Source organism: Gossypium hirsutum, chromosome D06 (genome assembly GCF_007990345.1).
Source record: "Gossypium hirsutum isolate 1008001.06 chromosome D06, Gossypium_hirsutum_v2.1, whole genome shotgun sequence".
Lineage (NCBI taxonomy): Eukaryota > Viridiplantae > Streptophyta > Magnoliopsida > Malvales > Malvaceae > Gossypium > Gossypium hirsutum.
The window spans coordinates 32,152,040-32,224,128 of NC_053442.1; the positions used below are offsets into that span (position 1 = coordinate 32,152,040).

The following is a 72,089-nucleotide window of genomic DNA, read 5'->3' on the forward strand; positions in this document are numbered from 1 at the left end:
TTACCTCGGTACAAAATATGATCAAATCTAGAGATTTAGTCTTCAACCTTTTTCTTTACCCGGTCTAACTCTGGATTTCGTTCTTCTTGATCTATAATAGCAATTTTATATTATTTAATACTCACATTCATCAAAAAAATCCTTGACTCAAACTTTGGAAAAATTACGATTTTTTCGCTAAACTTTTGCATAATTACACTTTTGCCCCAAAGCTCGAAAATTAAATTTCATCCCTTGTTCTTATGTTTTATGACATGCTGAACATTTTTCCCTTCTATGGCAACATCAAATTCCCACTCTAACACTTATGAACATTAGGTATTTTTACCGATTATGTCGTTTTACTCGTTTTCACTTAAAATCGCTTAGCAAAAGTTGTTTAACATAATTCTAAGCTTTATATTCTACCATAAAACATCAAAATAAACACATTTTACCTATGGGTATTTTTCCAAATATGAACCCTAGGTTAAATTATTGCTAGAATAAGCTAAATCAAGTTACCAGGACTCTAAAAACGTAAAGAACATTTAAAACGAGGCTTGAGATCACTTACTATGGAGCATGGAAGCTTGAAAACCCTAACTATGGCTTACCCCTTGCTGAATTCGGCCAAATGAAGAAGATGAGCATATTTTTCCATCTTTTGCCCTTTTTAATTCTTTTTTATTACTAAATGACTAAAATACCCTTCACTTAAAAATATCCTATTCACTTATCTCATGTCCATTTTTGTCCACAATTTAACCAATGGTCTAATTCCATTTAAGGACTCCAATTTAAAACACCTCTAACATGTAGAACTCAACTTTTGCACTTTTTACAATTTAGTCCTTTTGACTAAATTGAGTGCCCAAACTTCGAAATTTTCGAACGAAATTTTCACAAAATCATTCTGTGAAATTGTAGACCATAAAAATATAATTAAATATTTTTTCCTCATCAAATTTGTGGTCCCGAAACTACTGTTTCGACTAGGCCCGAAATCGGGATGTTACAGTTGGTGCCATTTTCTAACTATAAAAAAATCGTTTGTTCATTAAAATCTTTGTATTTAAAAAATAATTGAAAAGGTTTGCAATATATGATATACATTAAGATGATGCATGCGTCTTACATTAAACATTAAAAACATTTGTAATCACCTATTGAGTTAAGTTACTATAGGGGTAATCAACTACTAAGAACATGGATTTCCATCTAATTAATACATGAACCTAATTTCTTAAGTATTCACACATAATAATAATTGTTTCATGTTTGGCCATCATTCTAACTTGAGTAGAGCTTTGTGGGAAGTTTCTTAACTAGAATGATCCTGAGTGTATAGCCATCAACTCAACACCCATCATAGCCTGTAATATAAATGAGTCATCGTAGAACAATCTCAACGAGTAGCATGTACGACTAGTTGTTCTCTTGATGGAAATCTCTCTAGTGAAAACAACATGATAATACCTACCTCAGGACCTGAAAATTATCATGCCAACACAAAGATCTTAGATGGAGGCTGTAGGTCTTGTTTAAGGACCTTCCCCAACCAAATATTTTAAAAAACATACAAGGTTTTTTGTTTCAATTTCAATCATGAATGATTAATATGGAATGACAAGTACATGTGGCATTCTTTTTCCCTAAACTGCATGGCATGCTTATATCATATATATGTTTGAACATAATTTTTCCATCAAATTTAATTTCATCATATTATATCAGATGCTATAATATAAAAGAATAAAATAAATTGACTCTGACAAGCAAAAAATTTCCATGATCCCATCCTAAGAAAAATAAATGATAAATGAATGAATTACATTTATTATTCCCTAAGTATACTCTTGGTCTTCTAGGTGAAAGTTGAACATCCTTTGGGTTTTCCAAAATTAAACTAATTGCGTCATCTGAACCCAAAACCCAAAAAACTCAAACAGTCCACTGAAGGGGTCTATCGCCACCGCCACCACGGTCAACGCTATCATTGGTCACCATCATCACGGTCGACATAGCAACTAATCATCACTGGATGACCACACCACCCCATCATTAGCCACAACCGTTGACCACTGCCATTGGCCACTGTTGGTCCGACCACCACCGTCCACCCCTACCACCAACATGAACTATCAGTCGCCCCACTGCCAATTTCTTACCAGTTGGTTTGGTTGGGTTTGTATTATCTCGATTATTTTGGGATACGTCTCGTTTCTCAGGGTTTCGTCAAAAAATTAGGTTATAAAAACCCTAAACACATTTCCAGCTCATGAATTATTCTAAAAAAATAAAAAATAAATAAACCTATATGGAAATGATAGTCCACGATCTAATTACATAGCCAAAAATTTATGAAAAACCTAAATTACACCCATTCTAATTTCTAGGAATCACATGTTTGCTAAACTACTTTATCATAAATAAAATAATACCCATACATTCAATCACAAACATATATTCCAAAACATGTATATATTATTAAGGATGCCACATTTTATCTAATTTAATCAAGTATGAAAGATAGAGCGAAAATTCAATATCGATTTATGCTTAAAAAAAACACAATCAGAGCTATTATACCAATTATTGAAAAATTAGCTAAGAAAGCGATTATTATTGGTACAATGGAAGTATAAAAATTTTCTTAAAACTAAGCCCTTTTGTGATATTTATAGTAATAAATCATGAACTAGAATTATACATGTGCTTTGTGTGAGGCGGACTCAAGTCGATCTTGGCTCTCAACCGAACGACCTCTACTATAATTGTACCAAGAATCGTGTCAAGTGTGGGATTAAACAACATATACCAAAAACACAGAAAAGAAATGATTTACTTACATTCAATAGGAAAGTAAATTCTCTCTATAAACCGGTAAAACTCATAATTCTCAGAAAATATACTTTATTCTTCATAAATAAATTTCCACTACTTTTTGGCAGAATAAAATGTATTGATAATGTCTGAAGTGCATTTTGGGTCAACCAGTGCTCTCTATTTATAGAGTGAAGTACTAGAGTTATGGTTGAACAAGTCAATGATAAAAAAAAATACTTAATAGAAAATACGACTCCTACTAGAAGTAAAAGAGTGAGGGCCAGCAGACTCCTTTTAAATTTACCAGGGTTTCCATCCCTTGTGTTCACATAAGGCACAAATTGGGCCTCTCATGTATTGGGTCCAATTTTATGTGCTTTTTGGGCTTTTAACCCAACACTTTATAATTTAATCAAACTCAATATTTATTTTCTATTACCCAAAATAAATATTATTTATTCAATTAATTTAATTAATTAAATTAACTAAATTAATTCCTAATTTAAATAATTCTAAACTCAATTCTAATTATATTAAATTCATAACAACTTTATCGTAATAGAATCTATAAGGAAATATATTTAATTTATTTATTCAACAAATATCATAATGACTAAATAATTTAATTTCATATTCGAACTTCAATTATTTAATTATAATTAATTAAATTAAATAATAATTTAAAGAATTTTAAATTAATTCTCAAGTCATTTATGTACTTAGTAAGAAAGTGCATTCACTGTTAATAGTAATTCATGCGATTTATTTCTCTTACTTCATCATTTCTATTCATATACATTCTTTGGTTCTTCATGTAGTTCGCTTCTGGTTATTACAACTAGCAAACGGATCGATATAATTAGGACTCAAATAAATTATAATTAAATTCCAGGTTTTCACCTACTAATTATAAACTTATTTACTCACAGAGTCATTCCACTAAAGTATCGTGACTGAGCTCCCATTATGAAAGTTACTTAATAAGTGCTCGTCCAACGAGGTTTTCATAAGTGTGTTACCCTCATAAGATATCATTAATATTTTTTTGGATAAATGTGTTCTCCCAATATGATCCTATTTTCTTTCATGGTAACCATTACACCTTCTTTCATGAAAAGTCAAATACTATCGAATAGTAATTAAATCATTTATCATAAAAACACATGGCCCATGTCCATGTTTACTTTTCATTTATCATGTAATGTCGATGAAAGGATATCATTTACCTTTTGTTGGGTTATGATTTATGTTGTTATGGAATGATGCTACATGCTGCAAAAGTCATATACTCAACGTACTAGGTTTCAATTCCTTATCTTTTTGAACTCAAGCTTTCATTTACATCAAAGTATACGAGTCATGCATACATAGTTAATCATCCATTCAAGACTAATGTATGTCGTATTATGAAATCACAAGTAAATAAATCAACAAATAGATCTAATGTCTATTCTACTTGGGTCATGTCCGATGTACTGTTAGTTCGGTCAGTCACATTTATGTCTCTATCTTGTGGGAGTCATCTGCTCCAATACTAAGGACAAGGTATCTTCTCAATTGGATTTGATAGATGACATATTAATCTTTCAATTGGTTTGCTCATTTCAGATTAGACTAATGACATGTTTTGATTATATACTAATATAAGTTGTCTTTCCGTATTACGATCCATCCACGTAATCCTGCTTAGTATTAGTTAAACGTGAGATGATAGGTGAGACAATATTTCTTTGTAACACCCCACTCCTGATCTAGTCGTCGGGTCCAAGATATGAGATGCCACATTCGTTGCCAAAGTGACTACAAACCTGATTGAATATCAAATAGATGAAACATGTAAAAAATCAAGTTTAAACATACATTTACTGAAATAAGTGAGTTATACTACTCCTAAGCACATTAATAATTGAAATCTAGGTTCTAAATAAACTTACAAAAGGTCTCATGAATCACTGGTAACCAAAGAGGGACCAAATCATAAAAATAACTAAAACAAAGGTGTTGTCGTGACATCGAAGGATGAATGTAGTGACATTGAAGGCAGTAGCATGTTGTCGTGACTTTATCTGGGGTGAGTCACAACCATGAAGATAGTAACTTGACGTCACGACGTTAATAATGGAGTGTCATGATACTACAGAGAAGGGCTTGATGTTGCAACATTAGTAGGCGAGAGCCAAGACCATGAGATTAGCTTGTTCAAATTTTCCTTTAATCATACATGATCACTAAGCACCTATTTCATTTTGGTCTAAGTGACCCAAAAACTCATTTCATCACATTTTGAAACATTAACTCAATTTCCAAATCACATCCTTGACACATCTATACATCTTTAAACATATGATCACATGCTTATATATATTCATTTAGTCTCATACATCACACTCTATTGCTTAGCATACAAGCAATCTTCAGTTACAAGCATACATATACAAAATGAGCAAACATAACATTGTATCACAAAATTAGTGCATATACATACCATCAAATAAGCATGAACACATTCAAAATGCAAGCATTCCTACCATGAGTACCAAAACTTCAAATTAAACCTAAAGACCAACTCAAGACATTAGGTACATGCCACTTGTTATATACATAACAAAAACTATACAAAGTTTGTTGAGTTAAGAGTTGAATTCTAGATATTGTTGTACACCTTAAATAAAGAGGGTTATTGAGACACTAAAGGACCAAAAGGAATTTCCCATGTTATTGGGAAAACCTATTCTCCAAATCAGAAGAGAGGAACTTAGACAACACTAAATTGAGATTGAATGAAGTAATTCCTTGACTTGAGAGCCAATAAACAATGCCATTCATATGAATACCTATTTTTGGCACTAATTTCCCATCAGCAAAGTAAATTTCACCAGTAGTCCTCCATTATCCTTTCATAGGGGAATTTTCATTCTTGTATGAAAATGTGGCCCAATATGACATTTATATGTATGGATGGACATGGATGCACTTGGAACATGATATCAGCTTAATCAGTAGTTGTTATAGTTTGTTATAAATTTTGGAACATGATAAATATATTTTACCTCAACATGAAAGTACTTTTCCAAATGATAAATATATTTTTCAAATTAGAAATTAGTGAGGAAAGTAAAACATCAAACAAAGGGTTACCCTCTATTCAACAATAATGTTGTGAATCTCAAAGAGATGATGTGAAGGACCTTATAACCCGAGTACTCTCTCACTGCCAACAATACTTTGAAGAAAAATCTCGCATGGACCAAAAGTTTCAAAAGGGTAGAGTACATCACCAGAAATCAAATACAAGTATATGCGTGTATATAAGGAAAAGATAATGCATATGAAATTTATCCCCAATTTTTTAATAGGATTAGAAACTGACAATCAATATATTAATTTTTTTAATTCTTCAAATAATAGTTTACTTAAACTAGTCGTCCCCAAAGCTATTAATATACGAACAGGGATGACAACAGAGCAGGGTGGATTTTTCTCGATCTGACCTAACCCTAAAATTTAATGAATCTATCTGACTTTGACCCAACCTTGATTCTTAAAGAATAAAAAATCCATCTGAACTCAAAATTTAATAGATACCCAACCCCAATGTAACGCCCCAAAAATCTAAGTCTTTAATTTTTGCATGATTTGATACAAATTGCTTGTTTGCTTCAATGGTTAAGTGATTTGGGTGTGTTTGGGGATGTTTGAGAAGCCTGGGTTCAAGTCTTGGCTTTTGCAAAATTTTTAGATTTTCCTTTAAATGAATCTGGACGCTGGTATATAGGCTTTATAAATATTAGTGCTTGTTTTATGACAAAAAAGAGGCTATTAGTCTAGTGGTATGTGGCATGTGAAGTATTCTTAAGGTCTGAGGTTCGAGTCCTGTGCTGCACTGTGGAGTGTTTATTTTGATCACCTGTGCTCTGAGGTGGTGGAGTTTGACTGAAATGCTGTGGAATTTGAATGGAGGAGTGAATCGTGGAGAGATTAGTGGGATTGCGATTGGGTGGAGTGATTCAAGAAGGGATAAGGGGAGAGATTTGAGGAGAAAATTAAGGAGTGGGTTGAGAGAAGAGTTGTGCCATTTGGGGAGTTTTCAGCTTAGGAAATTCGGCTGGGGTTAGGTTGTGCCGAATTTGGTCTTAGGCATTTTGGGTAAACGATGTTTTGTGTTTTTTTTTCTGCTAGTCTTGGTTTTGGTCAGTTTCGTTTTGTAGCTATTGATTTTTGTTGTCAAATTTTGGAAACTTTCTTCTCAGGTTTGTTCACTTCTCTATTTCGTTTTCTCTTTCCCTTTTCTCTCTGCTTGCCGAATATTCCACCTTACTCCCTTCACTTTTTGTTGTTGAATCCTCCTTTCTCTTTTCCTTCCCATCTCTCTCTTGGCCGAATCTCTTTCCTCTCCTCCTCTTTTTCTTTGACTAAATATTTTTCTCTTTCTTTTTTTTTTGATTTTTACCTTTTATTATTTTCTTTTCCTTTTGAGTGAGAACTATCTCCTTTCTTTGAGTGGGGTTTAGCCGATTGTCATCCTTCTGTTTGATCACTCTCCGTGCTGATCTTCTTTTCATTGCTTTTGTTGTTCCAGTGCTACAAGTATTGCAGATTATCGGTAAAGTTATGATACTCCTCACTTTTTGTTTTAATCGGTTCCTTTCAATTCTTTTTCTTTAAACCGAATACCCCTCTTGGTCACTTTTATGGTCTAATTTAGTTTATGAATATCTGTGTTGAGGCGCAGGTAATCGTAAGTGGGTGACCATTTTTTGGTTGGGGGTCTTGGAGGAGTTAAGTCACCCTCTATCAAGCAAGGTAAGGATGGTGTGTGGTTTAGGTGCTATTAAAAGGGTGTTTTGCTTTAAAGGACTAACTTGTATCTTGATTAAATCTAGGTTGGTGTGCGTGGAGACTTGTGCTCTTCTCGTAAACAAGTGTGTAATCACACCCCCCCTCAACTGCAAATCAACAAAAGCCGAAAAACCAAAAAAGACTGCGTTGAGGCCATATGAGCGTGCAAATGCTCGTGTGGTAAATCGAGCCTACGAAACATGGTGTTGGATTGTAGAGGCCTCAAAGAGCTCTTTCATGGGCTTAGGTTGTAATGCGCCACGAATGACCGAAATACCCTCGAAGGGTAAAATGACCAATTTGCTCTATGATTTATATATGACTGTTACTCAGTGTGACATACTGCATACACGTATGATTTATGACATGACATACTACATGGGGTTGGGATTCTAATATAGGGGAAGTATACTGTACTAGTGGCTCTGCCACATATACTGTTACTGGCAGCTTCGCTACAATACTATTACTGGCAGCTTCGCTGCGATATTGGTGTGTTGGCTGGGTGAGTCGATTTTATCCCCACATGGTTTGTTGGTGGTACAGAGTGGTGTGTTGGTTAGATTGGGATGGGTTGCATTATTGCATTGTACTGCAACTGTATTAGGCTAAGGCCCACACTGTTACTGTATCGGGCTAAGGTTCACACTGTACTATTACTTTATAGGGCTTAGGCCTAGACTGGTATTGCATGTTGCATACTGTTTGACTAAAATGGGATTACGCACTGAGTTTCGTAAACTCACCCTCTCCTTTTTATTGTGCAGGTAATCCTCAGCCTTAGGCGATTCATTGCTGCAAGGGACTTGGAGGTGGTCAGACATCTGCTACTGTTTACACTTGCTTTTATTCTAATTTAATTTAAATGTTGAGTTTTGTTTTTGTAACAAGGCCTTTAAGTTTGTTTAATTTTTTAATTGGGATTTTTCTTACCAATTTTAAACTTCTAGTTAGGAGAAGACGAGTTTTAAAATAATTACTGTTTTCAAAGACAAAAGGTTTTTAAACAATAGAATTTAAAAAGCTTCCGCGATTTAGACTAACTTATTAAAATAATATCTGATATCAAGAGAAACATTTCTTTAATTAATAATAAAAGAGTTAATTTTAAACTTAGAAACAAGATTTTACCAACGAATCCAATCTTTCGAAAGACACTTCAATGTGACACGTTAGATTCGACCGTAACGTCTAGGCCGGGTTTGGGGTGTTACATTTAGTGGTATCAAAGGCAAGTTTGTAAAACTCGTCTGTGGAATGAGTTTTTGAAAATAATTAGAATTTCTGGAAAACTATTTTTGAAGTGTTTGGGAAGGTTTACAAGTGTGGCACACCAAGTCTCTAGCGTTGAATCTGTAATTTTTCTAATTACTATAAACTGCTTGAACTGAAATGCATTGAGAAACTACCATAGATAGTAGATAGGACTGTACTAAAACTCTTTAGTTATAGTAAGCTGAGACTATAGGAAAACTGGAAATTGTAGAGAGACTCTTGGTTTGCTAAAATAAAACTATGACTACTGCTTTTCATAAGACATCTGTTAATAATTACTGGAATTACCCACTAATGCATAAAACTTCGTAAAAATATTACATGTTATTCGATATGAGCACTAGGGGTACTCGCGGAAGGGGTATGCGTGGCCGCAGTAGAGGCCGAGGAAGTGCTAGGGCTAGGTCTTCGGCATCAGGCCACATGCCTAATGTTGGGGCTAGGGAGGCACCAACTTTACCGGTGACTGAGACGGGGTCATTTGATCGAGTGGTTGGGGATGATGCACTATCCCAAGCTATGCTCCACATTCTGGAAAGGATCGTAAGGACTAGTACTGGGGCTGTGGGTCATGGGTCATGGGTCGATTTCAGAATGACTCCGGTCGAATAGAGCGGAAGTCTTCAGGGGTATTTCCAGGGTAGCCCCTAATGTGGCTGAACACTGTTTGGAAGCCACAGAGAGAATAATGGACGATCTCAATTGTAATTTCGAGCAAAAACTTAAAAGAGCAGTGTCTGTACTACGAGATAAAGCCTATCAGTGGTGGCTTACTATGAGAGAAGGTACTAGGCCGACTGATTAACGTGGGATTTCTTTAAGTCGAAATTTCAAGGAAAGTATGTGGGCGCAAGTTATGTGGACGCTCGAAGAAAAGAATTTTTGACTTTGATTTAGGGGAATAAAACAGTAGCAGAATATAAGGCAGAGTTTCTGTGACAAGTCGTTATGCTCATGGGATAGTGGCGACTGAATATGAATGCTGTGTGCGAGTTGAGGACGGCCACCGGGATGAGTTGCGAGTCCTGATAGCTCCACAGAGGGAGCGAGATTTTTTGCCCTTATTGAAAAGGAAAAAATTACTGAGGATGTGAAGTGCTCTGAGCGCCAGAACCGTGAGAAGGATAGGGGCAGATATAGGAGGGATTCAGAGCCCTCAAGTTCTTTTGGAAGGCCTAAAAAGAAGGCCAGGTATGATGGGCTAGTCTGAGTTAGGGTTTCTGTTGCAAGACCACGGCCTTGTGTTGATTGTGAGAGACGTCATCTGGGTGAGTGCTGGAAGAAGATTGGGGCATGTTTTAGATGTGAGTCTATGGAGCATCAAGTTAAGAATTTTCCTCAGAGGCCTATTCAGATGCAAGCTGCAGGACAGGGTTTTGTTCAGCCAGTGAGAGGTGGTCAGCAGCCACCGAGAGGCTGGGGTCAGGTTAGAGGTGAAATCGTGTGAGACGAGGTTGTGGAATGTTAGGCAGAGGTGTTGGTAATATTGAGGCGAAGCAGCCAGCACTGGTCTATGCTGCTCGTCGTCGAGAGGATGGTGATGCTCCAGATGTTATAACTAGTACGTTCCTAATTTATAATGTATCTTACACTGCTTTGATTGATATAGGGTCTACGTATTCTTACATTGCATGCACTGTGTTTGGCACCTTGGGTATCATGTGTGAGAGTACTGTTAATAAGATGACTGTGTTAAGACCACTAGGACAATCAATAAGGGTTGACAAGTTGTTCAGGGATGTGCCCCTAGAGGTACAAGGAGTTATATTTCTAGCGGATTTGATGGAGCTATCGTTTGTTGAATTCGACCTAATCTTGGGGATGGATTGGTTGGTAAAACACCGTGCAAGTTTGGATTGTGCTACTAACCGTATGGTGTTGAAGACTATTGAGGATGAGGAGGTAGCTGTGATTCGGGAGTGAAGAGACTTTCTGTCTAATGTGATTTTTGCATTAAGGGCTGAAAAACTGGTTCGCAAGGGTTGTGAGGCGTTTCTGGCCTATATTGGTGTGTCTGATTCTGAGGGTCTTTCTGTTGGAGATATCAGAACTGTTAAGGATTTTTCCGATGTATTTCCTGATGAGCTCCCTAGGTTGCCTCCGAGCCGCAAAGTTGAATTTGGTATTGAGCTTCTACTAAGGATAGCTCCAGTGTCCATCGCCCCTTATAGGACGGCACCGAAAGAGCTGGTGGAATTAAAAGCTTAAATCCAAGAACTGTTAGATCTAGGATTCATTCGACCTAGCATGTCTCCGTGGGGAGCACCGGTGTTGTTCGTAAAGAAGAAGGATGGGACCATGCGCATGTTCATCGACTATCGGCAATTGAATAAACTGACTATCAAGAATAATATCATTTACTGAGGATAGATGATTTATTTGATCAGTTGCAAGGAGCTTCAGTTTTCTACAAAATAGATCTTCGTTCTAGGTACCATCAGCTAAGAGTTAAGGAGGCTGATGTGTATAAGACTGCATTTAGGACTCGTTATGGTCATTGCGCATTACTAGTGATGCTGTTTCGGCTGACGAATGCACCAGCAGCCTTCATGGACCTGATGAATCGAGTATTTCAGCCTTACTTAGATCAGTTCGTGGTGGTATTTATAGACAATATTTTGGTGTATTCGAGAACTGAGGATGAACACGATACACATCTCCGAATTGTTCTACAGATTTTAAGGGAGAAACAACTGTATGCTAAGTCCAACAAGTGTGAGTTCTGGCTGCGAGAAGTGACATTTTTGGGTCACGTGGTGTCTGTCGAAGGGATTAGGGTTGATCCTCGAAAAATTGAAGCTGTACTGGATTGGAAACCGCCTAAGACCGTATATGAGATTCAAAGTTTTTTGGTTCTGGCAAGGTATTACAGACATTTTGTTGAAGGGTTTTCATTAATTGCTGCACCTCTGACTAAGTTGCTGCGTAGAGGGGTACTGTTTAACTGGACTGATAAGCAGCAAGAAAGTTTTGAGAAATTAAAGAAAGTTCTGACTGAGGCCCCTGTCTTGATACAGCCAGAGTCTGGGAAGGAATTCACTGTTTACAGTGATGCATCACACGTTGGTTTGGGTTGTATGCTGATGCAGGAGGGCAAGGTGGTTGGTTATGCGTCTCAGCAGCTTAAGCCTCACGAGGTAAATTACCCTACTCATGACTTGGAGTTAGCCGCAGTGGTTTTCGCACTGAAAATTTGGAGGCACTATCTCTACGGTGAGAAGTGTACTATCTACACCAATCACAAGAGTCTTAAGTACCTCCTCACTCAGAAAGAGTTAAATCTTAGGCAGTGAAGATAGGTAGAGCTGCTTAAGGAATATGATTCCTCGATTGAATACCATCCTGGTAAGGCTAACGTGGTAGCTGACGCACTAAGCCGTAAGGCTGTATCTGATTTGAGAGCAATGTTTGCTCGTCTCAATTTGTTTGATAATGGTAGCTTATTGGCTGAGCTACGAGTTAGACTGACGTGGACTAAACAGATTAAGGGTAAACAGTTGTTGGATGAGTCACTGGTTCCTCGTTTCCGACAGGTTGAGAGTAGGGAAACATCAGATTTTGGGTTGAATAGTGAAGGAGTACTGTTCTTCCGTGGAAGAGTGTGTGTACTGAGGGATAATGATTTGAGGCAGTCTATACTACTAGAGGTGCATAGTAGTCCTTTTGCTATACATCCCGGCAGGAATAAAATGCACCGAGATCTTCGTGAGTTATGCTGGTGGACAGGACTGAAACGTGAAGTAACAGATTTTGTATGTAAGTGTTTAATTTGTCAGCAAGTGAAGGCTGAACATCAGTTATCTCCAGGGTTACTACAGCTAGTTAAGATTCCATTTTGGAAGTTGGAGAGACTAACCATGGATTTTGTGAGTGGGCTGCCCTTAACGCCTACCAAGAAGGATTCGGTATGGGTTATTGTAGATTGATTGACTAAATCTGCCCATTTCATACTGGTTACTCTTTGTAGAAGTTGGCTAAACTGTATGTGGCTGAGATTGTAATACTGCATGGGGTACCAGTTTCTATTATATCAGATAGAGATCCTCACTTCACGTCTCGATTTTAGAGGAAATTACATGAGGCTTTGGGGTAAAAACTGGGCTTTAGTACTGCGTTTCATCCTCAGACTGATGGTCAATCGGAAAGGTTGATTCAAATATTGGAGGATATGTTAAGGTGTTGTGTAATGGATTTCCAAGGCAACTTGGAAGATTATTTGCCGCTAGCAGAGTTTGTGTATAATAATAGCTACCAGTCCAGTATTTGAATGACACCGTACGAGGCGTTATATGGTCGTAGGTGTCGTACTCCTACCTGTTGGACTGAGCTAGGTGAGTGGCGAGTTCTGGGGCCAAAGTTGGTTTCTAATATCGAAGAGAAGGTAAAACTGATTCGAAACCAGTTGAAAAAAGCATCTGATAGACAGAAGTCGTATACGGATCTTAAATGCCGAAAGATTGAGTATTCTATGGGGGACTTTGTTTTTCTCAAGGTTTCCACATGGAAACATTTACTGAGGTTTGGGCAGAACGGTAAACTTAGCCCTAGGTTCATTGGGCCTTATCGTATACTGAAGCGTGTGGGACCAGTTGCATACCAACTTGAGTTGCCTCCAAAATTAAACCGGATTCACGATGTATTTCACGTCTCCATGCTAAGGCGTTATCGCTCTGATCCCACATGCATAGTACCAGTTGAGTAGATCGAGGTTAGGCCAAATCTGACCTTCGAGGAAGAGCCCGTACAGATTTTAGACTGTGAGGTTAAGGTATTAAGCAAAAAATATATTCCTCTAGTCAAAGTTCTTTAGCGTAATCACAGTTCAGAAGAGGCCACGTGGGAACCCGAAGAGGCGATGCGACAACAATACCCTCATCTTTTCTGATACAAAAATCTAAGTCTTTAATTTTTGCATGATTTGATACAAATTGCTTGTTTGCTTCAATGGTTAAGTGATTTGGGTGTATTTGGGGGTGTTTGAGAAGCCTGGGTTCAAGTCTTGGCTTTTCCAAAATTTTTAGTTTTTCCCTTAAATGAATCTGGACGCTGGTATATAGGCCTTATAAGTATTAGTGCTTGTTTTATGACAAAAAAGAGCCTATTGGTCCAGTGGTATGTGGCATGTGAAGTATTCTTAAGGTCTGAGGTTCGAGTCCTGTGCTGCACTGTGGAGTGTTTATTTTGATCACCTGTGCTTTGAGGTGGTGGAGTTTGACTGAAATGCTGTGGAATTTGAATGGAGGAGTGAATCGTAGAGAGATTAGTGGGATTGCGATTGGGTGGAGTGATGCAACAAGGGATAAAGGGAGAGATTTGAGGAGAAAATTTAGGAGTGGGTTGAGAGGAAAGTTGTGCCGTTTGGGGAGTTTTCAGCTTAGGAAATTCGGCTGGGGTTAGGTTGTGCTGAATTTGGTCTTAGGCATTTTGGGTAAACGGTGTTTTGTGTTGTTTTTTCTGCTAGTTTGGTTTTGTTCAGTTTCGTTTTGTAGCTATTGCTTTTTGGTGTCGAATTTTGGCAAGTTTCTTCTCAGGTTTGTTCAACTTTCTATTCCATTTTCTCTTTCCCTTTTCTCTGTACTTGCCAAATATTCCTCCCTTCTCCCCTCTCTTTTTGTTGCTAATCGTCCTTTCATATTTTCCTTCCCATCTCTCTTATCGCCAAATCTCTTTCCTCTCTTCCTCTTTTTCTTTGACTGGATATTTTTCTCTTTCTTTCTATTTTTATTTTTACCTTTTATTATTTTCTTTTCCTTTTGACTGAGAACTGTCTCCCTTCTTTGACTGGGGTTTAGTCGATTGTCATCCCTCTATTTGATCACTCCCTACACTAATATTCTTTTTATTGCTTTTGCTGTTCCAGTGCTACAAGTATTGCAGATTATCAGTAAAGTTATGATACTCCTCACTTTTTGTTTTAATCCGGTCCTATCCATTCCTTTTCTTTAAGTCGAATACCCCTATTGGTCACTTTTATGGTCTAATTTAGTTTATGAAGATCTGTGTTGTGGTGTAGGTAATCAATAAGTGGGTGACCATTTTTTGGTTGGGGGTCTTGGAGGAGTTAAGTCATCCTGTATCAAGCAAGGTAAGGATGGTGTGTGGTTTAAGTTTTATGAAGGGGGTGTTTTGCTTTAAAGGACTAACTTGTATCTTGATTAAATATATGTTGGTGTGCGTGGAGACTTGCGCTCTTCTCGTAAATAGGTGTGTAATCACACCCCCCTCAACTGTAAATCGGCAAAAGTCGAGAAACCAGAAAAGACAATGTTTAGGCCATATGAGCGTGTGAACGCTCGTGTGGTAAACCGAGCCTACAAAACATGGTGTTGAACTGTAGAGGCCTCCAGGAGCGTTTTCATGGGCTTAGGCCGTAATGTGCCACGAATGGCCGAAATACCCTCTAAGGGTAAAATAATCGAAATACCCTCGAAGGGTAAAATGACCAAAATACCGTCAAAGGGTAAAATGACCGAAATAACTGAAATACCCTCGAAGGGTAAAATGACTGAAATACCGTCAAAAGGTAAAATGACCGAAATACCCTCAAAGGGTTAAATGATCGAAATACCCTCCAAGGGTAAAATGACCGATTTGCTCTATGATTTATATATGAGTGTTACTGAGTGTGACGTACTATATACACGTATGATTTATGACATGACGTACTGCATGGTGTTGGGATTCCGATATAGGGGAAATATACTGTACTGGTGGCTTTACCACATATATTGTTACTGGCAGCTTCGCTGCAATACTATTACTGGCAGATTTGTTGCGATATTGGTGTGTTGGCTGGGTGGGTCCATTTTATCCCCACATGGTGTGTTGGTGGTATGGAGTGGTGTGTTGGTTAGATTGGGATGGGTTGCATCATTGCATTGTACTGCGACTGTATTGGGCTAAGGCCCACACTGTTATTGAATCGGGCTAAGGCCCACACTGTACAGTTACTGTATAGGGCTTAGGCCCAGACTAGTATTGCATGTTGCATATTGTTTGACTAAAAGGGGATTACAGCTGAGTTTCGTAAACTCACCCTCTCTTTTTTATTGTACAAATAATCCTCAGCCTTAGGCGATTCGTTGCTGCGAGGGAGTTGGAGGTGGCCACACATCTGTTGTTGTTTACACTTGCTTTTATTTTAATTTAATTTAAATGTTGGGTTTTGTTTTTGTAATAAGGCCTTTAAGTTTGTTTAATTTTTTTTAATTGGGCTTTTGCTTACCAATTTTAAACTGCTAGTTAGGAGAAGACGAGTTTTAAAATAATTATTGTTTTCAAATAAACGAGTTTTTAAACGATAGAATTTAAAAAGCTTCTGCGATTTAGACTAACTTATTAAACAATATCTGATATCAAGAAAAACATTTTTTTAATTAATAATAAAGGAGTTATTTTTAAACTTAGAAACAAGTTTTTACCAACAAGTCCAATATTTCGAAAGACACTTCAATATGACATGTCAGATTCAACTGTAACGTTTAGGCCGGGTTTGGGGTGTTACACCCGACTCCGACCCAATCAAATTTTATTTAATTGTTTTATTTTTTATTTTGAATTAAATAAAATTATATTTTTTAATTGTTTTATTTTTTCTGAAGAAAATAAGATTTTTATTAGTTTAGAGTTAAAAATTAATATATATTAATGGCATTTTTGTAAATATCTCAGAGTGGAGTGAATTTACTTCAAATCGAACCCCAACCCGACTCAACTATTTTTTTAAATTCACTCGATCGGCCCAAACCCAATTTTTCAAAAAAAATTAACCTTAACAAATTGAGTCACATTGGAACCCCTAAATTTTGAGGTTTTTTGCATCTCTGTATAGGAATTGGGGGCCAAATTAGAAAATGTCCTCGAAACTTTCAAATTAGAGATAAAATAGGATGATTTTTTATGTCCTTTCTTATCCCTAAAAACCTTTAGTTTTGTGTAAAGATCAATTACACTTCTTTCTAAACAACAAGTAAGATGATAAATCTTCAAGTTTTTGTTCCGATTCAACATCCTTAATTCAAGGGATTTCTCCAAGTGAATTGATCTTCATTGATGGGTTTGAATAATCTCACAGTATCAGCATAATCCAAAGATTTTTTTCAATAAATTGTCAATCCTCCAAAAATGGCAAGTTGCATTCTCTTGCAATGGTGATGGAAGTGGGCGCTTCCATTGTCACATTGCAACAAGTTCAATTACTTGCCTCAACAGCAAAAATGGTAAACAACCTACCCATACAATTTGGTAATGACAAAACTATCTTGAGGAGTTACATGCTTACACATAGAGACAAATAAAAATGTCATGGGTTTTGTTTAGGAACCTTCTCATACTCAATCTTTATTTTTTTTTTAAACTTGCAAAGGTTTTTTTAAATAAGATTTGTACATGATTAATATGAATAAATCAAGTGGCATTCATCCTAGTTTATATGGTATGTTATCAATGTAACACCCCTCACCCGACCCGATCTTCGAGTCTGAATTACAAGATGTCACATTCGTTTTTGGAGCAACTACAGTCAATTAAACAGTAACATAATCATTTAAACATGCAATTAAGTGTTCAACACATTTACATCATAATACACAATCTATTATAAGTCCCAATCGAGCTTATGAAAGATCTTTTGTTGACTTGTGCACGAAATAGGATCAAATTGTAGAGTTTCAAAATCTCAAGTTTGACGTCATGACGTCACCTCTTCTACGCTGTGACATCACCAAACAGTTTCTCACATCTTGACATTAGGCTATTCGATGTCACGACGTAACTTATTGTCGGTCGACATTGCGACAAGGAAGATAGCTCATCGGGACGTGGACTCTATTTTTGATAAAATTTGAGTCATTTGGTACTTATTTCAATGTTACCACACATTTCACCAATTTGTACATAAATGGTCAACCTTACCTACATCAAAACTGTGACAGCCCAAAATTGACCCTAGTCGGGAAGTGGTTTCGGGACCACAAAACTGAGTTACAAGAAAATTTATTTTAATTTTAATTGCATATATTAAATGTGGTAGTGTATGTGTGGAAATAATAAAGGTTTAAAATTAGCCTTAGGAATGTGGATTCTCATGAAAGGACTTAGTTGAGAAATTTAGAAAAGATGATAGATAAATTGAAAGGATTAAATAATAACAAGGTGAGAAAGTATGGATTTGCATGTCAAAATGCCCTTAATTCATGAAGTGGCCGGCCATGTGATGATGGTCCTCCATTAAGTCAAGTTAAATACAATTTTATAATGGTAAATGATAAAATAATCTAAATAGAAACATAAATTAATAAGAAATGGAAGGTGGGAGAGTGTCATCTTCTCCTTGCAAAACCGAACATAAAGGAAGAAGGAAAGAAAAATGGTTAAAAAGCATTCAGTCAACTTAAGGGATTAATCAAGGTAAGATTGCATGTTATTTTTCATTAAATTTTGTTAAATTTAGTTAATAGACAAATCCATATTATAACCCATAGGGTGATTTCTCTATTTGGTGAAAAAAAAAGGGCATTCGGATGTGATCGTTAGATGTTAAGAGGATAGTGTTTGATGCTTTGGAATGGAATATTAGAAAGATGAGTAATGAAATAGCTAATAGATATATGAACCTTGGTATGATATTATGGATAGATGTGGAGTTTTCGGTAGTAGAAACATTCGGCCAAATTATTATGTGGAGGAACTATGTGCTCAAATGAAATGAAAAAAAATGATATTGCATCGAAATTGTATATTCGGCATTTAAAATTAAGTACATAGGTGATGTTAGATTGATCTTGCATATTCGGCTATATAGTATGCACATTGGTGAAATTTCTTTGATTCTATACAATTGACCAAATGAGGAGGTTGGTTTACAAAGTTGAGTTTGATTCATAATTATGTATATTTGAATGTAATCATATTTGGCATAATATTATTTTGGAAGGGATAATACATTTGGCTTTGAGATATAATATGAACATTAGTTGAGACTTGGATGTCTTGAACAAGGATGATTGTAAAAAAAAAATGGAATTATTAAATTTATATATATATAGGTATCTTGCAAGGTAAATTAAATTACTAAACTTATTTATTTAATCAAGCTCAAGAATCCAAAGGAGGGGAATCAAGCAAAGGCAAAGCAAAGAATATTGAGTAGTTGATTGGGAATCACTTCATCCGACCTAAGGTAAGTCATTAAGCATATATTTTGTATCAATTTAAATGGTTATAACGTCTATGTAATGATGCTGAATGGAACGATAAATATATATATTTATACATGTATGCATGGGGTGATGAAAGTATTGAATAAAAAGAAAAGAGGTGAGATGAATTGAGTTGTTGGTTTAGGCACTAAGTGTGCGGGTGTAAACATTTATGATCATGAGATTGGCACTAAGTGTGCGGGTTTAAATTGTACAGCACTAAGTGTGCGAGTTTACAGTACATGGCACTAAGTGTGCGCGGTTGATTATTAAGCACTATGTGTGCGAACCCAATATATATTTTCTATAAATTATTTACATTAAGGGTGCGACTTTACCGAGTCGATTTTGGACAGCGGAAAAAGGTAAGTGTGCGAACTTGAAATGCATGGTACTAAGTGTGTGAGTTTAAAGTGCATGGCACTGAGTGTGCGTGGGTGATTACTAAACATTATGTGTGCAACCCAATATATATTTTCCATAAATTATTTACACGAAGGGTGCGGCTTTACCGAGTCAATTTTGGACAGCGGAAAAGGTAAGTACCTTGAGTTCATGGCTAATAGGCGCTATGTTTATATTTGGAGTTGAGCTTGGTAAGTTTTGAACCTATGTGACGATTATAGTTGAAGTCACGTACATAAGGTTCATTGTGGAATAGGTGAAAGTTCGTTTAATTGTATGATTATAACGAAAATAAAATGATGTATGAAAGGTCAATGTAGGACTTGGTATGAGATTGAACCATAGGGTTTAAGGAACTATGGTATAGTTTGGTATGGATGGAGTACTTAACCTCATTTCATTGTTTCCTGTTGTGATAATTTTATTAATGGATGGTTGTGGAATGCTTATGGCTTACTGAGTTATATACTCATTCGGTGTTTGCTTGTCACCTATTCTAGGTTTCTTGGACTCGTCTCTTTTTGCGTGATCGTGCCGTCATCGAAGTCATCACACCGGCTAGCAACCTTTGGTACTTTCTTCTTAGTTGGTCTAGGAGAACATTTCGGCATGTATAGGCTATTATGTTATGTTTGAACTTTGGTATGTAAACTTTTAGCCATGCGAAAATGGCATAAATGTTCGGTTGGATTTGGTTTTATAACGTTAGGTCGTAAGTCTTGGTAATACGATCTTTATGTCATGGTTGATTATTTTTGGTGTTAAAATTTATGTTATGGCAAAAGTGTAGTAGGGGGGGATGTTTGACAATGATTAGCCTTTGGTATGGCTAGTCATGATTATAATTTTGTGATATGTATGATGAATTACTAGTTAGATCAATAAGAAATCACTAAATGGACATAGTTGCTTCAGTAACAGATGCTGGCAGCAGCAGTGACGTGGGATTGAAAAATTACAACAATTAGTAGGAATGGAATTAAATAGTGGATAAATTATGTAATCGAAGCTCGATGAGTCTATTTTCATATAGAAGTAACGAAACAATCATATGGACAGTATGTTAAGAGATATTCAGGTTCTCGCGAGACAGGGCCAGAACGGTTTCTGGGTTCCCTGTTCCGACTTTGTAAATTTATTATGAATTGACCAGAGATAATTAGGAGCCATGCCATATATGTATAGATTTCTGTTTGAGTCTAGTTTCTATAGAAATAAACGGCATCAGTATTGAAGCTCTGTACAGGGAGATATCCAGGTCGTAATGCACAAATGTCAGTGTAGTCGACCCCAGTAACATGGGAGACTTTGACTAATAAACTGTACTAATTGGCCCAACCAAAAATTCTAGAAAAAAATATGTAGATGGGCATATGAGTCTAGTTTCAGGGAAAATTTACAGAACTGGATTTCGAGTCCCAGAGCTCAAGATATGATTTTTAAAGTGACTAGTACGCAGATTGGCAGCTTGTCTGGAAAAATTTTTAATAAGTGGTTTGAAGTCTGTTAACACCTCGTGTTCGACTCCGGCGACGGTCTCGGGTTCAGGGTGTCACAAAAACAATTCCAATACATAGCGAAACATGTACAAATAACCACATTCATCTTTACAACAACTTATAACATCCAATCAACCATTAGACATATCATGCAGAGTGAGGGTATGTTAAGTGTACTAACAATATAGGTAGTCATGGTTGATGGTAGAGATGGTTCTGGAGAACCTGTGCTCAAATTATTTTGGGAATTATCATATGAAAACTAGTTGTTGCTAGTAGTATCTCAGAAAAAAAAAACATATCGACTAGTTGGAGTTGAGATTCTTCATGGGTTGGTCTTTTCAAAACTTGTACCCAGGCAAGATAATGTTTGGGCTAAAACTCTTTCTCAAAAGGTTGGGAGGAGTCATCATAAGTGGTTGGGTTGACTCAAGAATAGAGGTGCCAACAATTGTAAAGTTAGGTTGAATTGAGGGAGAATCCATGGCTTTTTAGTTCAGTATTTTCCTAGATTGTGCCAATTGTTGATGTCTCTTTCACTGGGCTTGGAGATTGGTTGAGCTAAACTTTATAGCTAGAAAATCTACAAAGTGTACTAGCAATATGGGTAGTCATGGTTGATGGTAGATATGATTGTGAGAACTTGTACTCAATATTTGGTAATGATCTTATGGCAACCAATTATTTTTAGAAGTATCTCAGAAAAACATACAAATTAGTTGGAGCTGAGATTATTGGTGGACTGGTCTTTCTGGAACTTGTCACCACGTAGGAAAATGTTTCGGCTCAAACTCTCAATCAAAAGCTTAAGAACAGCCATCATAAGTGGTTGGGCTAACTCAAGAACAGGGGCGTTAGCAATTGTAAAGTTAGCTTGAATCGAGGGAGAACCTAGAGCTTTTAGTTTAATATTCTCATAAACAGTGCCACTTGTTGATGTCTCTTTTATTGGGCTTAGAGACTAGTTGAGCTACACTTTATAGCCGAACAATTTGCAAAGTATTCTAGCAATATGGATAGTCATGGTTGATGGTAGAGATGGTTGTGAAGAACTTGTACTCAAAATATTTTGGTAATGATCGTATGGAAACCGATTACTATTGAAAGTATCTAAAAAACATATTGATTGGTTGGAGCTAAGATTCTAGGTAGGTTAGTCTTTTTGAAACTTGTAACCACGTAGGGTAATGTTTGGGCTAGTACTCTCTATCAAAAGGCTGGGAGGAGCTGACGTAAGTAGATGGGCTAATTAAAGAACAGGGGTGTCAATTACTATAAAGTTAGGTTGAATCGAGAGAGAACCTATGGCTTTTAGTTCAATATTCTCACAAACAGTGCCAATTGTTGATGTCTCTTTTTTTGGGCTTGGATGTTAGTTGAGCTAAGCTTTATAGCTGAAAAATCTACAAAAAAAAAAAAGGATAAGTTATGATGTGCAAAATTTTGGACTTTAAGATACTATTCGATATATAAATTCTTATCTAAATAAAAGGAATCGAAGGTTGAAGATGATTAAAATTAATGTGTGGTCATACCTAATGCCAAGTTAGATCTTGGTATATATAATCAAGCTTTAGGGTTCCATTGACTATCCAAATCTAGTTTTTCGCCAACTTCCTATTTTTTAGGGAGGTTGAGCACTCACGCTTTGTGCATGACCTTTAAGCTATGTAGAAATTTCTTTCAGTAAAGTATTGGTTCCTTTAAATTTCATGTGGCGTTATTGTTTTAGCAGATAGACTCTTGGTATTTTATATGTTTAGGAACGTGTGTGTTGGGCTTTTTTATTATTTTTTCTTTTTTGTGTGGTAAAGCATAAAAGGAGCATCATCCACAAGTACCGCTCCATTTTTCAGAGCTGCCACATATGCGTTGTAACAACTCGATTTTTAGTGATGTTAGAAACAGTTGTTCGAGACCACCAAATCCAACGAGTAAGCTTGTAAATTTTAATATTTGGTATTTACGAGTCAAATGTGATTTTAGAAAGATTTCTACATTAGTAAATTGTGTTTTATAAGGATTTTTTAGGTCAAATGGTTTAGAAAATGAGGTATTGAGTCCTCGTTCCTATTACTGAGCCGTAAATATTTTTATAAATATTTATGGAGTGTTATTAAGGTAGTATTAAAGTTCCATTAGAAAACTTGAACGTTTTGATAGAATTAATCAAAAATGACTAAATTGAAAAAGCTGCAAAACTTGCTAATTAAAAGAAATAGTGATTAAATGTCTTAAATGGTAAATAAAGGAGGACATAAAAAGTAAATAAACACAAATGGGACAGCTAGGTGGCATAAGCAAAGAAAAATAATAAATTCATGTGATTTAAGGGCAAAATTGGAAATAAAATAAAATTAAAATTGCCAAAATGGGATTTTTAGCTAGACAATTTCTTCTCCAATTTTCTGTCCAAAAACACCATTGAAAAGCTCTTAAAGCTAGTTTTAATATTTTAGCTTCATGTGATTTTAATTCTTGCCTCTTTCTTGTAATTTTTTGTGTTTTTAATACTTTTACAATTAGGTCCAACTAATTATTACCTTAGTTTTTGATTTTATTGAGAATTTTGAAAATTACCATTGATGAGTACTGGATTTTTGTGATTAAATAACATGGATTTGGAGCTTTAATTTTGTTTTATGATGATTTTATAAAGTGATTTTATTACATATTGATTTTAGGACCAAATCGTGAAAAGGTTAAATATTAGGATTTGGTATTAAATTTCTATTTATGAGGGGTTGTATTATAGCCTAGAATATTTAGATAAATCATCAATTGAGAAAAATTAGTTCATTTGATAGACTAATTAGTTAAAGGACTAGATTACAAAAGTTTTAAAAGTTGGGGTAATTGTGTAAATTTTAAAAATTGAGGGCTATTAATTGTGAAGTGAATTGGCATTGAAATATATGCTAATGAATGAGTAATTTTATATTTTAGATCAAGATCCCACAGATACTCATGAAAAAGAAAAATTAGCGAAATAGTCCCTAAACTTTTACAAATAATACAATCTAACCCAGATTAGTTCGTACAGTTAAACTTTAATATATATTGAATTAATGAATGCCATTATGTATTTCTTCATTTTTATTGTTGAAAATAAAATAGTGTTAAAGTTATAAATTTGAATTGAATATTTGAAATAAATGGAACGCGGGATTTAAGTACATTCGAAATTCGGTGAATTGACGGCATTGGAGGAAAGAGGCAGCCAATTTTCCCAAGTAAACTGAGGTTCAGCATTTGTTGCAAACTTTCTTGTTTACTTTTCGTTTAGCTCTCACGAGCTTCTATTTAACTCATATGAGTTTTCGTTCAGCTCTTACGAGCTTTCGTTCAACCCTTATGGGTTTCCGTTCAGCTCTTACGAGCTTCCGTTCAACCCTTATGGGTTTCTGTTTAGTTCTCATGAGCTACTATTCAGCCTTCGGGCTTTTGAAAATGATGTACTGTTATCCGTAAGCCGTTCTCTGATTTGGTAAGATTTGGTAAGTGACTTATGTAATTAGAATTGAAAGACTTATTGTTTATTATTGGTATCAATCTGAAATAAGTGTATTCATCGATTAAAGTTGTGACTGACAGGGGATTTACTTTAAATGAATTTATTTAATTGATGTGTTATAGTAGGTTCGGTAAGATTTATGTTTAACCCATCAAACTTACTAAGCTTCATTAAGCTTACTCGAGTTGTTTAATATCTTTATAGATTTTCAAGAGGTCAGAATATCGGATCAACACATCAAGTCATGCTATCCAACTTATTCTGGTAGCTTTTGAAACGTACACTATGGTTTATATGGCATGTATAGGGTTGGAATGGTTTTGAGTAAAGTTGGTTCGTATAAATATTATGAATTACATTTTGTTTATATTTCCAATCAACTTATACATGTATGTGTAGTCTTATCATGCTTGATATATGTTACAGTGTGGTTAATTGATGGATAGTTTATAGGCATGTTGGGGAATGAGATAGTATAGTATAGATGGTATAAATATGCAATTATGTGTTTTGATCAATATGGTAAATTTGATATGTTATGATATATGAGATAATATGACATGCTTAGAGCTTGAGTTGGTTGTATTGAAGGTTTTGTTATAGCCTATGAGTATGAAATTTGAAGTGTTTAGGTTGAAATCAAATATAGGTGAGAAATGTGGCCTTAAAATGGCCTATTTTCGTCCACACGGGCAGAGACAATGGCGTGTGTCTCAGCCGTGTGTGACACACGGTCAAGCACATGGGCATGTAGCCTGGCCGTGTGTCCCCTGCATCTTTAAAATTTAGAAACAGAATACCCATGTATTTTCAAACGGCCTAGCACACAGGCATGTGGCATGGCCGTGTGACCTTTGCACCTTAATTTTACAAGTCAGTATGCTCACACGGCCTAGCACACGGGCGTGTGACTTGGCCATGTGACCCAAGTCAGTAAGAACTTAATTTGGACACGGGCTGGGACACGGTCGTGTGCCCCTATTTTGAATGCCCACATGGCCTGAGACACGGGTGTGTCTCTTGACTATGTGAGCCATACAGCCTGGCCATACGAGCGTGTGTCCCTTGCACTTAAGAAAAATTTTAAAGTTTTGGAAAAAATTCTCTTATTTTTCAGTTTAGTCCCGATTTATTTCTAATGCATATTTTGGGCCCGAGGGCTCATATAAAGGACAATATAAGTGACTATGATTAGTTTCTAATATGTATGTTAAATGATATGAAATGTTCGCCTTTCATCTGAAAAGTCTAGTAATGTTTCGTAACCCTGTTCTGGTGACAGATTAGGGTTAGGGGTGTTATATTTAGTGGTATTAGAACTTCAGTTTAGTCAATCCTCGGAATGAACGTAGTGTGTAAAATGTCTAGAAATACATGCCATATAAATCTATGATAGTGTGATGTGTATGATCTGATCTAACCTTTGTTTTCTTACAGATTATAAAGATGTCAGACGAGTCTGAACGTGTTGACAATGATGAAGTTAATAGTAGAGCACAGACTTCTGAACATGGGATAAGTAGTAATGTCCCGATCCTTCCAGCTTAAGAACAAGAACTTAAAAATATGTTCTTTGGGTATATGAACCAGTGGTTCAGTGAATTTATGCAAGAAAGAAATCTGACTCAATAACCTCCTCCCCCCACTGTACCACCTGTAGTGCCTCCGGTTGCACCTCTACCTCCTACCGTGACTGAATCTAGTAAACATACTCCGATTGAGAAACTCAAAAAGTGTAGGGTTAAAGAATTTCGGGGTAGGTCAGAGGATAACCCAGTTAAGGTTGAGTATTGGCTTCAAAATACAATAAGGGTTTTTGAAGAAATGGCTTGTTCCCCTAATGATTCTTTGAGATGTGTTGTTTCATTACTGAAAGAGTAAGTATATAATTGGTGGTCGACAATAATGGTTGTAGTGCCAAAGGAGAAAATTTCTTGGGAATTCTTCCAGACTGAATTTAAGAAGAAATATGTCGGCAAAAGGTATCTAGATAAGAAAAAGAGGGAATTTCTTGAGTTGTGCTAAGGAAACAGATCAGTAGCTGAGTATGATAGAAAATTTGTATACCTCAGTAAATACTCCTAGGAAATTGTACCAGCCAAAGAAGAAATGTGCATCCAATTTGAAGAAGGGTTGAATGATGAAATCTGAATGATGATTGGAGGCACTAAAATACGAGAATTTATTGTTTTTTTCAGATTGTGCATAAAATATGGAAGAGGTGTACAACAAACAAATGCAACGAGATTGACGGAATCGAGAATCTTACAAAAAGAGGTTTTTTTAAGTCATTTTCAGCATTACCGGCGAAAAAGTCTAAAGATGATTTCAGTTGAGCCACCTCAATTCTTGAACGTTCAAATAAAAACAAGACGATTCAACAAGAGTTCGGGGTATCTACTAGACCCGCTGTTAGTGTGGGTAGTGTGCAGAATGCTCCTAAGCCTAAATGTAGATATTGTGGGAAATATGATCCTGGCGAGTGTAGAAGTAAAATGGGGGCTTGTTTTAAATGTGGAGCTACTGATCATTTTATTTGAAATTGTCCTCAACTGCAAAAAGAGGATAAAGAGCAGAAAGAAAAACAATTGGCTACTTCTCAGATAAGTAAATGTTCGGGCCAAAATAGTGCCACTGGGTCTACTCGTTCGGGTATGAAAGATACTACTACTCGGTCAGAGGCTAGAGCACCTGCGCGTACCTATGCAATTCGAGCAAGAGAGGAAGCGACAGCTCCAGATGTGATTGCTAGTACATTCTATCTTTTTGATGTTACTGTGTATGTATTGATTGATCCTGGGTCCACTCATTCTTATATTTGCACTACATTAGTAGCGGAAAAGAAGTTACCTGCTGAATCTACTGATTATGATATTCAAGCTACTAATCCATTACTTCAAAGTGTGATACTTAATTTAGTATGTCATAATTGTCCACTGAAAGTGAAAGGTTGTGAATTCCCTGCTGATTTGATGTTGCTACCCTTTCAGGAATTTGATGTTATTCTAAGAATGGATTGGTTGTCTTTACATGATGCAATGGCAAATTGTAGACCAAAACGGATTGATTTAAAATATCAGACAGTAGAGATTATTTCAGTTGAGTCTAAGAACCTGAAAGAAATTGTTAGAATTATTTCAGCTTTTTCTGCTTAGAGATTGAGCAAAAAGGTAATGAAGCATTTTTAGCATACATCCTTGATACTCAGGATTCAGAATTGAAGCTAGATTAGTTACCGGTTTTTAGTGAGTTTGTTGATGTATTTCCTGAGTAAGTTTGTACAGTTAAACTTTAATATATATTGAATTAATGAATGATATTATGTATTTCTTCATATTTATTGTTGAAAATAAAATATTGCTAAAGTTATAATTTTGAATTGAATATTTGAAATAAATGGAACGCGGGCTTTGAGTACATTCGAAATTCAGCGAATTGACGGTATTGAGGAAAGTGGTAGCCAATTTTCCCAAGTAAACTGAGGTTCAGCATTTGTTGCAAACTTTCGTGTTTACTTTTCGTTTAGCTCTCACGAGCTTCTATTTAACTCATATGAGTTTTCGTTCAGCTCTGACGAGCTTTCGTTCAACCTTTATGGGTTTCCGTTCAGCTCTTACAAGCTTCCGTTCAACCCTTATGGGTTTCTGTTTAGCTCTCATGAGCTTCTATTCAGCCTTCAGGCTTCTGAAAATGATGTACTGTTATCCGTAAGCCGTTCTCTGATTTGGTAAGTGACTTATGTAATTAGAATTGAAAGACTTATTATTTATTATTGGTATCAATCTAAAATAAGTGTATTCATCGATTAAAGTTGTGACTGACAGAGGATTTACTTTAAATGAATTTATTTAATTGATGTGTTATAGTTGGTTCGGTAAGATTTATGTTTAACCCATCAAACTTACTAAGCCTCATTAAGATTACTCGAGTTGTTTAATATCTTTGTAGATTTTCGAGAGGTCAGAAGATCAGATCAGCACATCAAGTCATGCTATCCAACTTATTCTGGTAGCTTTTGAAACGTACACTATGGTTTATATGGCATGTATAGGGTTGGAATGGTTTTGAGTAAAGTTGGTTCGTATAAATATTATGAATTACATTTTGTTTATATTTCCAATCAACTTATACATGTATGTGTAGTTTTATCATGCTTGATATATGCTAGGGTGTGGTTAATTGATGGATAGTTTATAGGCATGTTGGTGAATGAGATAGTATAGTATAGATGGTATAAATATGAAAATATGTGTTTTGATCAATATGGTAAATTTGATATGCTATGATATATGAGATAATATGACATGCTTAGAGCTTGAGTTGAGTGTATTGAAGGTTTTGTTATGGCCTCTGAGTATGAAATTTGAAGTGTTTAGGTTGAAATCAAATATGGGTGAGAAATGTGGCCTTAAAATGGCCTATTTTTGTCTACACGGGCGTGTGTCTCAGCCATGTGTAACACACGGTCAAGCACATGGGCATGTGGTCTGGCCATTTGTCCCCTTCATCTTTAAAATTTAGAAACAGAATGTCTAGGTATTTTCACACGACCTAGCACACGGGCGTGTGGCTTGGCCGTGTGACCCAAGTCAATAAGCACCCTAATTTGGACACGGGTTGGGACATGGCCGTGTGCCCCTATTTTGAATGCCCACGCGTCCTGAGACATGGGCGTGTCTCTTGACCGTGTGATCCATACGGCCTGACACACGGGCGTGTGTCCCCTACACCTGAGAAAAGTTTTAAAGTTTTGCGAAAAATTCTCTGAGTTTCCAGTTTAGTCCTGATTCATTTCTAATGCGTATTTTGGGCCCAAGGCTCATATAAGGGACAATATGAGTGACTATGATTAATTTCTAATATGTATGTTAAATGATATGAAATGTTCGCATTTGATTTGAATAGTCCGACAGTGCTCCGTAACCCTATTCCGGGAACAGATTAGGGTTAGGGGTGTTACAGGCCTCATGCAATTTATTAACATTTTGTGGCTACCTATTTTGATTACTTGGTGAAAGCTATGTTGTTTCAACTCCCCTAAAGTATTCATTATAGTTATTTCTAACGGCTAATGGAGCGCAAAAATTGCACTAATAAAATTTCGTGGAAAAAATTAGACATATACTTATACTAAATTACAACACAACTAGTGAATTTTTTTTAATAAATATATTTATTAGAAGTATATATAAAAGTCAAATGAACGAATGGTAAAATTGAATGTTTAAAAGTTGTGGTAATTTATTTTAAAAAAATTAATTTAGAGTTATTAGTTAAAAAATTTAAGTAAAATAGTTGTGATAATTATACATTTAAAAATAATTATAATTTAATAAAAGTTGTGATAATTACACATTTAAAAATAATTAGAATTCAAATTCAAATTATTAATTAAAAAACTTGCGTTAATTTTAAAATAGATATATTACTTGAAAATTATAATCTACCATTATTAGTTAAAAAAGTTTACATAAACAAAACTTGTACTAACTTTATTTTTAAAAAAGGTAGGGTAATTTTATTGATGTAAAATAGTGTTGATATTTGAATAGAATTCTAAGCATATTAATTATCATTTAACTAATTTTAGATTTTTAATTAATTATTATTTTAAATAAGGTTACTTTGTATTAATATATAAAGTAAAATTATATTGTAGGTTGAATATGTTTAAAATACTTTAATTATTATTTGAAAATTTTTTTATTATAATATTTGATTTGATAAGTTAATATATTTTAATTATATTCAATGAGTCAATTAAGAAATATTATTTATGTTAATTATTTCAATTAAAAGTACAATATTTAAAAAAAACTAATTAAATATTAAACGCATAAAATCCCATGACTGCATGTAACATGAGAAGTTTAATAAAAATGCATTATGTTTTTTATTACTTCTATGTGACACTAACTGAATCAATAGCCGTATAAATTTAAAAAACAGAAATAAGTAAATAAATAATTTTATTTGTATGCCATCCTAAGGATTTCACACCCCATAATAATCTATTATGTTTGATAAGAAGAGACCTAAAGATCCAAGTAAATAAAAGAGGAACTTAAAATGATATCATAATTTTAAGCTTTACATGGATCATAAGAATACTCGATCAGAAGCATTGAATTATTTTCTAAAACTGCTTGGGAAAACCAAAACTAATAGAAGGCTGAAGCCTTCATTTCTCAATGGTGATGTTTGTCACTAATATTGCAGCTTTTGTAGCCATATCTTATTAGTAACACAATGCAGACAATCTTAAAATAAAAGGCAGAAACAAATTCCAATCCAAGTTTTTACAATTCATGGCATTTATGTCAAAGTCCCTTATTGAGAAGGGTATATGATACCATAGGCATCTTCTCTCCTCTGCAAATTACAAGGACTTCCTATGAATTCCAAATCGAAAGAATCAATGAAAAACTCAACAGAACAAATATGGGGATCGCAGTTCTATGTATCTACAATCATGCCAACATGTTTTTCCCTTTTGCTTACCTTATTACATGCTGAGGGCAACAATGTCGCATCCCAGCATGTCTTCATTTTCCACCAAAAGGGCTGCCTGATTTTATGCAATTTTCATACAACCTTTCTTCATGAAATACGACCCCCTTTTTTTTCTTTTCCTGTATTTTAGTCACAGTCCAAACCGCACACTTCTAAAACAATATCTCCTTTTGAAACAAAGGGGTTGACTCGAGCCCATAAAAGAGAGAGAATTGAAGCTAAAAGTATTGACCAAACCACAATGATGGTGGGAAGCCTGTCTTGTTTCCCCATCAACCCTTTGAGGAATGGGTAAAGATGAACGATGACCCAAATCGCAAAGAACAGTCTACCGAATAGAGGCCCCCATGAGTCATATCCATTAGAGATGGCATCTGAAACCCCAACTATGACTCCAATTACGTTGATGATCAACAACGTCATGGGAGGAATCAACAAAGATGTCCACTTGAACAAGTATAGCTCGGAAAATTCCCCATCGTCTCCTCCTTTTGAGGTAACCGTGAAGTTTGTGTTAACACCGGCTAAAACCTTCAGCAGACCCTGGAAGAGAGCAAACAGGTGCGACGAGACACCACCAATCACCCAGAACTGCTCATTTCTCCACCAATCATGTATTCCAACACCTCCCCACTGCATTTCGAGGATGCTAGTCACGGCAATGACAACAAAGAGAGACATGAAAAGTAAACTAGCATAATTGCTGATCTGCACAAGGAAAAAATCAGAATTAGCTGAAACTCAGATAAAACCATATTAAGTAAAGAATCAAGATTTTGAAATTCTCATGGTATATCTAGCAATAATCTAATAATATTATAGTTACAGCCCAAATAGGAGCATTTTCACATTAGAATGATATGCCATTCCGAATTACCTCAGGGACAATAAACTTTCCAGTAAGGAGACAGACAGCTGGCAGCGTACAATAAATGAGCAGTGGAATTGATGTCAATGGGTATACGACAGAGGCTATATAAGAAAAGCGCTCCAAGGGTTTCAATCCACAGCCATACCCATACCATATTGGGCAATGCCTGCTCAAGAAAATTTCAACAGATCCCAGAGCCCAACGAAGAACCTGGTGCAGACGATCTGAGAGGTTAATAGGAGCTGAACCCTTAAATGCAGGCCTTTTAGGAATGCAGTACACTGATCGCCAGCCATGGCAATGCATCTTGAAGCCTGTTAATATATCCTCTGTAACGGAGCCATATATCCACCCAACCTGGATGAAGATCAGCATTAATGAGCATCACCATAGAAGTGCAATAATTCAAAGGGACAAAAATAAACTTTGAAAGACAAATTAACTTATTAAGTTAGAAACAATTTCTACATACTTCTTTCCCCCAATCTGTTTTATCTTCATAACCACAGCTGATAACATGGATGGCTTCTTTCAACAGTGATGCAGTAGTTGCTCCCTTTGGAACTCCTCCATCCTCCATAAGTGTTGAAGCAATGAAAACTGGTGATTGACCAAATTTCTTCTCAAATTTGATTTGCGGCATAAGGGATGACTTCTCATTGTCAATGCCTGCCATATGAAATGTTGGCACTTTAAATGGTAATGGTCTAACATAATCTACATTAAGCAAGAGAGCACATATCTAAAATGATAAAGGCAATTGATTCTAGGTCACAATATATCTGGAAATATCAATAACTTAGACAGGGACAAAACGACTGAAAAGAAGACTAGTCCAGGATAAATTATATTTACGCCTTAATACACGGATTACATGCTATGAGAAATAGGACATTTTGCAAATGCATGCCGGAAACCAATTGGAAGATAATCCTTACCTTCAATTCCTTCCTCAATATTCTCTAGAGCATGTATCTGCTTTGTAACCTCTTTGTTGTTTTTCTTATCATTGGACTTTGATTTCTTATTCTTCTTTTTAGATCGGCAACAGCAACAGCAGCACCATTTTGGCAAACAATTGCATGTTCTTCTTGGAGGCTTCTTCTTGACAGGGGCATCATACCCGTAGAGTGCCTGCCTTCTGAAGACACATCCAGTTCCGACATAAATAGGCCCTTGAATTCCATCCAGTCCTTTCATGTTGATCTGTTTTCACAAAAATGAAAAAATATCATCTATTCCTTTTAGGAAGAAATGTGTTTGCAAGTGCAACATTAAAGTTTCCAAAATCTATACTTACATCAAAAAATACAACATTGCGATTTGAGTATCTATCATGTCGATCAATGCCATCAAATCTTTGAGGAAATTGGACATAACAAATCTTCTTTCCTGAAATAGGGTCCATCATGAAGCACATAGCTTCACGGAGAGCCTTGCTGTTGTTTATATAGTGATCACAATCAACATTCAGTAGGAAAGGAGCATTGGAGATGATAGCAGAAACACGCACCTTCATTTATCAGCCAAAAATGTTCAACAATTAGATAATCAAACAACAGACAGATCAGAGGGCATGCAAAATTGAGATTGTGTCGTGTGTGTGTGCTTGAGATTGGAAAGAGAGACAAACCAAAGCATTCATGGCCCCGGCTTTTTTGTGGTGATCAAATCCTGGTCTCTTTTCACGAGAAACGTAAATTAGACGAGGCAATTCATTCCCTTCAATATCACGAACACCATCATGACCAAGGAAAACCTATAGCAAAGAATAACCAATTTTTGCTAATGTTATGCATACTGGAAACGGTTTGGGGATAGGATAGCATCTGAACCATATGTTAAACAGAACATAAAGAAAACACTTCACCTGAATCATTCCAGGATGATCCCTGATATTGTTTCCTGGCCATGGGGTCCCATCCTGCATCGTCCAACCCTCCTCTGGAACCTTTTGTGCCGTGGAAACCAAGCCATTTATTCGAACTTTGAACTCTTCATATTCCCTCTATATCAACAAATTAGGAACCCCCAAGATGGATATCATTACTTGAAACCAATGGAGAACACCTTTTTGTGTACAAAAATGCCATGAATGAAAGCAATGAATTTCTTTTGCCAAAAGAAAATAGAGAACCTCTCTGCCAGCTAAAGTTTATACTTAGGTAGTGCAATTTCTTGGCTTTCAATTGATTCTTTCATGTAGCATGTAAGTACTAGGTAAGCTAGTCAAATGGCAGACAATTGCCAGCAGTAAATATGTTATACTATAATTAGGAGAAAAGTTACAAACCTTCATAGCACGGCGTTCCCTAACGAATGCTGGATCAACTTTATCTCTCAAATAGTCAACTTTCTGAGAAAAATACCATTCTGGAGCTCGAGGTTCAATGCTGAACTTCTTACAAAATGGTACCCACTTTCTTGCGAATTCAGATGTCTCAGATAGAGCCTCAAAAGTTAGCATGGCAGCACCGTCATCAGAGACATAGCAAGCTACTTTATCAACTGGATAATCTACAGAAAGGATGGAAAGAACCGTATTTGCAGTGATAAGCGGTGGCTCTTTCAGGGGATCAACTGTACTCACAAATATGTCTACAGAAGCTAGTTCAGATGGCTTCCCTTCTTTCTCATATCTGAAAAAAAGTTAGAGAAATCTAATAATATAAGTCTAAATTAATATCTAACAGTATTCTCTCTCTGACATGCATACAATTTAATGTCAGAACAGAAGGAACCATAAGGATGGATTAAGATCCAAAGAGAGAAAAAGTGGGTAAGGGAAGAGAAAAGAGGATGAAATCACCTCAATGATAAACGGTCAAGGTATGTTTCTCGTTCAATTGGGCACCATTTTGGGAACTGATCCAATATCCAAGATACAGCAAACCATATTTCACATATCACTGAAAGAAGCCACAGAACATAAGCATCGTTCACAGGATGCAGAATTCTATAGTGAAAAAACAACACTAGGACCACAAGCCGGAGTAGGATAATTAATCTGTATGGATTGATCTTGCTAGATGGGATGGGCAGTTTCCTTGAAAGTGGCTGCCTGCCTTCGTCCATCCTACAATAACACAAAGTTTACATTTTTAGTTGAAACAGTTGGTGAATGTGAAACAGCAGTCATAAATGAATATAGTGACTTCTAGCCTACAGTAAGTTTGGCAAATGAAACTGATATTAATTATGGCTTTTTTCATGCAGAAACCTTATATACAAGTTTAAATAACTTCGCTAACACAGAAAAATGATGCACTCATTCACTCACAACATGAAAAAAGTAACATAAATGTAAAGAGGATACAAACTCTAGAGCCAACAAAAAGTAGATAACGCAATCACATAAAAGATTGGTATTTCTCAAAAGAAAAGGAACCAACGAAAAAATGGTTTGTTTAGCAGAAGTAAAAAACAGCAATTATGCTTATATAATTAATCACGAATACCTTTAATAATTATCAACTCGTGCCGTCTTTGATAATTATTAACTGAATCAATTTACAATTCCTATATTCTTTTAACCCAAAAAAGGAAGAGGAATCTAGTATATAAACAATTGCAGGAACAAGCTTTTGTGACTTAAACAAGCTCAGATGCAGCAGTTAAGAATTTCAGAGTGATAAAATGCACTTACACTGGCAAATCAGGATCCTCAAACTCATCTCTGTTATATCCTTCATGCTTAACCACCTGGAGTTTCTCATTCTGTTTTCTCTTCCAATCCTCCATTCTTTCCTTCCATGCAACAGTTCCATACCCATAATCCGCCAAATCTTTCTTAGGATCCATTGGTCTGGGTGGCACTGTGTTGTCAGCAACAGAAACCATTATACACTAGAACGGACATGTGAATAACAGCAATGTACACGATTAGGACATTTCTACCAATCATATGAGACAACTTACAAGTCAAGGAAGGATCAGGAACTGGCATTGGATGGACCCGTTTTCCACAACTCATAAAGGGAGGAACGATAAGAGCATGCTTATCAGAGGAAATCCCAGCATCCTTCATTAGTAATAATCAATTAGAAATGTCAACCAACAATGCGATACATAAAGAAACAGAACTTAACCAAAAAAATAATTCACCTCTTCGCCATATGTCAGAAGCGGGATCTCTGTAGCAACAGAAGCAGCATCAAACTCCGCTGGGGTGCTTATCCCTGAAACATGAGGTTGGGAACCACGATTGATATTGAGTCGAGCAGAGAGCATAGCAGCAGCAATATGGTGAGGATCTCTCCTATCTTGGCTAGCAATATCAAACTCATTCTCCAAATCATCAGCACCATCCTCTTCCTCATCACCTTCCACACGAGGGCAACCTTGAGTAGGCCACATTGTTAGCTAAATCTATCATCTTCAAGGGAATTTTACTTTTTTACTAAAAGATCAACTTCTCAAGGCTCACCTTTAATGCGCTTGTATCTGGTTTTGCATTGAGGGCATGCTTGATTGCCCTCTCTTCTTTCATATTCATAGCAAGGTCTGCATACCGGGAATGCACACTCATTGCAGGCAACAAAGGGTTCTCCATCAAGCGAAATCTCTATCTCATCTCCACAGATCTGGCAAATCTGCCCACTTAGTTCTTTAACAGAAGTCACCTGCAAGTCATAGTTACACAACTAACAACGTCAATCACCACCAGATCATTAAATATGCTTTTCAGTAAACCAAACAGAACAATTTATGTTGCCCAACGATTCAGCTTTTTTTAATAGCTTAAATAACAAAAAATGAAAATACAAAAAACAACAGTTACTAATTGCCTAAATGGGATGCATCTACCAGCTCTGAGATCTACAAACTAGATAAGATACTAAATTGGGATAACAAGGGATGATTAATGAAATTTAATTTTGTTGAATCTAGGTGTATATAAACACTATGCCAACCTCCCCCCCTCCCAAAAAAAAACGCCACAAGAGAAGAAATTTTCCTGGAATGTGATATTCTATCAAGCTGAAGAAAACAGCCACGGAAGCAAGGGTAAAAATTTCTGCTAATCCACCAACCAGAACTTTATAAGGAAAGAGAGAGAAAGGGAGAGAGAAACTCATCGAAACCCAAAAATGGGGGTAAAAAAAAGCTTTAAATCCTAAAGAAGCTACGAAGCAACACATTGACCAGCTCTTACTCGTCCCAAATCCTTCACTAACTATTGGTGTAGCCCGTAACGGGAAACAAAATACTAAAAGAGGCGATAAACTTTGAAGGTACTTACTCTTGCAATCTCATCAGCATTGATGAGAACAAACTCATTCCTGTTATGAGAACCAGCAACAAGTCTTCCTTTGGTATCCATCTACCTCCCAACCCCAACCCCAACCCCAACAACAAACACAGGTCGAAGCTTCAAAACCAAGACAAACCCCACTTCAATATAGCTATCTCTCTTTCACCTTCATCACTCAAACCTCATAAAAACCCAAACTTTACCTTCCCACCTCTCTCTCTCTCGGTTTCTCTCTCAAGCACCCTTTACAAGAACAACACCATTATACAATGAAATGAACAAAAACACAGCTTGAGAGAGAGAGAGAGAAAGAGAGAGAGAGGTAGATAACCAAATATAGAAATGGGAAGACAGCTAGAAATATAATAGTGTGATTGTCAATGATTATAATATTATAGTATTAAACAAATGAAAAAACAAATACTTTTTATTTTATTTTTTTGCCACTGTCATCTTATTGATTGATTCCTTGAGAGAGAGAGAGAGAGAGAGACCCAATTTTACCAACAATTGGTCCTCTCTGTGAATAATAAAAAATGAAAACTGTGGCTAATGTTGATCTGTGACAAAAGCCTCTAAAGGAGAGAGACAAAGGATCTGAAAGGAAAGAATCTTGTTGAAAATTCAACGCTTAACACACAAGGGACGAGACAAAGAGCAGATCAGCAAGAGAAGGGAAAAGAGAAACCAAATCTTACGTACAGATCTACTTCACATCATATTTCATTCTCTTTTACATGCACAAATTTTGCAACTTTCCATCTCAAAAGTTGTTGAACAATAAAAATCTCTCTGACTGTAAATAAACAAATAAGCAGCTGGCGACTGAGATTAAAATGGGTTGTCCCATTTTATACTTTCTTATATTTGGAGGGTAGTGGAGGTGGTGGGACCAAGGGGTTGTCCCACCGTGCCACGGTGGTGCTTGGCGGTGATAATGGGTAATTTGGAAGTTTGATATTTCAAGTTTCCTTTTTGGGTTATCAAAATGAAAGGTTTTGTTGAAGTACAAAAACTCTTTCTAAAACATCGCTTTCATTTGAGACTTTTTTTTCACGTTGTTTTAAGTTTTTTTTTTAATTTTTATTTAATGCTTTTAATTATTATTTTCAAGTTTTTCTTTTTTTAAATTATTTTTAATATTTTTTATTTATATAAATAAATAATAAGGATGTAATTATATTGAATATATATTTTTTATATATCACCATCATAAAATTATTTTTTAATTAATAATTATTTTATTTATATGAATATAATAATAAATATGTAGTTATATAATGAAAATATATTTTAAATAATTTATTATGTTAAACCTGTTTTATCTTTTAAGAGTATCAATTATTTTTTATTTATTTTCTATATATATAATTTTGTATGTAAAATATTTATTGTTTCCACCTACATTCTGAGTATGGTAAATTTTAATGTTATAAAACCAAATAGTTATCTCAAATATTATTATTTTTATATGTAAAATATTTCAAATATCATTATATTTTCACCTATATTGTAGGTATGGTAAATTCTAATATTATAAATATAATTATTTCAAATACACATATAAAAATATATAATACTAAAACTTACCACACCCATGATCTAGATTGAAAAATAAATGTAAAAATTATATTTACTAAAAATAATGATATTTGAATTAATTAATTAATTTTATAATATTAGAATTTATCATACTCACAATGTAAGTAGAAAAAATGATATATAAAAATAAAAATGATACTTTAAATAATTATTTAATTTTACAATATTAAAAATCACCTTACCCACAATATAGGTGGAAAAAAATAAATATTTGACATATAAAAATTATACAGAAAGAAAAATATATTAAAAAATTAGGTGATGTTTTTAAAAAATAAAATATATTTAACATAACGATAAATGTAAAAATAATTTTATTATATAATTGCATATTTATATTAATTTATTTATATAAATAAATGAGTTACTAATTATAAATATTTTTAACATAATAATATATATAAATATATTTTCATTATATAATTACATATTTATTATTTTATTTATATAAATAAATAAAATTATTAATTAAAAAATAAATTAAAAATAAAAACTTGAAAACAACATATTTATTAATTAAAAACATTAATTAAAAATTTTAAATTAAAAAAAAAACTTGAAACAATTGAAATAAAAAAAAACATAAGTGCTTGAGGGAGAAATGACCTATTTTCCTAAAAAAAATTAAAATTTTGGTCTATACCTCTATCTTTTTTCTTGAAATTAGCATATACCACTAATTTTGTCCATTCTTTCTTGTGTTTATTTTGGTTAAATCAAGTTGCATTTGCTCCACAAAAATAATTTTTAGAAAAAAGATTTTAGAAAAATAAATTTATTTTTTACAAATTGATATTTTCTATGTTTAGATACTTTTGTATAATTTTTTTTGTAAATTTTTTTAAAATCATTTTCTAAAAATTTTTATTAGTGAAATAAATACAACCTAACAATATTTGTTACAAAATGTTATAGTATAATTGACAATATTTATAAAGGATGAGCAAATTAAAAATAATGCTAAAAAAAAATTAGGCAATTCAAGCTTAGTGGTGATGGAGGTGGTGGTGAAAATTTAAAAGTACTAACTTTTTTAGTTTTGATATGGTAGAAGTTTTTTACGATTTTGTGTTGTTTGATATAGAAATCGATTGCCTCAAATATTTTATTAAATATATATATATAAATAAAAATGGCAAAGAAAATGAAAAAAGCTTAATTGACATTCTCATTTGGAACCAAAGTAAAAGTTTTTTATTAATTTATCTAGAGAAACACATATCAATTTGTTGCAAGTTTAGTCTAACTGTTCCATATTGTGTTCAGTCACAATATTGGTCAAACAGTGATACATAAATGAAAAATAGAAAAGTAAAGAAAGATTTTGCACACAATTATTTGTTAGCTTAGTTCAAAAACAATCCTACTCTGTGGAGCCTCGCTCAATGAATGATTCATATTCAACAAATTCATGGGTCGCATATTAGTTTAAGCCCAACAGTGACCTTAATTGTTACAAATCAATTACCCCAAAACCTCACTTACATCAAATATAAACTATCCAATAAAACCCTAACCTAAGACTACAAAAATACAAAGTAAAAGATAAAACAATAACCAACCAAAAACATTCCAAAAGCCACTTCCAAATGTGCAGCACAATAGCCTATTTATAGGTTAAATTCGACATATTCTCTATTTAGTCTTGATAAAGTAAAACTCTCGATTTTAATCTGAATATAACTTCTTGAATTATATCCAATTATTATTCAAAATAAAGTAAAATTAATCTCCTTAAAAGCAACCATGAAACACATCCTTGAGATTGAGAAAAACTCTCACCATAATCCAAGTTGAAGTAAAACTCCTCAACACACTTAAACTTTTTACAAATACACACCACTTCAATTTCAACTTTAATGAATGGAATGAGAATGTCCAAGAAGCTCATTTGCTTATTAAAACAACATCCAATACAACACGTCACAAAGGCCAACATATAAATATGCCCAAGTTTGTCTCGTGTCTTGATTGACCAAGTCTTTGAGTGATCATGTAACTGAACAAACATTGCTGGACAGTCTTGGCTCTAACTGTAACACCCTATGCTTGGTCCGATCACCGAACCCGAGCTATAAGATGCTACAACAGTTAACAACATTTAACATACATGAATTCATCTTAAATATGCAATTAAACAACAAACATTCAATATCATATATATAATATGATTGACAACCAAAATTGAGCCTTAATTGAGCTTACAAAGATCTTAAACCAACTTAGAAACAACCTAGGACTAATCTGAAACTTTTACAAAAAAAATGGTAAAAAGGCTAAATATGGGTCACACAGCTGTGTGGTTAGACCATGTGATAGGATGAGGCACATATGGTGCAATATCACACATTCGTGTCCCCAAACTATGCAACAAACTAATGTCATGTATGCCTAAGTCACACAGCTATGTCGCCAAGCCGTGTAACTAACTATGGTCGTATGGAACTAAAACCATCCTGAACAAACAAAGCACATGACTATGTCACTTAACCATGCATGACACACAGTCGTGTGACAGCCTGTGTGTCTACCCGTGTGTGCTAAGTTTTACCTTGAAATGCAAATTGTACATGTATTTGTCTACTTAGGCCACAAGCATGCCATTAACCATTCATTCAAGAAATTCAAAACACACCAAAAACATACCAAAACATGTCATTTGCCTTAGTTCTAACCAATATGCCATAGGGCACCATCACAAACAACATTCAAACCTAAAGTTCAACTCCATTTTTTATCAAATTCAAGCTTAACTAAATAATGTCATGTAAAGTGTCAAAATGCCATCATTTCCTTCACCAACTAACAACCATTTATTAAGGCATATTTACTAATACATTTTCCATCAAAAGAATCAATGCACATATCAAATTTTCATGACATCCAAATCAAGTATCCAACCATAATACTATAACATCCAACCAATCCATCACTCAACCATTCTTTCCATAACAAATGACAACTTATCAACATTTCATCTCAGTCTATCATATACCATTCACAATCCACGTTTAATATTACCATATAAACCATGTGCCTTAACATTTAGCTATCAAACATATATAATTTGTACAAGCACAAGACATATATACTTTCATGAACACATAACTATATATACCAAATACTCCTATTACATGCCACAAAACTCAAATATAGCGATTTCAAAGTCTACCAAAAGGTGGTTGGATAGTGTGATCTTCAAACTGATTCGATCGCCCAGTTCTGCAATACAAAAACTATAGGAAAACAGGAAAATGAGGCATAGTAAGCTTCAACTGAGCTTAGTAAGTTCATAGGTAGAAAAATGATATAACATACCTTAATGTCACATTTAAAATTTAACAAAAAAAATTAACTAACACTTAATCCTGTCATCACAACCATTTCGATAAGTGAGTTCATTATATTTAAGTCATATAATCATTCAAGCTATACAATATCATTCAATACCAACACATGATATAATATCCATAAGTGTGAGCACATATTTTCAAGTTATTTACCAAGACACTATTACCAAGCATCAACACAAATCATTACGTCGTTTAACAATCACTATTCAGCCCGATGAACTAATATGAACAAATACAGATACGCAGTTATCCACCTAAGTCACACTAGAATGCTCAACTGAGCTAATCCAACCAAGAACACGCCTGGGCACCAAATGCCTAACCCGAAGGCTAACATCCCTCCAAAAACATGCCTGAGCACCAAGTGCCAAGCCCGTAGGCTTTACATCCTCCCTTAGAAACACGCTAAGATCACTATAAATATAACTCAAAAATCAATAACGAATGTTGGATTTCGGTATATTCAGTGTATAATATCATGTTATATATCACCATATCACATATCAATCCCGTACAACATGCAAAATGACCTATTGACATGCCAATTGATTCTTATCATATATTCATCCGGGCTCGATACATGTAACCGTATAACACTTTCCATTTCAATCCATTTTTTTATTGTTTCAATCGTAATATTTAAGTTTACATTCTGTTAGAGTATGCCCAAAGACCAATCATGATATGGTTGTAATTACAAACTTATTTTACCCCGTTATTGATACAAGGCATTGTCATTGTTATTTCAGTTTCTTTTTCTATGTATATAAATAATCTAATCAATAATAAAGTCCTAAGAATAATATGATTATTCTTAAAAGGTCCTTAGTTAAGTATTATTGTGGGCTTGGACAATAATAATGCATTGAGACTAATGTGTAGTTGATTGATGACAAAGTGTTGTCATTGACATAGAGATGTCAAAATCAATACATGAGTATGTGTTAGAGAACAACATTTTGGACTGACCTACCATGAGTATGTTTCTTAGATTATTATGAGTCACAAACATTACTCACAGCGATAACTATGTACATGATCCTCGAACTTGAGATCATCATTATTCCAACATCGCGAGTCATATATTTTGATACAATCAAACGTCTACCGTAACAGGTTGTACCATAAAGATTGATGTTGTATATACCACAATCCATGTAGTGGGATATGATTGATCAAGATAGGATTTATCCCTCCTACATAATAGGAGTAATATCTTAGGCCATTTAATAGGGTGAGACTAGAAATGCAGGGTCATACTCAAATAAGTTGATATGAGATATTACACTTATTTGTTTATTATAGTCTACTCAGAATATCAAGAAATATAAGATTGGACTATACAAGTGTGACTATACCATGACTTGTGTCCAATCTAAATATAAATGATAAAATGATATAATACATGAAAAATTTATCATGGAAAGGTTATGTTAAATCATGACTTCTTGTAACTTAGGTAGCAATGATACATTACTAGATGCCATTCATTGCTTGTAACATTAGAAATGTTCTAGTATTATTACCAACGTTACAAGAACCTACAAGGTCACACCCTATGGTTAAAATGAACAGACTTCACGCCAATAGAATGGGCGTATACCCTCCTACATACCACTATGGTGGATTCTTATCATTAGCAGATAAATATCATTTGATAAACAGTTTTATCTAACAGACAGCATCTGTAACACCCTAGACCCGACCCGATTGTTTAGCCCGAATATAAAGATGCCATACCATCTTCTCACTACTTGTACATTACAATGTTCATTTTATTAAAGCAGACACATGTAATTCATAACATTTGCACATGTTTTAAGACATACATGTATTAATCATCGTTAAATCATGCTGGACATAAATCAATGTAACTAATTGTGTTAAAAATTCAAGCATTTAGACCACTTAGCAAAATTTCCAAGACAATCACGTAGGTATCGATACTGACCTTAGGGTATTGATATTTTCTTTAAGTGGTATTGATACCACCTAGAAAAATGATGCCAAACTTGCATTATGTTTCTCACTTTAAAACCAAAGTATTAAAAATTATCGGCATCTGTCATGAAATATTGATAAATTTACCCCAAGTATCGATACTCGAGCAAATGTATCTATACCAAATCTCTATTATGATTTCCTACATGTTTCAAGACACAGAGGTATCGTTACCGATTGTCGATACCTCTGCCTCAGATCTAAAAAATGCAGCATACTTATGCAAATAATTCATTCCAATTTAGTTTCTAGACATCATGCATATTTTACTTCAACAAACCAAATGGCTAAATTAACAGTTCAATATGTCAAAACATGTCCAAATAAGAAACATAATACCAACTTCAATGTTCATAAAATCGAGCATAATATAAACGTGTAAATCTCAAATGATAAAGCCAAAAATCAGCAAATAGACCAAAAACGTCATGGCAATAGTCAACCATAAATCTACCATATTGCCTTATTCCCCAGTACATAATTAAATGAACAAAAACCTATGAGAATTAACAATGTATTGCTTGGATCACCTCTCGAAAACCACACCTACACAACTAATCTACTATAGGTAAAGAAGAGAGTGGGTGAGCTTAACAAGCTCAGTGGATGATTAGAACAACCATCATGCAAACAATTCATCAAGCATTAACGGAACAACCATATAGCACAACTTTAACAATTCCAACTTTAGTGTCATAATATACTTACTCGTGCATTATTTTCTAGTTTTTTTACATGGAAAACATATTCACTTTTAAGCATATACCATATTAAACATATAACCACATAACCTTTAAGAATATATCACAATACTCATATAATTACATAACATTCAAGCATATATCACAATACTCATATAATCACATAACATTCAAGCATACATCACAATACTAAAAAACATGTTTATAGATAAATTGCATAATGGTCACATGTCATATAAACACATAACATAATACATACATATTCAAAGTTTAAGATAATTTGGCACTTGAACTATGAAACATAAAAGTGAGCTTTACCATCAGTTTGCAATTTTCAGGGACTAGTTTGCAATTTTCTCTTTCCATGATTATCTACCGATTCTTAATCTATATAGTAATTTGATTTCAATTTATCAACCTCAAATACATTATAACATTTCATTTGATGCATTTGACTTCCTATCAACATTTTTCACAATTTCCCTAATATTTTTAATTTTATTCAATTTAGTCCCTAAAACAAAAACTAGCTTATTTTTCACAATTAACCCTAGAATAACATGTTGAATCCATATCCATCCCCATAAAGCCCTTCATTACTAAAATTTTACAAGAAATCAATGCCAAATTTAACATACTTTTAATTTAAATCCTAAACTTAAAAATTATTTAAAATCACTTTACAAAATATTCCTATTTCATCATTAAGCTTCAAACTCAAGCATTAACATCTAAAAACCTTCAAGAAAATTAATGATAAGTTTTCAAAACTTATAAAATATTCTAAAATAGTCCCTAGGCTAGCTAGATTAAACTACAACGATTTCAAAAACATAAAATTCATGCAAAATGGGTGTGAAACTGACTTACATGCAAGAGTATATGCAAGGCTGAAGCTTTCTTAGCTAACAACAATGGAGTTTCTGGTTGGAAATAGAAAGAAATAGGGAAGATGATTTTGGTTTCTTTATGTTTTATTATTAATAATACATTAAAATTATTTTAATATACATTTTTAATAATAAAGCTTAATTAATCAAACATATAACTTGCCAAGAGATGGATTATATTTGATATTTAAAGTCTCTTCGATATCATCAACATGAGTATCAATAATTTGCTAACCTTTAGAGCTCAAGTGTGGTTAATCTTTTCTCTCCCAAACTTGTTTCACATCAAACTATCTCATTCTTCTATCTGTCTGAACATTTGTTTGATCAACTACTTGAACTAGCGTTGCACCGTATATAATTTTCCACAAGTCTTTTTGCAACTTGTAATAATAAGGCCTAATATGACCAACATTCCTACAATAGTGGCAAATCATCCTCCTGTTTCTAGTTTACCCTTTCATCTTGTTGCAAACATGTTGTCTAAGTGATGTTTTGTTTAGTGTTGCAACATTAGATTGGATAGGCTTTGTTTTTCTCCACTTTTGATCTTTCATTTTCTTGTAACAATGAGATCTAATATGTTTGACCTTTCCAAAATAATAACAAACATATTATTTATTCTTCTTTTCACCAAGTTCATCATGACTAGATTCGGATCTCCCAATAGAAAATATCTCATCACTTTCTTTGACAAGTTAACCAAGCATCTCATTAGCCATCTCAAGATCAACAATCATATTATTTTTCCTTTGCACTTCCATTTTGAACTTCTCATTTTCTTCCTTCAAAATGGACACCTCATCTCTCAAGTCACCATTCTTCTACCACACAAATTTCATTTTTTTACCATTTTAAAATATGCATTTTTTTAGAGTACCAATATCACAGTCTAATTCATCAGGATTTTCATAATCTTTCTAAATAGGTGACTGAACAGTCGTAGTGAAGACCACATAATTGCTTATCTTTTCATCAAAGTTTAAAATTTCACTTTTATCCTAATCATCACCCAAGATAGCAGCTAAGGGCTTCTGCTTCTTGGTATTGGCACATTCTGACTAAATATGGCCATACCCTTTGCATTCAAGACACAAAAAAGCTTTTTTCTTTGGTTGAGAATATCCCGCTTTATATGAGTCTTCATTGTCTCATCAGAACCTGATTTGTTCCCTTCTTAGAAGATCTCTTCATGCTCTTTGTGAGCAAGGCTAATTTCTTCTTGATCTCATCAATAGCCTCCTTAGTTTACTTTCCTGACTAAACAACAGGTTGAACATAACAATTAGTGTTCTTTTTAAGTCTCAATTTGTCATGCCTTCCTTCTTTTAAATTTAGCTCAAAATTTCTAAGATAACCTATTAGTTCATCCAATTCAAGAGTGGTGATATCATTTGCTTCTTAGATAGCCATGACTTTAATAACAAAAAATTCTGCAAGAGACCTTAGAACTTTTCTTACCAGTTTCACCTCAGAAAAGCGTTCACCTAGACAAAAACTTCATTAGATATGTCACATAGTCTTGTATAAAAATCTGAAATTATTTCATCCCCATGCATTTTTAAAATTTCAAATCTAGTAGTCAAGATTTTTAGTTTGGACATTTCGAAAGAAGTATTTCCTTCTTGTTGATTATACAAAATAGTCCATCATTCCTTTGTTGACTCATAAGTGGAAATCATCTTAAATTGCTCAATGTCAACTCCACTAAATATAACATTTAGAGCTTGTGGGTTTCCATGAGCAGTCTTTCTTTCTTTAGTAGTGTATTTTGATTTGCCACAATTCGTTTTGGCAAATTAGGTTCTTTTTGGCACTTAATGACCTTATTTTCTAGCTATTTTATGTTATTTTGATTAATTTTCCATTTTAGTAGTTTAAAGTTAATTTTAGTAAAATAAGCATTTTTACGCATATTTGGGTGTTGTAATGACCCATTGGGCCAATACAGGCCTAGGGTAGGGCTAATGAGCTACTTGAGTGAGCAGAGCATCGATTCAAGCCAAGGAATACGAGGAGTGACTTCAGTGTCAAGACACAAAAATGCTATGTCGCGACATCCAACTTTGAACCAACAAAAATCTCATTCGATGTTCAGTGTCGCGACATCCATATTTAGTGTCGCAACACCAGTTTGACGAGGGCCAAAATATTGCCAAGGGTGTTTTTGTCTGGACAATGTATTTATGTAGCTTAATGGCTTGTATTTGACCTAATTTTGGCAACTACAATTGCCTATATATAGTAATGTTTAGGGGTTGTTTTTAGAGTAGTTTTACGAGACTTAGTTTTAGTTCCAATTTATTCTAAGATGTTATAGAATTTTTATTTATTATTTTTAGACTTGGATTTGATCTCAATCGAAACTTTCGTTTCTTTAGTAATTTATAATTGTTCTTTGGTTTTCAATTGCAATTGGTGTTATCTGGACAACTGTTAAAGGGTTTTTGGCTTCCGAGTGCATCCAATATCGAAACAGATCAATATCTCTTTTCCCTTATCTTTAGCTTAATTCATGCTTTGAATGTTTAAATTAAATTTAAGGAATTTTGCATCTAGATTCATGAGTGGCTAAACCCCATAGGGAGATTAAAAATCAGAGGTGAGATTAATTAATTAAAAAATTTAAGGTTTGTCTTAGAATTAGTTTTCTTAAATTATGAATGTTTAAACCCTAGGATTGACGACCCTTGGAAGTAATCTAAGTAAATGAGGTCGAGAGAATAGATTACCAAGCACCTCTTAATTTAACCACACTTAAAAATTTATCATTGAACTTTTTTTGTGTTGCAAATTATGCATAATCATTTTTTTTGGATTTTTTAACTTATTATTTATATTATTTTTATTTTTATTTAGTTAGGGTAGATTAAAACTCTAGGAAGTGAAGGTGTTTATGATGGAAGGTATTCTGATTGGGTATGAACACACGACTCGTAAAAGTTAGTTTTTGATAAATTAAGGGCAATGTCAGGACATCGATTCCTAGTGTTGTGACACCGCATTTTGAACCAAAATATTTTGAAAACATAGAGGCAGTGTCACTGATAACTCTTAAAAAGAGTTATATCTCAAGCCTTTAAAATTGATTAATTTCCTGTACATAAGTGGATATATTTGCATTTCTTGGTTATTTTTAGAATACTGCATAATAAAGCTTGGATTGTGCCTTGAATGTCATTATATTTTACTTTTATTATTAGGAAGAAATGAATTGGTTGTTGTATGCACAGGTGCAGGAAGGACAAAGAGAATGAGAAAAAGGAGGAAGGGAATGAAGGAAGTGAATATGGCCACGACAAAAGGTTGGATAGATTGCCAACAAAAAGACCATGGCAAATTTAGGAAGATGCTGACACAACATTCAGTCCTCGTCACTCTTAGCCAGCTGTACGTGTACTAGATAAATTCACCTGAAAAAGAGGGAGAAAATGTGTGTACTGAAAGAGATGGGACCTACCTTATAAAAAAAGAAAGAGAAAGAGAAGAAGAGTAGTTTTTTTCTCTCCAGAAAAAATCTCATGGAATTTTAGAGAAAAAGGGAAGAGGGTAGTAGCTTAAAAAGAGAACAGAGACGCAAGGAAGGGGACGCCGCATTCAACCTTGGGTCTTGCACAATTTGGTAACATTAGAGTTAAAGCTGGAGTGGCAAAAACTTCCTGCAGTTCTACCTTTATTCTATTAATTGATTTCTTTGATTTTTAAATTGTGGATGGTGATGTTGAATGACATTGATATTTTGGATTTTAATTCCCAACCCATGAGCTAATCTCATTGGGTTGGATTTACTGGATGAATTTTTATTCCTTTTAATGACTATGATATTATCTTAAGTAGATCTACTATTTCATTAGATTTGGGTTATCTTAAATACATGCATGTTAACTCTAGACATAAATGAATGCATGGCATGTTCTTAGACTTGATTTAATTCTGAAAAGGTTAAGTGAGTTGGATCGTAATCAAATGATTCAAGCGAGTACTCAAATGAATTCTCGTAGCACTCTAGACATAGAGTTGTGTTCTATACATAGAAAGGAAGGAGAGTGTTAAGTATCGTTCTTGAGACTTGTAAACATACAAAGTCTTAGAATGGTAGCTTAAAGTCTAGCTCTCGAAAGAAGTAGACTGTAGTAGTTATACTTTGAACAGTACTTTGGTTAAGGTTTTTCCATGGCATTATTATGTTATAAAGATATAATCTGAGTAATTCCAACCTTTCCGTTCAATAGTATAAATCCTCCCAACTTTGTCTTGTAGATTTTCCACAAAATTCAGTATTTGATCTTAATATTTTATATATTAATAGTCATCATCAAATTGTTATTATGTTTATTTTGCTATAACTTAATTAGTATAGTTCATAGTTATAACTCAACCATTTTAATCCATTTTAATCCATTTTGATCCATGTGGAGACGATCTCACTTATCACTTTATTACTTGATTCGATGTGTATACTTGCACATTCGCATCACATATGACAATTTTTTGGCGCCGTTGCTGGAGGTCAACAATTTGGTGAAATTTGGTTGTTATTATCTATTTAATTTTTTTAGTTTTATCTTATTTAGTTGTTTTTTTATTCTTGATCAGATTTGCTGCTAGTTTATGAGTAGAGGTATTCTCGAGACCGAATAGTATTCTTTTGACACAGAACTTGAGAGAACTTTGAGGAGAAGGAGAAAATAATTGTAAGAAATGGCAATGATTGGAAATGATCTAGGTAGATAAGATCCATTACATCCGAATGGTAGGGACACTGATATTCTTTGTATGAAGATGATAGAGATAGACCCATTAGAGAACATGTAGTGCCAATCTTGGATGATTTGAATCCAAGGATTATCAGGCCACATATTCAAAGTCAGCATTTTGAGTTGAAACCAATGATGTTTCAAATGCTACAAACAATAGGATAGTTTAGTGGATTACCTGCTGAAGATCCATGGTTGCATTTAAGACTCTGTTTAGAGGTCCGTGATTCACTCAGGCAACAACGTGTTCCTGAAGATGTCTTGAGACTCAAGCTATTTCCTTATTCATTACAAGATCATGCTAGAGAGTGGTTGAATGCTTTGCCGTCAGGAATGATGGCATCTTGGAATGAGCTTTATCAGAGGTTTTTGTTAAGGTACAATCCTCAAAATATGAATGCCAAATTAAGGAATGATATTACCTCTTTCCAGCAATTTGAGGATGAGACATTGTATGAAGCTTGGGAGTGATTCAAAGAATTAATTAGAAAATGCCTGATGCATGGTTTCCAACTCTGGACGCAGATGGAAATGTTTTACAATGGATTAAATGCACATATAAGAATGGTAGTTGATGCATTTGCCAATGACACTTTACTAGATAAATCGTATAATGAGGCATATGAGATTCTGGAAAGGATAGCCAATAATGATTATCAAAATCTAACTACAAGAGTAGGGACTCGTAGAAGAGTTGTTGAAGCTATGGAGCTTGATGTGCTCACTTCATTAATAGCTCAGGTATCATCCCTAACTAATATGATTAAAACAATGTAGAGACAAGTTGTAGTGTAAGAAATGAAAGTAGTTGAGCTAACATGTGTTTATTGTGGAGAAGATCATGTTTTTGATGAATGCCCATCGAACCCAGCCTCAGTATATTACATAGGAAATTTCAATTAAATAATAACCCATATTCCAATACGTATAATCCAGGATGGAAGCAACATCCTAATTTCAGTTAGAGTAATCAAAGAGTGGGAAATTCCAGTAATGATGTTCGACATAATGTCACAAGTACACCACCTGGATATAATCAACCCATGTCATGAAAAAATGTTCAACAAAGTTTAGCATCATCTTCTTCATCTGTCAAGCATTGTTGAAGGAATACATGACCAAGAATGATGTTTTAATTCAGAGTCAAGTTGCATTTCCAAGAGCTTTAGAAAATCAAGTGGGGCAAATTGCCAATGCATTAAGCTCAAGACAGTAAGGAACATTGCCGAGTGATACTGAAAATTCAAGATCTCAAGAGAAGGAGCATTGCAAAGCCATTACACTCAAAAGTGGTACTCACTTACCTGAAGTTGTTAATGATGCCACTATTGAAGAAGATAGCTCAAATTTTATACATAAGAAGAATTTAGAACCAGTAGAGGTGCAATATAGAACTGAGAAGATCAAATAGAAAAATGTTGAAGCATAATTAGCTCGTGTTTCCAATAAGAATGCCACGGTAAAACAACCTCAACAATTCGAAGGAAGGCCACCTCTACCTTTTCCTCAGCGATTTTAGAAGTTGAAGCAAGATTTTTAATTTAAAAAATTCTTGGATATCCTAAAGCAACTTCATATCAACATACCATTGGTGGAAGCATTAGAGCAAATACCCAATTATGCAAAGTTCATGAAGGACATATTGTTAAAGAAGCACAAATAAGGGGAATTTGAAACTGTTACTCTCACTGAAGGGTGCACAACAATGTTGATGAACAAATTGCGACCAAAACTGAAGAACCTAGGGAGTTTTACTTTTCCTTGCTCAATTGGAATCATTATGTAGGGAAAGCATTATGTGATTTAGGTGCAAGTATAAATTTAATGCCTATGTCTATTTTGAAGAAGCTAGGATTTGGGAAGTAATTCATGAGCCACTCATGACATCATTTTATGCCAAATATACCACACGCATAAGCTATGAAACTTTATTTTCTCTCATGAGCTTACCATGACCAGTAATGCACCAATATAAGCATTGAAGTGTTTCAACATTCATCGATTATAATCAGACATTTAACCAATTATACACATTTCATTCATATACTTTATTGTCCTCCTCCTCCTCTCCATCCCACATCCTTTATGTATATAACATGCTTAAATAGCATTATACATAATTTCACTATTCACTTATATTTAAATTCAAAGCTATCTAGTCGACCTACAGTCACTAAATTATTTTTATCCGGAGATACAGAGCTCCAAATTAAGTTTTGTTAATTTTCCCCAAAACTAGACTCACATATCTTTTTACCATAAAATTTTCAGAATTGTTTTCTTAGTCAATTAGTATAGTTTATTCTTTAAAGTCACCTCTGTTTCACTGCTCAACATCTCTGCTCTCTCTTCACTAAAAATGAATTATCTCATTGTACAAAATTCAGATGATATTTTTATTTATTTCTTTTGAAAATAGGCTCATTAAGGATTCTAAGAATATAAATTATTACTCATAATTTTTTTACAATTTTTAATTATTTTCCAAAGTCAGAACAGGGGATTCCGAAATCAATCCGACCCTGCCTCACTAAAATTCAAATATCTCAAAATATATAACTCTTTTGCTTGCTCTGTTTCTTTTGTGTAAAAATAGACTTATTAAGATTTCATTTCATATCTTATTCACTCTCTATTTCAATTTCCACCATTTTTGGTGATTTTTAAAATCACACTATTGTTACTGCCCAAAACTGTTTTGTTGCTAATTTTACTTTTTCATAATTTCACTTTTTCACTTCCAATCATTATTCAATTCAATTCCACACATATATTCATCATTCAATCACACTTAGTTGTTACATGATCTCATGTATTTTCACTTATTCAATTTCCCGATGAACACTTTGGAATAATAATAGATACACGGTGGATTCAGCACACAGCAACCACCCTTTGTAATCAATGATATCCGGTGGGATCAGCACATAGCAACCACCTTATAATTAATGATACCGGTTCACATAGTAGCCCGCGCATAGTCCTACACATGTGACCATCACTATCCGATACACATAGTAGCCTGCACATAGTAGTACACACGTGATCGAAGCTATTCGATACGCATAGTAGCTTGCACATAGTACTACACATGCGACCTATCATTCTAGTACACATAGTAGCCTGCACATAGTACTACACACGTGACCATCAGTTTCACTTTCACATAGTGGCCTATACACAGTCCATGCCACACGTGTGACCATTTCTGTCACTTCATTAATATCCCTTTTTATTCCGAATGTTCAATCAGGAAATTTCTCACTTTTTCTCATTTTCTTCCTTTTTCACTAATCAAAGTCAATTCCTTGTCTTTATTGACTTATAATAACACTCACATTATTCAATCCAGTCCAAAAACCACATTTTAGAAAAATATTTTTGCCCCTAAAGTTTCACAAAATTACGATTTTGCTCCTAGGCTCGGAAATTAAACTTTATTCCTTTTTCTTATGTTTTATGACAAGCTGAAAATTTTTCCCTTCTATGGCAACATCAAATTCTCACTCTAACACTTATGAACATTAGGTATTTTTACCGATTATGTCAATTTTTCCATAGGTTAAATTATTGCTAGAATAAGCTAAATCAAGTTACCGAGACTCTAAAAACGTAAAGAACATTAAAAACGGGGCTTGGAATCACTTACTATGGAGCTTGAAAGCTTAAAAACCCTAAATATGGCTTCCCCCTTGCTGATTTCACTCACCATGGAGAAGATGAACAAATTTTTGGCTATTTTGGCCTTTTTAATTCTCTTAATTACTAAATGACCAAAATACCCCCACCTTAAAAATTCCCTATTTAACTTATCTCTTGTCCATTTTTGTCCAACAAGTTAACCAATGGTCTAATTACCATTTAAGGACCTCCAATTTAAAATTTCATAACAATTGGACACTTCTAACATGTAGAACTCAACTTTTTTACTTTTACAATTTAGTCCTTTTGGCTAAATTGAGTGCCCAAACGTCGAAATTTTTGAACGAAATTTTCACAAAATCATTCCGTCAAATTTTAGACCATAAAATATAATAAAAAATAAATTTTTCCTCGTCTGATTTGTGGTCCTGAAACCACTGTTTCGACTAGCCCTAAAATCGGCCTGGTACAACCTGATTACTCTTAAGCACATCCGAAAGGTAAAATTGAAGATGTGTTGGTAAGAGTTTACAAATTTATTTTTCCAGCAGATTTTATTATTCTGGAATGTGAAGCTGATAAAGAGGTATCAATTATTCTTGGAAGACCTTTTTTAGCCACTAGTAGAATATTAATTGATGTGGAGAAAGGTGAATTAACAATGAGGGTTAATGACCAGCAAATAACTTTTAATGTTTTCGATGTTATGAAGTGTGCAAATGACAATGAAAAATGTCATGCCATTGGGTTTATCGATACAAAGTAGAGGAAGAATTGAAAAAATTTTGTCATAACAATTATGACAATTAACTAGACCTATTTGAGTTGACTGAAGTGGAAATAATTGAAGAAATTAGTGAACTAATAGAGACAAATCAACTTGAGAATAGATCAAAGAGGAGTTTCGAATATTTAGATTTATCAGATCGTTTTTTAAGCCTCCTCGACCTTTCATAGAGGACCCTTCTACTTTGGAGTTAAAGCCTTTTCCACTACATTTAAAGTACACCTACTTGGGAGACAATAACACTTTGACAGTAGTTATCTCTGCAGAGTTAAGATTTGATCAAGAGGCTAAACTGTTAAAAGTCTTGAAGAGATCTAAAAAGGCCCTGGAGTGGACAATTGCTAATATCAAGGGAATCAGTCCTGCCATCTACATGTATAAGTTTTTACTAGAGGATTGCCATGACAATTCTATTAAGCACCAGAGAATACTAAACCCCATTATGAAGGAAGTCATCAAGCAGGAGATTATCAAATGACTTGATGTTGGAATAATATACCTTATTTTTGATAGTTAGTGGGTAAGCCATGTTCAATGTGTACCCAAGAAAAGGGGTGTCACCGTCGTGAGCAATGACAACAACGAGCTCATTCCAATTCGTACTGTCATGGGATGAAAAGTTTGCATGGACTATCGAAAAATTAACAAAACAACTTGGAAAGTCCATTTTCCTTTGTGATTCATCGATCAAATGCTAGATAGATTAACGAGGAAAGCCTTTTATTACTTCTTGGATGGTTATTCAGGGTATAACTAGATTGCCATAGCTCCTACTGACCAAGAGAAGACCACGTTCACGTGTCCCTATGGAACTTTTACTTTCAAACGAATGCCGTTTGGATTGTACAATGCCCTTGCAGCATTTCAGCGTTGCATGATGGCAATATTTTCAAACATGGCGGATAAATTTTTGGAAGTTTTTATAGATGTCTTCTCAGAGTTTGGCGATACTTTTGAGAGTTGTTTACAAAATTTGGAGCTAGTTCTTCGTCATTGTGAAGAAACGAACCTTGTTCTAAATTGGAAAAAATGCCATTTCATGGTCTGTGAAGGTATTGTTCTGGGACATAAAATTTCATAGCAAAGGCTTGCCGTAGGCAAAGAGAATATTGAGGTTATTGAGAAATTGCCACCACCCATACAGTTAAAGGTATTTGAAGTTTCCTTAGCCATGCAGGATTTTATCGATGATTTATTAAGGATTTTTAAAGATATCCAAAACCCTATGTGCATTTTTATAACATAATAGAGCTTTTAATTTTGATTAGTCTTGTGTGCAAGCATTTGAGGAATTGAAAAAGCAACTGGTAACAACACCAATTGTCATAGCATCGGACTGGACATTACCTTTTGAACTTATGTGCAATGCCAATGATTTCGTTGTAGGAGCAGTGCTTGGGAAAATGAAGGATAAAGTGTTTCATGCCATCTACCATTGAAGCACACTGACAGATATGTAGTTGAACTACACTACTACTGATAAGGAACAATTAGTTGTGGTATTTGCATTTGAAAAATTTTAGATCATGTTTAGTTAGCACCAAATTTACAGTTTATACGTATCATTTTACAATTAAGTATTTGGTGACCAAGAAAGGTGCCAAGCCAAGGTTAATTCGATGGATATTACTGCTACAAAAATTTGATCTTGAAATTTGAGATAGGAAAGGCACAGAGAATCAAGTGGCTGATCACTAGTCAAGACTTGAAGCAGGCAATGACGATGGCAATATTCAACTCATTAAGGAGGATTTTCCAGATGAGCAACTGCTGGTTACCACAGCATTACCTTGGTATGCCAATATCATCAATTTTCTAGTAAATGGATTGCTGCCACCTGAGCTCAACAGTCAAAGACGAAGGAAATTTCTTTATGATACCAAACAATATTATTGGGATGAGCCATTTTTATTTAAAAATTGTACAGATCAAATAATTCAAAGATGTGTTCCGGATGATGAGATTCATAGTGTTTTTCACCACTGCCATTCAACAACATATGGAAGACATTTCAGGGGAATGTAAACTACTGTAAAAGTTCTTCAATCTAGCTTTTATTGGCCAAACATGTTTAAAGATGCACATGACTTTTACCAAGCTTGCGATCGTTGTCAACGAACTAAGAACTTATCAAAGAGGTATGAAATGCCATTGCAAAATATCTTAGAATTTGAGTTGTTTGACGTGTGGGGAATTGAATTTATGTGTCCATTTCCACCTTCTTGGGGCAATATATACATACTTGTGGCTGTAGATTATGTCTCCAAGTGGGTTAAAGCTGTCACCTTCCCTACTAATGATGCCAAATCAGTGATGAAGTTCTTGCATAAGAATATTTTCACTAGGTTTTGTACACCTCGTGCCCTTATTAGTGATGAAGGCTCCCATTTGGACTGTAAATTAGTTGCTACTGCCCTGAATAGATATGTTGTTGAACATAAGATTGCCATGAAATACCATCCCCAGACAAATAGACAAGCGGGGGTCTCTAATAGAGAGATTTTGCAAATTTGGAAAAAGTAGTCAATCCCACATGTAAAGATTGGTCATCTAGATTCGATGAAGCTTTGTAGGCATATCGTACTGCATTTAAGACACAATTGGGAATTTCGCATTTCAAGCTTGTCTATAGGAAGCCTCGTTATTTACTGATTGAACTTGAACATAAAGCGTTTTGGGCAATTAAGAAATTGAGCATGGATTGGGTTACTACTGGTAGTAACTGACTACTTGAACTAAATGAGATGAAGGAATTCAGAGATTCGATTTACGAGAATGCCAGGCTATACAAAGAAAAGACTAAGCGATGACATGATAAAAAGATTTTGCCACAACAATTTATACCTGGACAACAGGTGTTGTTGTTCAATTCCAGACTTAAGTTGTGTCCGGGCAAATTAAAGCCTCACTGGTCAGGACCATTTGAGATAGTTCATGTTTACCCTCATGGAGCTATAAAAGTCAAAGATGTCAAGACTAGCATTACTTTTAAAGTCAATGGACAACATTTAAAGCATTATTAGGGTGTTTCTTTGACTCGGGATAAACTTTCCATTGCTCTTCGAACTACGTAGTGTGCAAATCTGCATTTATCTCTTTGCTTTATTTGCTTTCGATTTCTTTGATTAGTTAATTAATTTTTATTTTTTTCTTTGCAAGTATATTACGGACTAGGCCTTGTAGTTTAGTGGATAGCCCTTTTGAAACAATTACAAATTTTTTCTTTGTAGGTATATTACGGACTAGGCCATGATTTCAACCTTCTTATCACCCACATAATAGCCCTATTTTCTTTCACTTTTACCTTAATCAATTCATTTTCTTTCATGGTTACTAACAATATCTTCTCCTTCACCATTTTCCTTGTTTATTCCATAACTGTAAAGTTCTCATTTTTATTTTACAGTTACTCTTTCTTGCTCTAAATGGCTCGACATGTTACTCACTCTGTGTTACTGAGAACATTTTTCAACAAAGCTACTGAAGAGAACTACACCACGAACACATCTAAGCAACCCTTCTATATGGAGAAAGGTTTTCTTTTTCAAGACATAGCTGATCGGTTGTTAACGTCACAGCAATAATGTGAAACCATACACTATCGATGCAAGTATAGTAGACAGATGTGAGTTTGTCGGATATCGATCCCACGGGGATGGTAGTCTTTTGTCTATTAATGTTAGTGCACAACTAGATAGAGATGAAATGAATTGTGGGAATAGTTGTCGATGCAATAAATTGAAAACAATAAAATAAAATATGATAATGATAAACTGGGATCCCCAACATGAATCTTCACCAGAATACTAAGTGCTCACAAGGTACAAAAATATAGGTGATTGTTGAGGCAATAAAATTCAATGTATATCTTACCCAGCGTTACTCCCCTATTTAATCTGAGACTTAAACATGCATATTAACCTCACCTTTCAATTATGGCAATACGGAACTATTAAGAACAAGTGGAATAAATTCCTCTAATCCTCACTCAACTTCCGTTGAAATGCTTGTTGGCTTAAATTGTCACTGCACTTTCCAGTGTTAGTGACTGCAATTACACTTCCGTGTTAAAAAATTCAAATCCCAAGATTTAACCAATAATTCATTTGTACTTCCATACAACAGAAAACAGAGAATAATCAGCAATATCCAGAAAGCAATAAGAAAGAATCGAGCGAAGAATACTATTCCTAGACAACTCGACTGGATTTCTCTATTCCCTCCTATCACACACTTAGGTCTCCTCATCAGGAGCTAGTTTGCATCTGGTTTTCACATTGGCTCACTCGTGTGAGGCTTAAGCTGTCATGGCCGCAAGCTTCAAGGTAGGATGATGAAGATGATGATGGAGAAAAAAACTCTCTTTTTCTTCTTACGTCTACCTTTTATGTCCTCCTCCAACAATATAGGTGTCCGTTCCTAAAATTATTCTGTCCTTGTACGTACAGGTTGGTTATGCTAGACTAGACAGCTCACGTAGTTTTGGTTCGTATCTAGACAATTGTCAGGTGCGGTGACAATTCTGGATGTAATCTTGTATTAACTCATGCGGTGACATTAATGCAATAAGATAGCAAAATTAAGGATAAAATGGGCTAGGATTTACTGAGTTATAAAATGCAATATACTAAACTAAAAATGCTAAAATGTATGCTAAGGATAACTAAATGAGAACAATTTAACCAATAAGTAAGGGGGAAAACCTATGTTCTTTCTAGTGCTATCACACCCCAAAACTTGATTTTTTACTTGTCCTTAAGTAAATTAGAAACTAGGAAGGCTACAAAAAATTTTACTAAGGCAAATGATATTTCTAGCAACTTGAACCCTCTAAATTCCCAATGGATGAATCACATTCAGATGGAAGAATATTGCATCGACAATTCATAAGCATGAATGAATAAGGTTGCAACTTAATCAATGCTGGCATCATGCATCAAACCCTAAGTTCTATATACCATTACAACATTTATTGTACAATATTAAGTATATATATACATATTATTATTTTTTCAGAATAAGGGATATCGTTGCATTATTGTAACCTTGTTCCTGAGAAGTAACGATGGGGTGAAACAAACCCCTAGGGAGCATGTAATTGTGACGACACACACTCTTCCAACAACAACCTTTGGTCAGATTGATTTTTCTAACGCTTGTATTGGAGTGTTCCCTTTTTAACATTCCATACTACAACCACTTTGGAGTGTCTCTACTTTATAACTATATATACATATATAAACAGCTGTAAAAAGCAGATTCATTCAAGATTTAAGAAATGATGGCAATCATCTATTACTAATGCAACCTAATCCATTCATTAAAGAATTGAAGCTACAACCTTTTGTTAAATTTATCCAAATCATTCATTGCTAATTTACATGATTTAAGAATTAAGCATCGAATGTAACAAAAAAATTATTTTGAACAATTTTCATTAACTATAATTAACCTTGCATGCTTCATTTCTAAATTTTTATTCTAAAATGTGGGTGAGTTTCCAAGCCCCATGTACATTCTCCCAAACTTAAATTTTGCATTGTCCCCATTGTGCTCACATGAAAATGTGACAATAAAAATGCAATGACAACATATACTTACCAAAATAAAACCTATAGCTACATGTAATGCATGAATACTATAACTAAAGCTTAAAATAAACTAACTCAGTTATCTGCAGCCATCGATGTGGCTGCATGATGTTTCTTTCTCCTCCTTCTTTCATTTTTTTATCCTTGGAGTACTTCTTTTTCTTTTCTTTGGGCTTTCCACGGTCTTCAAATTGCTTCTCAATACCCAGCTCTACCCCAGCATCATCGACTGCTATTTGTGTAGGAGAGGCCACTTGGAGTGGTCCAGTGTAGACCACTATTGCCAATGAATTACATTGCTCCTCACTAGTTACCTTGGCAACTTCCATCGGTCTTGCTCCAATTCACTCCAAATTATCAATATTTTCACCCACAGACTCAAGTGCTGTGATAATCTTCTCAACAAAATCTTCTTCTTTTTCTTTCTCATTTTTAGCAACTTCTTCTTTTTCAGCAATCACTTCCTCTTCTGCAACAACTTCATCTTCTGCAGTAAAAAATTCCTTCTCAACAACAATGTCCTCTTGATCAGCAAAAATACCATCCTCAAACAAGCTATCAATCTTTCATAGGCATTATTTAATGCCACTGGATTCCTCTTCTTTCTCAATATCAGAGACCTGCATAATGGGTGGGGATGCCACCTGTCTATCTCGGTCTTCTTAGTGGTCATCCGAGGAAGAGAGGTCATAATTACGAATGATTGGTGAAAACACAAGAAATTCCGGTAGTGGGGATAGGCTCAGTTGGCCTACTATGGCTACAATATAACTGTTCCAGGCTCTGGTATAAGCATAGAACAAATTCTGCGATTTCTCCATATCTTCAATTGTAGCCACAAGCCTGATCTGCCTGTTGTTGATGAAATTGATCATTTTTTTGACATCCTTCAGTTTGTGCCATAACAATGTCTCTGTATGCAGGTTTGTTCCTTTGCTGTCAGCTTTAGCTTTGCCTTTTCTTGTCTTGCTGGTCTCTGCCTCCTTTAGTATCGACGTGTCCTTGCCTCGAGTCATTTTTTCTATAGAGGCCTCATTGATTGGTCCCTTATTTTCCAAGACTTCTTCACCAGCACGAGGCACAATTCCTCTTTGTTGGCACAATAACATCACTAGTGATGGGAAAACCAAGATCCCAGTCTACCTTGCGGTGCAGTCAGCTATTTCTTGGTGAAGTGTTGCACCCACATCAATTTTTCTGCCCTTGACAATAGAATGTATTAGACACATTCTGTCTAGGGTAACTGTTGTGCTGTGAGTGGAGGGTTTGAGCCTGCAGTTGATAAAATGAAACCAAATTTTACATTGCAGCATCAGGAAGTGATGGTGCATTTTATAGTTCTTTTGATTGGAACCCGTCCACACTACTCTCTCGGTACACAAGTCTCTCACCAGCAAGTCTCGTTTTTCATCTATGATGTCTTCAATGAACTCGAAGTGTTCTTTGACATCAACCTTGGTGTTGTACAGCTCATTGATTTTTACAGTGTCCAATAGTATTAAACCTTCTCAAATGAAAATAAACTCTAACTTATGATCGTAGAGATTAGCATAGAACTCACGTACCAGTGAAGGCGAGTAACTTCCATGATGGGTGCAAAAAGTTTCATATTTTAACTCTGAGATGGTTTTGGAGACTTGTTTACCCAAGTGTTGTTGTGGCGAAAGGGAAATGCACTGCTCGGGATGGAAGTTGCGCTTCAATATGTTGTCGTGAAATCGTCCCTTAGCCACTTTATTCACAAAGGTTGCTGGCTCTTTTGACAGCAGTAGCCTAAGGGATTCCAATTCATGGGCTGTGGTAGTAGCGGACACATGTTCCCTAGTAGATTTGGTAGCTTTCTTGGCTGAGCTTCTTGTTTTGGCCATCTTTTGTTAAGGGAGAACAGTTTAAAGGTAAAAAGATAAGATTTTTAGAAAAGAAAAGAAATAAAAATGGTTGCTTAAATGCGTTACAATTGATATAGTAGGAGAGGATTTATAGTGGGTGAATGTGGAAGATGGAGAGGCATGTTATTTTGTAGAAAGATATAAGACTGGAGGGAAGAGTTGTGTCCAATAGAAATTGTGCCCGCTCAGAAAGATACAACGACTGAGTGATTTTTGATCCAACAGTGGAATCTGATTTCTCTGAATTCTAATGAGTTATAAATCGTAATACAGACTTATGGAATGTGCTGCCAGCAAGATTTCAATGTGTCGACAATGGTACCTAATTATTCTATAAAAAAGAAGCAAAACAAGCTTTAACAAAAGATAAATAAAATAAATTAAAATTATGGAGTAATAATAAAAAAGTAAACTTTTCGACCAATTTAATGGTCTCTGCCTGCTTTTGGTCACTGTTGCCAAAATAGTGTTTCAGCCTCTGTCCATTTACTTCGAACTAGTGTCCATCACGTAAATCTCAAATTGTGATTGCACCATGAGGAAATATGACAACAACTTGAAAAAGTCCAGACCAACGTGAACGCAATTTACCTCGGTGCAATTCAAGTCGAGAATTGAATAATAAAACCTTTTGACCCGCAATAAATTGTCGTTATAAAATAATCTTATCATGCCATCATTTGGTCTTTTCCTTGTAAATTGCAGCATTTTCATAAGCATTTCTCCTAATCTCATCTAGTTTAGTGATATCCAATAGTCTTTTGTTTCCAGCCACTTTATAATCCATGTTCACTTGCTTAATTGCCCACATTGTTTTGTGTTCCAGTTCAACTGGCAAGTGACATGCTTTCCCAAAAACCAATTGATACGGTGACATCCCTAATGGATTTTTGTATGTTGTCTGTAATTCCCATAAAGCGTCATCCAATTGGAAAGGCCAATCTTTCCTCGAAGGGTTTACAACCTTTTCAAGAATGTTCTTAATTTGTCAATTTGAAACTTCGGCTTGTCCATTGGTTTGCATATGATAGGTAGTAGCGATTCTATGATTAACTTCATATATCTTTAGTGCAGTCACCACTTGGTTGCAATGAAAGTGTGTACCCTGATCACTAATTAATGCCTTTGGTGTGCCAAAGTGGGTGAGTATATGCTTGTGAAAAAAAATTAGCACTATATTTACATCATCCTTTGAGACTACAATAGCTTCCACCCACTTCGAGATGTAGTCAATAGCTACTAATATATAAAAGTTTCCAAATGAGCTCGAAAATAGTCTTATAAAATCCATGCCCCAAACATCGAATAATTCAACCTCCATAATTGGTTGCTGCAACATTTCATTGCGTTGAGTTATGGAATTGGTGCGCTGACACATATCACATTGATTCACAAAATTGTGGGTGTCTTTGAATAATGTTGGCTAGTAGAACCTTGAATGGAGAACTTTAGCAGCAGTTGTCATACAACCGAAATGACCTCTATAAAGAGCATCATGACAATGCTTCAGGATTGAAAGCATCTCCTCTTCCGGAACACAATGTCTAATGATGTTTTCATTACATACCTTGAATAAATATGGCTCATTCCAATGATACTTCATTACGTCATGAAGAAATCTTTCTTTTCTTTTTGGCCTGTGACACCCAATGGGAGTTTTCCACACACTAGATAATTGACAAAATCCATATACTAAGGAGTTGTAGCTACAATAAATAACTCTCATCTGGGAATGCTTCAACAATTTGAAGTATGTTTTTGTTTTTGCTGCTAGCTTCCAATCGAGACAAATGGTCGGCAACTTGATTCTCTGAACCCTTACAGTTTTTTATCTCGATGTCAAATTCTTACAATAGTAAATCCAGCGTATCAGTCTTGTTTTGGCATCCTTTTTCGCAAAGAGATATCTCAACACCGAGTGACCAGTGAATACCGTAACCTTTGCACCGACAAGATAGGAATGAAACTTGTCAAAAGCAAAGACTACTGCCAGCAATTCTTTCTTTATAGTTGTATAATTGAGTTGAGCCTCTGTAAGAGTTTTGCTAGTATAATAGATGGCATGAAATATTTTTCCTTTTCGTTGTCCTAGCACTGGACCCACAGCAAAGTCACTTGCCTCGCACATAATTTCAAAAGGTTGATACCAATCTGGTACAACGAAAGTGGGTACATTTACTAGCTTCTTTTTCAACTAAATAAAGGCATCCAGACATGCATCGTCAAAGAATAATTTTCGATTCTGTTCCGACAATGAGAATAAGGGCTTTGCAATTTTCAAAAAATCTTTAATAAACCGTCGGTAAAACCCCACATGTCATAGAAAACTGTGAATACCCCTCATGTTTGTTGGTGGAGGTAATTTCTTAATGATTTCCACCTTAGCTTTATCTATTTGGATGCCTTGGCTAGAGATACGGTGTCCTAACACAATACCTTCAATTGCCATGAAATGACATTTTTCCCAATTCAGGAGAAGATGTGTGTCCTCACATCACTTTAGTTTTTTATCCAAATTGTCAGCGCAATGATCAAAATCATTCCCATAGACTGAGAAATCATCCATAAAAACCTCTGTAAAATCTTCGATCATATCTGTGAATATTGCCATCATTCACCTTTGAAATGTGGTTGGTGCGTTGTAAAGATCGAAAGGCATACGGTGAAAAGTGAAAGTACCAAAGAGGCAGGTGAAGGTTGTTTTTTCTTAATCCTCCAGTGCAATAGCAATTTGATTGTACCCACAATAGCCGTCTAAAAAGCAATAATAAGCCTTTCCAGCAAGCCGATCCAACATTTGGTCGATGAAAGGAAGTAGGAAGTGATCCTTCCTTGTGTCCGTATTCAATTTGCGATAATCAATACAAACTCACCATCCTGTGGGAATGCATGTAGGAATTAATTCGTCCTTATCGTTGTGAACCAGGGTGATGCCACTCTTTTTAGGTACGCCTTACACTGAGCTTACGATAGAAATCGGGTAAATAATTCCAGTATCAAGCCTTTTTATGATTTCCTTCTTGAAAACTTCCTTCATCTTTTCGTTTAATCTTCTTTGCTATTCAATCGATTGGTTGCCTTCATTTTCCAACTTGATCTTGTACATGCAAAAAGAAGGACTAATACCTTAAATATCGACAATACTCCACGCAATAGCTCATTTATGTCGCTTGAGAATATGGGCTAATTTGTCTTTTTGAGGTACATCTAGTGTTGAGGAGACAATAACTGCGAGAATATTGTGATCACCTAGAAAAACATATTTAGGATGAGGAGGTAGTGGTTTCAATTCTAGAGTAGAGCTTCTTCTATAGATGGTTTGAAAATTGCGGTTGTTCTGTTGGCTAGGTTTAATGATTCAATTTTCCATCCATGCTTGAGTTCAAGATTATTAGCTTCAACCATGCTGTCATAATCATCTAAGGATTCGGCATCAGATGTCACTGCAAACTCTTCAGAAAGTGTTGTGCTTTGGTCATTGAACTCTTCCTTAATTAGATCATCTAGCACATCAACAGTATAACATTCTTCTCTGTCCTTGCATTGAACAGATTCAAAAAACTAAAGGTGACTTACTCATCATTAAGTCGCATGGTTAGTTCACCCTTATAAACATCAATAAGAGTTCGACCGGTGGCTAAAAATGGTCGTCCCAAGATTATGAGAACCTCATTGTCTGCTTCGCAATCAAGTATGATAAAATCAGCTGAAAAAATGAATTTATCTACGCGAACTAAGACGTAATTTATTTACCCTTTAGGTTGAGCCAATGATCGATCGACTAGTTGTAATGTCACTGCAGTAGATTTCATGTGACCAACTCCCAACTTTTTGAAAGTAGATAGTGGCATTAGGTTAATGCTAGCTCTTAAGTCGCATAAAGCCTTACGCAAATAATGAATGCCAATTGAACATGGGATGGTAAAGCTCCCAGGACCTTTCAATTTAGGAGGGAAACTTGTTTGTCAAAATAACACTACAGCCTTCTATGAGTGCAATAGTTTCAATATCCATGAGCTTATTCTTCTTGGACAAGAGGTCTTTCATAAATTTCCCATAACTCAGAATTTGTACTAGAGCATCTACTAAAGGAATGTTGATCTACAGTTGCTTTAGTGTGTCCAAGAACTGATGATATTGCTCGTCATGCTCATTCTTCCTGAATCTTTGTAGGAAGGGTAAAGGTAGGGATATATCTGTTTGCACCAACATATTTGATTGCGTCGACAGTTTGGAAGGTCTGACATTAGGCATATGAGTGACAATTTATGGAACTTCTTTGTCTAAGGCATTGACAAATTCTTCAGATTCAACCTTTTCATTAGTGATCACTCTATCCGTATCGTAAGGTGCTACAGTAGAGTCGATAAACGGTTCACCAATTTGTTTACCATTCCTAAGAGTGATAGCTTTACAATGTTCTTTCCCCCTTGGACTAGGATTTTCCGTGTCACTAGGTAATGAGCCTGGTATCGAGTATTCAGATTTGAAGCAAATTATCCTAATTGCGCTTCCAATGCTCGAATGGAAGATGAATTCCCTTGTACGATAGCTTCCATGATAGTAATATGCTCTAGCATTAACACCTCAAGAGTTGCTAACAGGTCAGAAGTAGAGGCCTGAGTGTACAGTTGTTATCGATGTCCTTGAATATGTTGATTTAGTATTGAAGATTGTTGTGGCTACATCAGATTTTGGTGTGGATGTGTCTGGCCTTGTTGTGGATGCATTTGAGTGTGCTGATTGTAGTTCTGCTGCTGTTGATTGTAATTCCCTTGTCTGGGATTATAATTGCCCTGTGTAGATGTATTCCCATATCTGAATGTCATAGCATTTTGTCTAGCATTCTGAGTTCCTCAAAACTGTTGGTTGCGTGCAGAGTTGTTGTAAGAATTACCATAAGAATTGTTGTGGATGTTAATAATATAACATGCATTATCTACATGTTGTGGACAATCTTCACAGCTATGGTTGTCACTACAACTCTCACAACAAAATGTAGGAAGATCAATTTGCTGAGTGACTTGTATAGGTGCAACTCCACTCGTCCCTTGTATATTTTTAATCATCTTTGTGAGAGAAGAAACTTTAGCACTTAATGCGGTTATTGCATCCAATTCAATAACTCTTGGAGTAGTTTTTACTTGTGCAGCTTTGTAGATAGGGCATTGATAATCATTCTAAGCAATTCTCTCAATAATTCTCACAGCATCATTATAAGTACAATCCAGTAGAGGTCCACTGACTGATGCATCGACAAGATTCCTTGTATGTGAATTCAACCCATTATAAAAAAATCTCAATTTGTGTTTCTAGTTAAATGACGTGCATGGGAAAATGTCAAAGTAATGATTTATAACGTTCCCATGTGGTGTGAAGATTTTCATCATCCAACTGATGATAAGTAGTAATATCATTTCTAAGACGAGCATTCAGTGTCAGCGGGTTGAATCACAAAACAAACTATGTTGCTAGTGCATCCCAAGAAGTAATTGATCCGACATATAGACCAAACAACCAAGTACGGGCCCTTCCTTATAAGGAATAAGGAAATAATTGCATCTTCAAGGCATCATTAGGAACGCCTTGTTGACTAAAGGAAGCACAGATCAATAAAAAGAATTTAAGATGTTCTCTCACATCTTCATGTGGCAGTCCAACATATTGTCCATTAGAATTCAACATTTGGAACATTACTGGCTTGAGTTCAAAATTCCCAACTTGGATCGCAGGCCTAGCAACTCCTGGTTGTAGATCATCCAAGACAGGTACTACAAAATCTCGTATAGTTCTATTTCGTATGCTAGCATCTTACAACAACAATTGGTTATTAACATTTTGTTGTTGTATCGGAGGTCTGGATGCATTGTTCCCTGGTAGAGTCATATTTCCTTGTTCCCAAAGTCTATTTCAAACATTCCTTTCAATTCCTGGATTAAAATCGGCAAGAAAATCCGAATTTCTTTGGGTCATAAAATACCTAAATTGAAGTTAAATAATCAACAAAGAAAAACCAGTTAGTGAATATGAAATATTATATAGGGAAAATAAAGTGCAAAAACACACAAAAACAAAAAAAAACATCAAACAAACAACATCCTTGACAATGGCACCAAAAACCTGGTCGGCTATTAATGTCACATCAATAATGTTCAAGCGTACACTATCGATGCAAGTATAGTAGACAGATATTAGTCTGTCAAATATCGATCCCACAAGGATGGTTGTCTTTCGTCTATTAATGTCGGTGCACAACTAGATAGAAACGAGATAAATTGTGAGAATAGTTGTCGATGCAATAACTTGAAAACAATAAAATAAAATATGATAATGATAAACTTGGATCCCCAACATGAATCTTCAGCAGAATACTAAGTGCTCACAAGGTACAAAAATATAGGTGATTGTCGAGGCAATAAAATTCAATGTATATCTTACCCTGCGTTACTCCTCTATTTAATTTGAGACTTAAACATGCATATTAACCTCACCTTCCAATGATGGCAATACGATAATATTAAGAACAAGTGGACTAAATTCATCTAATCCTCACTTGACTTCTATTGAAATGCTTGTTGGCTCAAACTATCATTGCACTTTCCAGTGTCAGTGACTGCAACAAATCTTCCGTGTTAAAAAATATTCAAACCCTAAGATTAAATGATAAAAGCAAGATTGAATAAGATACATTTAACCAAGAATTTATTTGTACTTCTATACAAAAGAAAATGGAGAATAATTACTAGCATTCAGAAAGAAATAAGAAAGAATCGAGTGGAGAATACTATTCCTAGACAACTCGACTGAATCTCTCTATTCCCTTTTGTCGCGTACTTAGGTCTCCTCGTCAAGAGCTACTCTGCATCTGGTTTTCATGTTGGCTCACCTGTGATAGGGTTAAGCTGCCATGGCTGCAAGCTTCAAGGTAGGATGATGAAGATGACGATGGAGAAAAAAGCTCTCTTGTTCTTCTTACTTCCACCTTTTATGTCCTCCTCCAACAGTACATATGTCCTTTCTTGAAAATTATTCTGTCATTGTACGTACAGGATTAACTCATGCAGCTACATTAATGTAATAAGATAGAAAAATTAAGGATAAAATAGGCTAGTATTCACTGAGTTATAAAATGCAATGTACTAAACTAAAAATTCTAAAATGTATGCTAAGGATAACTAATGGGAACAATTTAACCAATAAGTAAGGGGGAAAACAAGTGTTCTCTCTAGTGCTATCAGCAGCCTTTATGGGATATACTGAAGTGATTTCTTATATAGTTGAAAAGCATGGCTGTCAAATATTTTGCCTTCATCTTGACGATGTTCTGATAAAGGTTGTAAAGGAATATTTTGCCCACTTAACCTCTCCAAACAATGCTTTTATCTATGCATGAGGCATTTCAGTGCTATTTGATGAGTACTCCATCGAAGCACAGTATGGCTTACCTAAGGGTCCTGATGAACATTCTCAGTTTGCTGCAACAATAACAGCAGAGGGTCTACAACAAGTTCTTAAGGATCTCTATGTAGAAGGAAAAAAATGAACAGTTTCTCGACAAGATTGCTACATAGTCGAACGCTTTTCTTTGAAGCCCTAATGTCGAGTATGGTATCATTTTCTTAAATCTCACCTTAGCCCTTCAACTCATAACTCTACCATTTCAAAAGAGCACATGCTGTTCCATCATTCTATCATGTTTGCAGGAAATCTACTCGACCCAATTAAAGTAACACCAAATTCTTTCCAAGCTTTTATTTTTATTTTCATTTGCATACTTTTAATTATATCACATGTGGTTTTCATGCATTTATAATTGTTTTCATTGCATTATATATATGTTTCTTTTTGCATTTTACAATTTGTGTCTGATCATGCATTGAGGACAATGCATCCTTTAGGTTTCGGGGTGTCTTGTACATATTGTATGCATTAGATAATTGTCTTCAAATTTGCTAATTTTGTCACTAATTTTTCCATGACATACAAATGCCAAATGACTATTAGGCTATGATAATTATATTGTTATCTATGATGTTCGATGAGGATAATAATTCTTCAATAAGCTTAGAAAATTGTGATAGTTGATTAGGTAGGTTCAGCTTAGGATAGTTTTGTGAAAATTAATCCCTAAAAGTAGAATGACCTAATTATAATTGCAATTAGTCTATAGTAGGTTTCTTTTAATACACTTAGAAGTTGTTGAACCTTAGTTTAGTAAATTGGTAATGAATAATAATAAATAAAGGAAAGATGCCATGAAACACTCCAATTTTTGAAAATGTTGATTAGGTCAATAATATTTTGTTTGCTCCATTGTATTATTGACAAGAAAAGTAAGTTCAAACAAGAGTGAGTTAAAAAAAGTTTAGGGATACTCCACTACAGTTCTAGGTTGAGTAGCTAAGGAGGTAGTTGTTTGCTTCATCCATCTTCTAAGTTAAAAGCCTTAACTTCATGAGTGAATTACATCCAAATTCTGGCATGATGTGATACCTAGCAAGCTAATGTATGCTCCATTGAGATTGTCAAGTAAAGAAACCATGTGACAAGATGAATTCCCTAGAATTTTTTTTGTAATTAAATTATGCAATGAAAAAGTAATTGTGAGTAGAGAAACTGAGTTTAGAGGAAAGATAAACTAAGTACACTTTACTATAGTTAAAATTGCATGAATATTTAGGAACTTTTATGTACTTCGTATGCTAAACAAACCTATAAAATTTGAACCAACTTTTTGAGACAGAAGACTGCTGAGAATAGAGGTATAAAATATGCTTCGTATGGTCTAGTAGTACAAGAGGTAATTGTGTTGTATTGGAAAATTGCATCCATGCATTCATACACATTCTACTTAAGGACAAGCAAGAACTCAAGTTTGGGGGTGTGATAACTCTTGAAAAGAGTTATAACTCAAGCCTCTAAACTTGATGAATTGCTTGTACTTAAGTGGATATATTTGCATTTCTAGGTTATTATTAAAATATTGCATAATAAAGCTTGGATTGTGCCTTGAATGTCATTATATATGAATTTTTTTGTTAGGAAGAAAGGAATTGATTGTTGTATGCAGCAGGTGCATACAACACTCAGTCCTCGTCACTCTTAGCCAGCTTAAAGTCTTGTAGACATACAGAGTCTTGGAATGGTAGCTTAAAGTCTAGCTCTCGAAAGAAGCAGACTGTAATAATTATACTCTGAATAGTAATTTGGTTAAGGTTTTGTCATGTCATTATTATGTTATAAAGATATAATCTGAGTAATTCCAACCTTCCCTTTCAACAGCATAAATTCTCCCAACTTTGTCTCGTAGATTTGCCACAGGAATTTATTCAGTATTTGATCTTAATATTTCATACATTAACATTCATCATCAAATTGTTATTATGTTCAATTTGCTATAGGATAATTAGTATAGTTCATAGTGACAACTCAACCATGTTAATCATTCTGATCCCTATAAAGACGATCTCATTTATCATTTTATTACTTGATTCAACATGTATACTTGCACATTCGTATTACATATTCACATGCAATAGTCGTGACACCAAACCCAGTGTCACGTGTCACGACATGACATCGCAAAATCAAACTTGGGATATTCAAAGTTTAGTGTCACGACCCCGAGTCGAGTCTACAACTTTTTTTACCCAATTTCTATGTGACCTACTAGGATTGTATTTATACCACATCGTGTTT

At 34.8% G+C, this 72,089-nt stretch overlaps 1 protein-coding gene and 1 non-coding gene across 2 annotated transcripts; both read right to left on the bottom strand.

Annotated features, from left to right (window-relative positions):
- Nucleotides 1-30,774: 30,774 nt before the first annotated feature.
- On the bottom strand, nucleotides 30,775-37,997 carry LOC107901762 (cellulose synthase A catalytic subunit 5 [UDP-forming]). The gene is made up of 14 exons (XM_016827902.2): nucleotides 37,166-37,997; nucleotides 36,350-36,545; nucleotides 36,028-36,263; nucleotides 35,842-35,944; nucleotides 35,570-35,738; nucleotides 34,733-34,999; nucleotides 34,217-34,562; nucleotides 33,794-33,931; nucleotides 33,557-33,682; nucleotides 33,224-33,436; nucleotides 32,862-33,129; nucleotides 32,396-32,592; nucleotides 31,930-32,280; nucleotides 30,775-31,760 (listed from the first exon to the last, which is right to left on the bottom strand). The coding sequence occupies exons 1-14, from the start codon at nucleotides 37,244-37,246 to the stop codon at nucleotides 31,179-31,181; spliced, it is 3,273 nt and encodes a 1,090-aa protein (XP_016683391.1). The 5' UTR covers nucleotides 37,247-37,997; the 3' UTR covers nucleotides 30,775-31,178.
- A 12,886-nt stretch (nucleotides 37,998-50,883) lies between these two features.
- LOC121218868 (small nucleolar RNA R71) lies at nucleotides 50,884-50,990 on the bottom strand. Its single transcript, XR_005915348.1, has one exon. It is a non-coding gene; the product is annotated as a small nucleolar RNA R71 (small nucleolar RNA).
- Between the last annotated feature and the right edge of the window lie 21,099 nt (nucleotides 50,991-72,089).

Coding starts and splice junctions, on each gene's coding strand:
- LOC107901762 (XM_016827902.2), bottom strand. CDS start 37,246: ATGGATACCAAAGGAAGACTTGTTGCTGGTTCTCATAACAGGAATGAG. Junction 33,932..34,216: donor GGGAACGCCGTGCTATGAAG/GTTTGTAACTTT, acceptor TTGTTGATATAG/AGGGAATATGAAGAGTTCAA. Junction 31,761..31,929: donor GAAAGTTTATTGTCCCTGAG/GTAATTCGGAAT, acceptor TTCCTTGTGCAG/ATCAGCAATTATGCTAGTTT.